The following is a 72,089-nucleotide window of genomic DNA, read 5'->3' on the forward strand; positions in this document are numbered from 1 at the left end:
TCCCATATTTTCCTACGGACCTTCCAGGACCGTCAAATCATGGGTCCGGGTCCGTTTACCCAAAATGTTGACCGAAGTCAAATTTATTCATTTACAGTCAAAACTTATCATTTTTCACAAATTTTCACATTTAAGCTTTCCGGCTACACGCCTAGACTGTGCACGCAAATCGAGGTGGTGCTAAGAGAGGTTTTTAAGGCCTCGGAACGTAGAATTTCATTGTAACACAAGTACCCTTACTACCCCTCCATCCCCCTCCCCCCTCCCCCTCCCCGCAAAAAAAAAAAAATTTTGCTATTTCAAATTTCTGTTTTTTCATTTTTTTGCACCACCCACCCCAACCCCCATCCCCCTGGACAAAAAAAATTACTTTTTTTTTAAATTTAAATTTCTATTTTTTTTCGTTTTACTGCCTCGCCCCCCTGCCCCCTCCCCCTCCCCCCGGAAAAAAAATTAAATATATTTTCAGTTTTAATTTTTATTTATCGGTTTAAAGGCTCAAAATTTTACAAGTTCCAAAATTATGAGTTCAGAGGTTTATGTATTTGGAAATTTACGGGTTTAGCGAAATCATAAAGTTTACGGGTTCGAAATTCGGTTTTGAAAGTTTAGCGGTTCGAAAGTTTATGAAATTTGTGGGTCCGGAAGGTTGTTGGTTTGAAAGTTTATGGCTTCATGTTTATTATATCTAAATTATATATGAATACTCTTGAGAAGTCATTTTCCTTAATTTGCGTATTAAACACCGAAAAATGAATAAGATTACTATTTATTTTTCAAGAAAATATTTTCTTGAAAAACATTTTCCGTTATACCAAACACACCCTAGCTTTTGAGAACCTTTTGTGCACAGCCTTGGTAATATTACTATTTGTTGCAACTACACAATTGTACGGTTGCTTTAAAAACTTCATAGTGGAAAATGTTTGACATCTAAACTATCACTAGCATAATTCCAACAATAGCAGAGGTTTCGACCCCCACCCTCACTCCCACCCCCCCAAAAAAAGGAGGAAAAAATGAAGATAAAACTTTGACTGACTTGACAAAACTCTTTATACATAAAAAGTGACAATTGAAGCTTATGTTAACTAGTTCGCGCATATTTTGGCACATAATAAAAATGAAGACGGAAAATTAAAATTTTATCATTCTCAATAGTTTATTTGATGCAAGTGTGACGGACATGGAAGAATTTTAGCTCATGAATTAAATTATCGTTTACAAAATAAAATGGAATTATTAAAAGTAAGAAAATCTTTAAGAAATAGACATTGGACCTAATTCAATTGCAAAAGCTAGCTCAATAGGTGAAGATTACCCAAGATCATATGAAGAGACCAATAATGTTTTTCATAGTCAATGTGGGAATACAACACCTGCCGAACACTTAGAATTGGAGGCATGGACAATATAAGATGGAGGTCAAACATCGAGTAAACTATAAATTTGTATACATCGAAATCGGAGGGTCCAATTTCTCGTCATTAAGGCATTTCAGAAAATCATCTCGAGACCTCGATGTTGTGGTCGAGCTCCCTTCCTCGAGGTTCGTTGGCACACGATAATGTTGGCCGCGGTCATGATGGGAATGGGGAGTTCCCTAGGCATGCAGCTAGTACTGGCAGAGCCTGGTGCCATCTAGTTGTCTCATCCCCATATTTTTATAATTAATGCTTTTGTACTATGTTGGGATTCCCCTCCTATATAAAGGGGGTCCTTGACATTTTGTAAACTCTCTGTTGCTCCAGTTGCTCCATAAGAAATATAGAAGAACATTCTCTTTGCTCTCTCATAACTAACCTATCAGTTTGATTATAGCTCTCTCCTTATCCTTATTTCGCCTCTAAATCTCATATACTTAGCATTAACTGCTTAACAAACTAGCATAAAAATAGATCACGTATTTTTAGAGTCCCATCAACAAATTTAATTGTTATTGTAAGCACACGTGATTTTTGCCCTATATGAGAATTACTCCCAAAAAATTCAAAAATAAAATGATTTTTCTTTGGTGTGCAATTTTGTGATATTTTGTGATATTTTGAAGAATTATTTGTATTTGTCTGTGCGTGTTTATTCGCTAAATTAATAAAAAATACAAAAATATGTCGCATTTTGCATGTAGGATTTAATTCTACAATTGTTAGTAATTAAAATTGTTCTACAAAAATTAAAAATTACAAAAATAGGCATCGTTTGCATTTTTAGCATTTAATGTCCAAATATACAATTTTATGCTTAATTAATACTTAATTGTGCGTTAATTGTTATTGGGAGTTAATTTGCGCCTTTATAACTTAATTTAGTTCTTAATAATAGTTTAAGTATTTTTATAATTTAGTTTTAGAAAAATAAAAGAAGAAAAGAGAGCGAAAATATAAAGAAAGTCGGAATTGGGCCTCTTCTTCAATTTCAAGCTATAGGCCCAAAAAATGGCACAATCTTCCCTACGACCCAGTCCATTTCGAACTGGGTCGACCCAGTCCATAACCCAAAAGACCCAAACCCCTTTGTCTTACATTTTACAACACAAAACAAAAGAAAAAAGAAGAAAAAACCCTAAAAAGACTAAGAAGTCATCCGCCCCCCCTCCTATCTTCTTCTTCTTCCTCAAGTTTCTCCAAGGTCATCCATGGCTTCCCCCTCAAAGCTCAACCATGGCTGCCCAACGTCACACTCACACACGCACAACCCCTCGTCGGACCACCCAAATCGACCCCCGTCCGCCATTAAAACCAAACGACCACCTTCAAACTTCGACATCCATGGTTGTCCCCCCCCCCCCTTGTTTCTTCGTCGTCTTCTTCACCACGTCCAGTCATGGACGACTTCAAACAGCCCCAAGCAGCCATGAACGAGCAGCCATGACGAGCAGCAATGACTCCCAGCAGCTACACCATCTTCGTCGCGTCCAAACAACCATCGTCGCAGCTGTTTCTGCGTCATCCATGTCGCTGCTGCTGCGTCCTTTTCTCTTCGCCATTGCTGCTGTTTTTGTCCTCCATTGCTGCTGTTTTTTGTCCTCCATTGTTGCTGCTTTTTGTCCTCCATTGTTGCTGCGTTTCCACTGCTCCATCGACGACGAACAGCTCGTCGACCTTCACCAAACATGCTTGCCGCTGCTGCTGTTTTTTGCCTTCATCTTCTATTCGTCTTCGTCGTCATTTGTTCGAGCTTTGGTCGAGGCTCGGACAGATTTGTTTACAATCAAAGTTCTTCGTTGATTCATCTTCGGTTAGTTGTTTTTGAGTTTTATTTTGTCCATATTTCATTTTTATATTTCTCGAAGTTAAAATCGTTAAAGAATTCAATTCTTGTTTTGTTCGTTGTTCATCGTTGAAATCATTTTTCTAGTTTGTTCATGTTCATGTGCTTTGTTAAATTAATTTTCAGATTTCAAAATAGAAGTTTAATTATTTGTTTTCATATTCATTTCATGTTTGTATTATTGTTTAAGTGAATATTTGTTAGTTTGATGTTTGTTAGATTCAAATTGAAATTTAATTAACTATTTCTTCAATTTGTTTCATGTGTTTATGTATTGTTGGAAATTGTTAATATTGTTAAGTTCAAGCTTAAGTTCATAATTGTTTATTCGTCAATCTTGTTATTTGTCTAAAAAGAATTTAGTTGTGTTAAAGGAAATATATTGATTTAATCGTTTAATCCGTCATGTTTGTTGTGTTAAAATAGATTCATTCATGTTCATACTTTGTTTGGATGATCTTGAATCCGAATTTTGTATAGTTTGATTTCTTGTTTACCATTTGTGATTATTTCTTGAATTTGTCTCATAAAGTTTAATATAGGAATTGTTGTTGTAATGTTGTTAGAGTAGTTGATTTTAAGTTCAATATTATTGAATTTAGAAATCAAAATATACTTGTTTGTTGTTGTTGTTGAATCCGAAAATAGGATTGTTTGTTGCTAAAATATTGTTCAATCAAATTTTAGTTGTTCTTTGTTGTTCAATTTGTGTTCATGTGATTTGTTGTTGAAATGTTGTTGAAATCATGTTCATGTGCTTTGTTGTTGAAATGTTGTTAAAATCGTGTTCATGTGATATTGTTGTTATGATGTTCATCCGTGTTCATATTGTTGTTTGAACATTGTTAGAAATTGATCATATTGTCTATATTTTGGTTAAGTTTGATTAATTGATGTGTTATAGCTGATGGGTAGTTTGGTAAATTTGTAGTACGTTCAGGGGTAGTTTGGTAATTTCAGTAAGGTCGGAGGGGGTAGTTTAGGAATTGTACATTTTGAAATTGTTTATTTGAAGCATGGGGGACAAAATGAAATGGGGTGGGTTGTGATATAGTTGTTTAATATAAAGGGGGGACAAGATTTAATTTAAAGGGGGAATCTTGCATTATTTTAAATGAAGCATGGGAGACAAAATATAATGGGGTGGTGTGATATGTTTATTTAATGTAATGGGGATGAGTGGAAAGATAATGGGTTGGGTAGAGAAAAAGTATGGATTTTAATTAATTGAAAGGTTTATGGGATGAGTTATAAGATGAAGTCTTGAACACAAGACAAAACAGATACAGAGAGAAAAAGAGAAAAGATACGAGAAAAAATACACACACAGATAGAGAAAAAAAACGGACAGAGAATAGAAGAGAGAAAAATTCCGAAAAATATTTAAGCTTTCAAAATAAAAATAAAAGCTAAAAAATCTACTGCTTTCTTTCTTTGTTTGAAATTAGTATTAATGGTTGTTGTTTCATTTAAAGCTTAAAGCTTTTGTTTTGGGATTACTACTCCACCGGTCTGTACTGGGTTGTTACTGTTGCTGGGCAGTTGTTGATGTTGTACTGTTATTACTGCCGCTGATTCTCATCTTCATTTTCTTGCTTCCAATATCAGGTACATATCTGTAAATTCATGTCATGAAAAGCTTCAACATGGCAAGTAAATGAAGTTTGGAATTATAAGGATGTCTTCTACTCATTTAAATTTTATTAGTTTAAGTTTCAATTTTGTTTTAGTTGGTTAATATAGTATTATACTTGACATGATAAATTGTTAACTAATTAACCTTCTGGAGTAGTAAATTCCACGATAATCTTATATGTTTTGAGGACTAGTGGTGATATTTACTGTTTGAATTGTTGAGATAGGGAACATTGCAGAAAATTGGCCATTAATTAAATCATGTGATATTGTTAGCTAAGTAAAGAATAGTACGGAAATACCCATAAATTACATTACTAGCTTATTTTGTCTAATATCCAATTTTGTTTAAGGCTAGATGATGTCGTCTTATTAAATCAATTGGTAGATTAGTTCTCTTTCTTAATAACAAATGGCATAGTTATTTTAGGAACGCGATCAACTCATTTCTTTTAATGTATGAAATAATGTTGATGATTTTTTACAAAATATAGAGTTAGTGTTTTTAAATATTCGCGTAGGCAGAGAATAAGAATTGGTTTATTTATCTCAAACTCAATCTTCGTAATCAAAAATTAACTAAATAATTATAACTTTGGACTAAAAACAAGTATATGAAAAGGATATGGGATTTATAAGCACGAATTGCAACATTTTATGTCAAGGATATGTAGAAATAGAGTTCGCATTAAATATAACAATGAAAATTCTTCAGAAACTATTAATTTGTCTATCAAGTTAATTCTTTTTCCAGTTTTATATGCGATTCGATTTTTGGATATATTAATGTTGTATCCACGATAAAAATGGTAGTATTTTTAGTTACATGTTGTTTGTTTCTTTTTCATATCATTAATTCTTTAAAATTTGAATAGTTTTGAGGTATATAATTCATACGCGTAAAATAAGACTTGTAGCAACGCCTAATAAATTTTGAATTCTTTGTCAAAGAAATTTGTTGGCCTCCCAATCGGTGATTCTCCATGACTCTTACATTTAAAAATAGATGGATGCAATAAATATTTGTAGAGAATTTATATTACTGTCAAGAATATTTGCATAATTAAGGATGCGTTCGCGTGACTTGATTATACTTCTAAAGGCAATTCGGATTATGCGTTCGTGCAATTTCGAGCAAATTTTTATTAAAAAGAGATTCGTCGGGGAATATTAAATTAATTTTATAAAACCCGAGATGTATGGTTCACTATTTAAGAAAGGCGAATGTTCTTAATTTTATTTTTAAACACAATTTCGAAAAAAAATGATTATTTTTATAATAAATATATTATCAATATCATTGTGTACACGTACGCGTGACACGATTTCTCACGTAAAAAAAATATAATATATAAAACGAATACACGTACGCGTGATTCGATTCGAAGAAGGGTCTTTAATTATAAACAATCTAAACAGAAGCGGTAACAAAATCATGCAATAAAAATGTAAAATCGAGATAATTAAGCCAAGAATAAAAACAGTTAAGCGACCGTGCTAGAACCACGGAATTCGGAAATGCCTAACACCTTCTTCCGGATTAACAGAATTCCTTACTCAGGATTTCTGGTTCGCAGAATAATAAACAGAGTCATATTCTCCTCGATTCAGGGATTAAAATTGGTGACTTGGGACGCCTTAAAATTCCCAAGTGGCGACTCTGAAACAAACAAACAAATCCCGTTTCGACTGTCCTTCAATTGGAGAAAACTCCCTATGCACCCACGCGGGGGCGGAAAAAGGAGGTGCGACAGCTCTGGCGACTCTGCTGGGGAATTTACCCAGAACCACTGGTTCAGGGTTAGAAATTCGAGCTTAAAATAACTGTTATAGTTGGCTTTATTTATTATCTGATTTTTACATGTTTATGCTTAATATGCTAAATGATGCTTTTACCGCTTTAATATTATCTGAATTGTGTATAAAACTGCTACGAAACCCTTCTTCTTTCTGAGTCTTCTAAATTTATGGTGTACACGTGCGCGTGACCCACCTTTCTGTTAGAAGTCATACCAAATAAGACGAAGTTGGGACAAGTAACTAGGCCGGGCAGACTTTCGTGCTCCCGGTACGTTGCCCCCATTTCGGCTCAAGCTGTCCACTTGGGTAAGCCAGGGCTAGAACAATATGCTTCAGGTTTTTTCACTTAGAATAACTCAACTTCATGCCGGATCCCTAGTAGGAACGTTTGTTTGCATCACGTGCATTTGACTTTGGAGGCTCAACACAGGGGTTGAGTCTGTCTAGGACAGGTGTACCAAAAATGAAAATGACCATCCTGATGCATCTTACTTGCTGCTATTTGCGCATTTATTTGATTCGGACTTTTGTGTTGACTGACTTTTGAATATCAGGAATAATATTTTGAAATTGAAAAAAAATAGCGGTTAGGGAATTGATTGTTTATTTTTGAAAAAAAAAACCAATGCCCAAATAACTGTCAAAACTCTGCCGAAATTTTGAGAAAATGAAAAAAAAATGTTTTATTAGTTTGTTTTATTAAAAGCAAAGGAAAAATAGAAAGAAAAAAAAGTCGTTGTTCTGTCTTGTTTTTAAAAAAACAAATTAGAAAAAAAATAGTTTGTCTTGCCATAAAAAAAATGAAAATGAAAAAGAGTCTTGTTTTAAAATGAGTTTTTATTTATTTATTTGTTTAGATACCAAAATAAAAATAACTAATAAAATAAAAAGAGTCGCGTCGAAAGTGGTTTTATTATTTGTTGCAAATATGTATATATATAAAAATCCAAAAAGTTGTTCTTTATTTCCAAAAAATGTATATATATCTTTATTTGTTGCAAAAATATTTGTCGTGCCAAAAGTCTAGAAAAGTTTTTTTTTAGACTCTCAGTTTTCAAAACAAAAAAAAATACAAAAATATTTTCCATTATTGGCTTCTTTAGAAAGTCTTTTTAATTATTAAAAAAAAAACGTATATATATATATAATAAAAAAAAAATTCGAAAATATTTTCCTTCTTCTTTAAATATTGAAAAGAAAATTCAAAATTCAAAAATATTTTTTAGAAGCATTTCTTTTATTAAAAGTAGAATTCCAAAAATATTTTAAATATTTTCTTTCTTCTTAGAATAAGAAAAAAAAATATCTTCCTTTTACTTTTGAAATTCTCAAAGATCAAATCAAAAGAAAAGGAATTCTTAGAAGTCTTTCTTTCAAAAAGAAAATCAATCAAAAATCCAAAAAAAAATATATATACTTCATTTCTTCTTTTAAAGCAGTTCTTTTACAAATTCAAAAAAAAAATTTAAAATTAGTTTATTTACTTTATTCACGACCTGCCCGAACTACGCGGGTTTGATTCTCACCGGATGTGAGATACGTAGGCAACCCTCATCGGGTCCAACCCCCCTTTTTGTTAAAATAAGCCAAAAACCAATAAATAAATAAAAAACGTGTCAAAATTTTAATTTTTTCATAAATAAGTCGGGCAGTGTCCAGCCTCCACTTTTTGCTAAAACAAAATAGCCAAAAAAAAAATATATATATATATATATGTCAAATTTTAGTTTTGTCATAAAGAAGTCGGGTGACACTGTTTTATCAAGACATAGCCGAATGTTCCCGAAAGGGACGCCGGAAGGCTGACTTTGCATAAACAGCCACCTTTGGGTCATTTTTTAAAAAATTGGTTCAGTTGACCCACACAGCCTTAAAAATCTTCGTCCCCGAGGCGCTGAAGGGTCGTGTTGCAACACCTGGTTTTTATTGTAATTTGAAAAAGAAAAACAAAGAGTCAACGGTCAGGTGAATTTTTTTTTAGTCAAAAATAAGCCGAGCTAGCTTCGACAGTGTCTTAAACCGTTCTTGCCGAAATAGCCTTAGAGTATCTTTCAGTTTTCGAAAGGTTATTTTCGTAAAAGAATGGACAAGTTTTTAAAGTGTCATAAAATAATCCTCTCCGGCCTCAAAATTTGGAAGGGGCCACATTTGCAAAAATAGCCGTTTGGTTGCATTTGTCAAACGGGGAAAGGAAGCTGGCCGTTTGTTTTTGAGTTTGTAAATCTTTTGATTAAAATATGTGGGTTGTTTGATTTTCGAGTTTGTAGGTCATCTTCAAACCATTGAAACCCAGTTTATTTTAATATGAAAATTGAAAAAAAATGATTAGTATTGTTCATCTTTTATTGGTCCGAACTACGCAAGGTCTGATTCATGCGGGGTCATGATACGTAGGCAATCTCCATAAGATTCGACCACAACAAAAAAATGAAAAAAAAATGAAAAAGAAAAAATGAAAAAATGAAAAAAAAATCGAAAAAAAGAGAAAAATGAAAAAAGAGATGTTGTTAATAATGGGGACCAACTGAGTCCATTCTAACCTGTTTTGTTTTGAATCGCAAAGAAAGAAGGTGGTTGGTTTGTGGTAAGCCGGAAATACAAGACCCAGAAGCACACTTTGCGGGGATCAGGCATGATAACAGAAGCACTCGAATCCTATTGGGATTTGTTGACTAAGGTTGATGATATCGAAGTTGGAAATGGTCTGGACAATACTGATGCAAAGCTCAGTGGATAAAGGTGCCAATTTTGATAAAGTGGGAGGACGCTCTGTTCTTTGGTTAGCAAAAGAGAAGCTGGTGGTGGCTTATTTTGTTGTCATTTCTGTTGTCCGGATTATTATTAGTGTTGTAATCCGAATATTATCTTGTGTCAAACCTTCTTATCTTTTCGATTTGTCATATCAGTTTGTTTAAGTTTTGTCAAGGTTGTGTTAGGATTTTATTCTGGTTGTTTTGTTTGTTTTATTATTCAAACCATCTCGTCGGTAGTCTAAAGCAAATCCGGTCCTTTATTATTTCCAGTTTTCTTTTTGTTTGGTCCTTTTATCATTTTTATTCAACGCCGATTCTAGTGACATGACATGCGCACACAGTTTGGGCCTAGTCTTTAAAGTTAATCATAAAACTCTGGAGAGGTGATCAAAGCATTTAAAGAAAATAAGAACGGTTTGAGATTATTTGAAGCCCGAGTCATGTGGAACTGGGGCAAGTAAAGCACAAAGAAAACCGTTTAAAAACAAGATTCGCCAAATTGGCGTGAGGGTCGTTCATGATAATAAGAGTGAGAGTGTCGCCCAACGGTGCTTTAGAAATGACAAATGTTAACATAATTGTCAAGTCCAGCACCATCGGAAGAGACTATAAATCTATGTTCAATTGTGTTGTTTGCACTTGGCATATTTTGAAGACTGGAATGACGAAGGCATTTTGTTCTGCTACCTAAACACTTTATCCTTCGTTACCCCCCTTTTTTGAGCCTTATTTATTTTCTTTCATACCCCTCGTTCGGAATCAATAGCAACGACTAGGAAATACGAGCCTGGAAGGTAAAGGAAAAAAAAAACAAAAAAAAAACAAATGAAAACAGAGGAATTGGGAACTACGTTTGACCTGATTCCTCAAAGAGGATACGTAGGCGCTTCACGGCTCGGTCATAGGGTGCATAGTGTGCATAATATGCATGATATGCATGGTGTAATAAATTAAAAAAAAAATTTATAAATAAATAATCCCCAAGCAAGAAACTGGGGCAAGGGTTGGGCTTGTGGGAAGCAAAAAAAATTGGTTCCGAAGGTTGTAATTTTAAAAACCCAAATTTATTTTGTTTTTGAGCCTTTAATACCCTTTCTTTCTAGCCTATCCAAAACCCACACTACGGTCCAAAGAAAGACCTTCTGACCAGTCTGCAAAAGATGCCAAGTCAGACAAATGAGAGTCTTACCAGCAAACATAACATTCTGTTCCACAGCAGAAAGGACTCTAATCTCCAACAGAGAGATTCATACCGGCAACACTCCAAATCCCCAGCTGGAAAGTGATACAAATGAGAAAGTCTTATCGGTGAAAATCTTCACGGACACCATAAGGCGATGAAAGCTGAGAGAAAAACCAAAATGAGAGAGGCTTGATAGTGAAAACCCTTCGGGCACTACAAGTCGAATAAGATTAAGAATCAGATGGGAATTGCCAATTGAAGGTCTTGAAAGACGATTGACGGCAGAGGATAAGGCCACAGGTGCATGTCATGACCATTAGAGTCAGTATATGCGTTTGATAGGTTTTTCTTTATAGTTTCTTTTGTTAAAGAGTCATCTTTTTCCGTTGTCTTTTATTCTATTTCCTTTTATCTTTTCCTTTCATAGAAAAATTCCCGAGTAGAGTCTGTTTGGTCAGAACCAGTGGGAAATGACTTCAAAATAGGCCATTAGCTTTCCAAGATAAGATCTGACTAGTACATCCAAGTAGTATAGTCAAGAAGGAACAAGCGCGAGGCCAGTGTCAAGAAAGATATCCCCAACAAAAGGGTCAACGAGTGTCAAGAGGGATACCCTTGCCGAAATCAAAGGTTATAAACCTCAAGGCCAAGGCCGGTGGACAAATTAAGAAGAGCAATGAGCATGATTTGGGAAATTCATGCGAGACTAAAAGGTCGGGGAAAGGCCAATTTCCGAGCTGTGCCACAAAGGAAGAGGGATATCCCCAGCAGAAAGGATTATCCCCAACAAATAATATCATCCCCAACAAGTTGTGGGACGCAGAGCAAGGAAGGAGAAAGGGAAAACCATCCCAGTGGAGTATCACAGCCAACCACCACGCTTTAAGCTAACAAATGTTTGATTTGAAACAGGTAAAAAAAATTGGCATTTATAACGGAAATGCATGCCACAAGAAAGATTGTCAAACTGGGGCAGAAAATTTTCCTTTCATTTGAAAAATTTTCTGGAAGTCAGATACCCATTCGGGGTAGAATGAATATAGCACCAGTCTCAAGGGAAGTGGTCTTTGAACCAGTTTTACCCCAAGCATAAAAAGTTTAATAGAGGAAGTTGTTCCCCAGCAGACAGAATAAAGGGATGACACTTGTGTTCAGAAAAGCAAAGAGCCATTATCATCCCCAGCAGCTTCCAGAAGAATGAAGCATCGATTTGAAGGGATAAAACTTCCCAGCAGCATTATCCTCAACAACGTTATCCCAAAAAGATAACACTATATCCCCAACAGTGTTGAAAAAAAAAATTTGAGGGGAAGAAAGAAGACTCCCGCAGTGGTATTATCCCCAGCAAGCAAGAACAAAGCAGAGCGAAGGAAAAAGAAAAAAAGAAAAGAAGAAATCAGGCGTCCACCTGGAGAATGAGGATGAAGAATTAAAGAAGAAATCAGGCGTCCACCTGGAGAATGAGGATGAAGAATTAAAGAAGAAATCAGGCGTCCACCTGGAGAATGAGGATGAAAAATTGAAGAAGAAATCAGGCGTCCACCTGGAGAACAAGGAAGAGAAATAGAAGTATTAGCAGTCAGGCGTCCACCTGGAGAACAAGGAAGAACAGTTGAAGTATTAGCAATCAGGCATCCACCTGGAGAACAAGGAAGAACAGTTGAAATATCAGAAGTCAGGCGTCCACCTGGAGAACAAGGAAAAGCACCAAAACTGGGGCAGAAAATTTTCTGCCATTGTAGAAAATTTTCTCGGAGGAACGAGGAAATTAATTCAAGTTTTAAGAGATAGCAAGACAACACGATTCGAAGAAAAACAGTCGGAGGTAAGACAATTCCAAGATTTTGAAAATGGGATCATCCGCCCTCGAATAGGATATTTTGGGTTCATCCGCCCTCGAATAGGATATTTTGGGTTCATCCGCCCTCGAATAGGATATTTTGGGTTCATCCGCCCTCGAATAGGATATTTTGGGTTCATCCGCCCTCGAATAGGATATTTTGGGTTCATCCGCCCTCGAATAGGATATTTGGGTTCATCCGCCCTCGAATAGGATATTTTGGGTTCATCCGCCCTCGAATAGGATATTTTGGGTTCATCCGCCCTCGAATAGGATATTTGGGTTCATCCGCCCTCGAATAGGATATTTGGGTTCATCCGCCCTCGAATAGGATATTTGGGTTCATCCGCCCTCGAATAGGATATTTGGGTTCATCCGCCCTCGAATAGGATATTTTGGGTTCATCCGCCCTCGAACAGGATATTTTGGGTTCATCCGCCCTCGAACAGGATATTTGGGTTCATCCGCCCTCGAACAGGATATTTTGGGTTCATCCGCCCTCGAATAGGATATATGGGTTCATCCGCCCTCGAATAGGATATTTTGGGTTCATCCGCCCTCGAATAGGATATTTTGGGTTCATCCGCCCTCGAATAGGATATTTTGGGTTCATCCGCCCTCGAATAGGATATTTGGGTTCATCCGCCCTCGAATAGGATATTTTGGGTTCATCCGCCCTCGAATAGGATATTTCGGGTTCATCCGCCCTCGAATAGGATTTTGTTTTTTAAAGTTGTTGAAATCAGGAGCCCCCCTGAAGAACAGAATGGCGATGTATTAGTTGAAGTCAGGAGCCCGCCTGAAGAGAGGAATGTCGATTATTTTCAAAGTTGTTGTTGAAGTCAGGAGCCCGCCTGAAGAGAGGAATGACATTCATTTTTAAAGTTGTTGTTGAAGTTGGGAGCCCGCCCATAGAACAGAGGCATACATTTCAGTCTTTAATTTTCAAGCATTGAACTTGGGAGCCCGCCCAGATAACAGAGGCATACATTTCAAGTCTTTAATTTTCAAGTATTAAAATTGGGAGCCCGCCCAGATAACAGAGGCATACATTTCAAGATCAAGTCAGAGGACAATAAAACAGAGGGTTACAATAAGAATCCCCAGCAGGAAACAATAAAATTCCCCGGCACCGGGAAACAGAAGGTTGCAACAAGAGGTCACAGTACAAACTCAAGTACATGTGTCAAAAGAAGTAAAGCACCGAAAGAAATGCAAGCAGACAAGGAAGCAAGGCAACAAAAATAAATTGTACTCTAGCCTAGCTTCTTATTTTTTTTAAGCACGGTGTAACAAGGAGATCGGTAAGCAGTAGTAATAGCATGCAACAACAGTAACATTGCAGTCCAACGGTAGTCCCAGCTACCAAAATTTCTCGAACTACATTGACCTGATTCCTGTTTAGCCCAGGATATGTAGGAAACCTTTGAAGCAAAGGTTCGGTCAAATCTTTTTCAAAAAATGCTTCAACGGAGTACTCGGATGGGCAAAAATCGCTCGCTTTATCTTTGCACGAAAACCCTTCGTGTCTCCGGGCAAAGAGGGGCAGCTGTAAGCACGTGATTTTTGCCCTATATGAGAATTACTCCCAAAAAATTCAAAAATAAAATGATTTTTCTTTGGTGTGCAATTTTGTGATATTTTGTGATATTTTGAAGAATTATTTGTATTTGTCTGTGCGTGTTTATTCTCTAAATTAATAAAAAATACAAAAATATGTCGCATTTTGCATGTAGGATTTAATTCTACAATTGTTAGTAATTAAAATTGTTTTACAAAAATTAAAAATTACAAAAATAGGCATCGTTTGCATTTTTAGCATTTAATGTCCAAATATACAATTTTATGCTTAATTAATACTTAATTGTGCGTTAATTGTTATTGGGAGTTAATTTGCGCCTTTATAACTTAATTTAGTTCTTAATAATAGTTTAAGTATTTTTATAATTTAGTTTTAGAAAAATAAAAGAAGAAAAGAGAGCGAAAATATAAAGAAAGTCGGAATTGGGCCTCTTCTTCAATTTCAAGCTATAGGCCCAAAAAATGGCCCAATCTTCCCTACGACCCAGTCCATTTCGAACTGGATCGACCCAGTCCATAACCCAAAAGACCCAAACCCCTTTGTCTTACATTTTACAACACAAAACAAAAGAAAAAAGAAGAAAAAACCCTAAAAAGACTAAGAAGTCATCCGCCCCCCTCCTATCTTCTTCTTCTTCCTCAAGTTTCTCCAAGGTCATCCATGGCTTCCCCCTCAAAGCTCAACCATGGCTGCCCAACGTCACACTCACACACGCACAACCCCTCGTCGGACCACCCAAATCGACCCCCATCCGCCATTAAAACCAAACGACCACCTTCAAACTTCGACATCCATGGTTGTCCCCCCCCCCCCCTTGTTTCTTCGTCGTCTTCTTCACCACGTCCAGTCATGGATGACTTCAAACAGCCCCAAGCAGCCATGAACGAGCAGCCATGACGAGCAGCAATGACTCCCAGCAGCTACACCATCTTCGTCGCGTCCAAACAACCATCGTCGCAGCTGTTTCTGCGTCATCCATGTCGTTGCTGCTGCGTCCTTTTCTCTTCGCCATTGCTGCTGTTTTTGTCCTCCATTGCTGCTGTTTTTTGTCCTCCATTGTTGCTGCTTTTTGTCCTCCATTGTTGCTGCGTTTCCACTGCTCCATCGACGACGAACAGCTCGTCGACCTTCACCAAACATGCTTGCCGCTGCTGCTGTTTTTTGCCTTCATCTTCTCTTCGTCTTCGTCGTCATTTGTTCGAGCTTTGGTCGAGGCTCGGACAGATTTGTTTACAATCAAAGTTCTTTGTTGATTCATCTTCGGTTAGTTGTTTTTGAGTTTTATTTTGTCCATATTTCGTTTTTATATTTCTCGAAGTTAAAATCGTTAAAGAATTCAATTCTTGTTTTGTTCGTTGTTCATCGTTGAAATCATTTTTCTAGTTTGTTCATGTTCATGTGCTTTGTTAAATTAATTTTCAGATTTCAAAATAGAAGTTTAATTAGTTATTTTCATATTCATTTCATGTTTGTATTATTGTTTAAGTGAATATTTGTTAGTTTGATGTTTGTTAGATTCAAATTGAAATTTAATTAACTATTTCTTCAATTTGTTTCATGTGTTTATGTATTGTTGGAAATTGTTAATATTGTTAAGTTCAAGCTTAAGTTCATAATTGTTTATTCGTCAATCTTGTTATTTGTCTAAAAAGAATTTAGTTGTGTTAAAGGAAATATATTGATTTAATCGTTTAATCCGTCATGTTTGTTTTGTTAAAATAGATTCATTCATGTTCATACTTTGTTTGGATGATCTTGAATCCGAATTTTGTATAGTTTGATTTCTTGTTTACCATTTGTGATTATTTCTTGAATTTGTCTCATAAAGTTTAATATAGGAATTGTTGTTGTAATGTTGTTAGAGTAGTTGATTTTAAGTTCAATATTATTGAATTTAGAAATCAAAATATACTTGTTTGTTGTTGTTGTTGAATCCGAAAATAGGATTGTTTGTTGCTAAAATATTGTTCAATCAAATTTTAGTTGTTCTTTGTTGTTCAATTTGTGTTCATGTGATTTGTTGTTGAAATGTTGTTGAAATCATGTTCATGTGCTTTGTTGTTGAAATGTTGTTAAAATCGTGTTCATGTGATATTGTTGTTATGATGTTCATCCGTGTTCATATTGTTGTTTGAACATTGTTAGAAATTGATCATATTGTCTATATTTTGGTTAAGTTTGATTAATTGATGTGTTATAGCTGATGAGTAGTTTGGTAAATTTGTAGTACGTTCAGGGGTAGTTTGGTAATTTTAGTAAGGTCGGAGGGGGTAGTTTAGGAATTGTACATTTTGAAATTGTTTATTTGAAGCATGGGGGACAAAATGAAATGGGGTGGGTTGTGATATAGTTGTTTAATATAAAGGGGGGACAAGATTTAATTTAAAGGGAGAATCTTGCATTATTTTAAATGAAGCATGGGGGACAAAATATAATGGGGTGGTGTGATATGTTTATTTAATGTAATGGGGATGAGTGGAAAGATAATGGGTTGGGTAGAGAAAAAGTATGGATTTTAATTAATTGAAAGGTTTATGGGATGGGTTATAAGATGAAGTCTTGAACACAAGACAAAGGAGAAAGAACAGAAATAGGGAGAGAGATACGAAAAAAAAATACACACACAGATAGAGAAAAAAAAACGGACAGAGAATAGAAGAGAGAAAAATTCCGAAAAATATTTAAGCTTTCAAAATAAAAATAAAAGCTAAAAAATCTACTGCTTTCTTTCTTTGTTTGAAATTAGTATTAATGGTTGTTGTTTCATTTAAAGCTTAAAGCTTTTGTTTTTGGGATTACTACTCCACCAGTCTGTACTGGGTTGTTACTGTTGCTGGGCAGTTGTTGATGTTGTACTGTTATTACTGCCGCTGATTCTCATCTTCATTTTCTTGCTTCCAATATCAGGTACATATCTGTAAATTCATGTAATGAAAAGCTTCAACATGGCAAGTAAATGAAGTTTGGAATTATAAGGATGTCTTCTACTCATTTAAATTTTATTAGTTTAAGTTTCAATTTTGTTTTAGTTGGTTAATATAGTATTATACTTGACATGATAAATTGTTAACTAATTAACCTTCTGGAGTAGTAAATTCCACGATAATCTTATATGTTTTGAGGACTAGTGGTGATATTTACTGTTTGAATTGTTGAGATAGGGAACATTGCAGAAAATTGGCCATTAATTAAATCATGTGATATTGTTAGCTAAGTAAAGAATAGTAAGGAAATACCCAGAAATTACATTACTAGTTTATTTTGTCAAATATCCAATTTTGTTTAAGGCTAGATGATGTCGTCTTATTAAATCAATTGGTAGATTAGTTCTCTTTCTTAATAATAAATGGCATAGTTATTTTAGGAACGCGATCAACTCATTTCTTTTAATGTATGAAATAATGTCGATGATTTTTTACAAAATATAGAGTTAGTGTTTTTAAATATTCGCGTAGGCAGAGAATAAGAATTGGTTTATTTATCTCAAACTCAATCTTCGTAATAAAAAATTAACTAAATAATTATAACTTTGGACTAAAAACAAGTATATGAAAAGGATATGGGATTTATAAGCACGAATTGCAACATTTTATGTCAAGGATATGTAGAAATAGAGTTCGCATTAAATATAACAATGAAAATTCTTCAGAAACTATTAATTTGTCTATCAAGTTAATTCTTTTTCCAGTTTTATATGCGATTCGATTTTTGGATATATTAATGGTGTATCCACGATAAAAATGGTAGTATTTTTAGTTACATGTTGTTTGTTTCTTTTTCATATCATTAATTCTTTAAAATTTGAATAGTTTTGAGGTATATAATTCATACGCGTAAAATAAGACTTGTAGCAATGCCTAATAAATTTTGAATTCTTTGTCAAAGAAATTTGTTGGCATCCCAATCGGTGATTCTCCATGACTCTTACATTTAAAAATAGATGGATGCAATAAACATTTGTAGAGAATTTATATTACTGTCAAGAATATTTGCATAATTAAGGATGCGTTCGCGTGACTTGATTATACTTCTAAAGGCAATTCGGATTATGCGTTCGCGCAATTTCGAGCAAATTTTTATTAAAAAGAGATTCGTCGGGGAATATTAAATTAATTTTATAAAACCCGAGATGTGTGGTTCACTATTTAAGAAAGGCGAATGTTCTTAATTTTATTTTTAAACACAATTTCGAAAAAAAAATGATTATTTTTATAATAAATATATTATCAATATCATTGTGTACACGTACGCGTGACACAATTTCTCACGTAAAAAAAAATATATAAAACGAATACACGTATGCGTGATTCGATTCGAAAAAAGGTCTTTAATTATAAACAATCTAAACAGAAGCGGTAACAAAATCATGCAATAAAAATGTAAAATCGAGATAATTAAGCCAAGAATAAAAACAGTTAAGCGACCGTGCTAGAACCACGGAATTCGGAAATGCCTAACACCTTCTTCCGGATTAACAGAATTCCTTACTCAGGATTTCTGGTTCGCAGAATAATAAACAGAGTCATATTCTCCTCGATTCAGGGATTAAAATTGGTGACTTGGGACGCCTTAAAATTCCCAAGTGGCGACTCTGAAACAAACAAACAAATCTCGTTTCGACTGTCCTTCAATTGGAGAAAACTCCCTATGCACCCACGCGGGGGCGGAAAAAGGAGGTGCGACAGTTATTATTATTTTCGCGGTAAACAGTTTAGCGCCCACCGTGGGGCTAAAAATAATAGTGATTATTTTCTTGTTGGTTTCGTCATACAACGCAAGTTATCTTTCACACTTTTTCTTGTCCAAGATCTTCGATTTCAGGTCAATATGTCTAACTCAGTGAATGGAGGCGAAAACAACAATCTCGAGGACCACGAAGAGAACGGTGTGGATGTTTCGGGTGTTGATGTGCTACCACAAAACCCTGGGAATGTGCCTGAACCAATCCTTGTGGACGCGGTCTCGCGCGATGCCCAACGCATCGATATAAGCTCGTATACCGACAAAAGCGTGCGTCAGGGAGATCCACAAGAAGTTCAGAAAACCTCGACCAAGGAAGAACATGAGGTTAGCCTTCACATTATTTTTGAAATATTGCAGGCACAACATCTAGCTATTGCTCAGCTACAAAGTCACCAGAAAACTCCCAGCACGGTAGCATTGGGGACAGCTCCCCCAGCTGAACAGGTACCGGAGAGATCAAGCAATAACGGCTCGATGACCGATCTCGCCATCGTAAAAATGCTCGAGGACCTCAGCAGGAGGATCGAGTCGGGCGAGAAGATGATAGAAGCCAACGACAAAAAGGTCGAAACCTACAACTACAGGGACGACCAAATTCTGGGCGCACCCCCGGTCCTGAAAGGTGTGGATTTGAAGAAGTTCATACAAAGGTCGTTCCCCGAGGAAGCGGCCTTGAAACCCATCCCAAAGAAGTTCAGAATGCTAGAACTCCCAAAGTACAACGGGACCTCAGACCCCAACGAACACGTTACTACCTACATCTGTGCGGTAAAAGGCAACTACATAAAGGACGACGGAATCGAGTCTGTCTTGTTAAAGAAGTTCGAGGAAACACTTTCGAAGGGGGGCCATGATGTGGTATCACAACCTAGCTCCCAACTCCATAGACTCATTTGCCATGCTGGTAGATTCCTTCATAAAGGCACATGCCGGTGCCATCAAAGTAGCAATGAGGAAATCTGACGTGTTCAAGATCAATCAGAGGGAAAACGAAATGCTGCGAGAGTTTGTGTCTCGCTTCCAAATGGAATGAATGGAATGACTGTCGGTCTCTGACGACTGGGCGGTGTAGGCCTTTACTCAAGGCCTGAATGAACGAAGCTCGGTGGCTTTGAGGTAGCTGAAAGAGAATCTGGTCGTATCCCGCCGTGATCTGGCCGGACGTCCATAACCGATACCAGTCAAAAATTAAGGTCGAGGATGACCAACTGGGAGACCCCTCAGGTTTAGTATATCCAAGCAGGCTCTTGGCGAAGGAGCAACAACCAAACAAAGAAAGATACCAAACATACACCGAAGGAACGCTCCAAGGCACAACCCACCTCGTAACGATCGAAGGATAGACCGAGGACAAAATCGTTAGGGACTCATCAACAGAGCCGGATTCGATAGGAAAGCGGGGCCATCAGAGGCGCCTCGCTTATCAGAATACAACTTCAATATCGATGTATCGAATATCGTATTCACCATCAGCAAAATCAAAGATGCCAGATGGCCTAGACCTGTACAATCAGAACCTTCGCAAAGAAACCTACAATTTAGTATGCGAATTTCACTACGCACACGGACATAGGACCAAAGATTGTCGTCAACTCCGGGAGGAAGTGGTCGGTTACTCGACAATGGCTATCTTCGGGAATTCCTCAGCGACCGAGCCAAAAATCGGTCTCGAGAAAGGGAAACAACCAATAAGGACAAGGCAGATGAGCTGCCGCATGTCATCCACACGATCTTTTAAGATGGCCGCCACTAACCAAAACACCAAAGTCCCCTATAGCAGAGGGACTAAGAGATAAATCGACAAAACAATAGCAGCCGCGAGACCATCTCCAAGGTTCGAAAGCGCCATCGCCATTGAGGTATAGCCATCTCCCTTTTCATTTTACATTCCACACTAACCCTCATGCAGGTGCCCGATCGAAGCAGTCAAAGCACTAACCCCGCCCAAAGACCTTAAGGTTTTAAAGCATCCGTTGCACTCTTTTCCTTCGACCGAGTTTTTATCCCGACAAGGGTTTTTACCAACAAGGTTTTTAACGAGGCAACATCCACATGCTACCTCAGGAAGACTCAACAAGTATTCCAGGCTTCTTTTGCAATCAACCCCGAATACTGGAGGGCATCCCCCCATGGTCCCATTAGTAAAATGATGTATTGGCCCAAACGGTCGAACGAACCGTGCCTATATAGTCGGTCCCCCGACAACGAAACTATGTATACTTGTGTCAAGCAATCAAAGAATACCTTTTGTCAAAGCATCTCATAATCCAAAGGAAACTCAGCATTTTCGCTAAAACGATTCCTCCATCAAAGACGTCCCGAATACTCGGAGACTAACATCAACAATTCGATACCTGCATGACCTCAGGGTCGGAACTCCAAACTCATAAGCCCTCAACGAGGCAGCATGAAAATCACGAAACATCTCCAAGGCCAAAAGTGCCCCGAACACTCGGGGACTGGCGCCGATATCTCCAAAAATGCACGACCTCAGGGTTGGGGTCTCCAAAATCGTAATCCCTCGATGAGGCAATACACAGTTTACAAATAATGGATCCCTAGTCAAGAAACCCTCGACGACTGCCGTCAAGCGCCACCTCCATCGATTTATCAAAACCCGAGGCTATAAGACCCCGAGCGGGCAGACTCGGTCTCGTAAGAGCTACACAAGGCAGCAACTATATCTGTAAGACCTCAAGCAAGGCATGAACCACACTTGTACCAAGTATCCAAAACTTTAAGACCTCAATGACATGTAAAAACTATAAGACCTCAACGACATGTAAAACTTGTAAGACCTCACTAAATGAATAGACCTGATCCCAAAGTTTCGGCTATATATCAAACTTGTAAAACCCCTAAAAAGGAATACCCTCGATATAGATGCCGAAACTACCTCATTCGGGACTCAAAGGCTCCGCCCGAACACAAATGACTCCGGTCATACGGCTGTATTAGCCGAACTAACGCGACTCGGGAATGCCCGACCGTCACTACAAGGCGTAAAATCCATTGTCGCCAGCCCACATAGGCCTTCAATTACTACGAATCTATTTCGGAAAAAATCGGTTAAACAGGCTACCCTCGGTATAGGAAAAAGAGCTTCGACCATGTCGGATCCAAATCACAAGCTTCGAGCTACTCAGCCTCCGAACCAAACCTCCCAAGGTGCTCGAACATCGCTGCAAGTTGCTCGAAATCAAGGTTCTTCCCGAACCGACGACGGGTCAGGAAAAAATTACTTCAAAAGCCCTTAACGAGAGGATAATAAAGCCTATATAAATGGTCGCATCGACCAAGTGCGTAAGAGCCATTGTCGCTAGCATAATGAGCCTCAGGGCCACACACATAAAAGGTCGCTTCGACCCAAGGTGTAAGAGCCACTGTCGCCAGCCCATGCAAATTGGAAAACTTGAGGGTCGATTGAGCTCGAGTCGAAACCTGACTCGGAGACTGAACCCAAAACAATTAACTATATATGCCTAAGGCCATTGTCGCCAGCCTAATGAGCCTCAAGGCCATGCACATAAAAGATCGCTTCGATAAAATGTCGCCAGCCCACACAAACGTAAAAGTCTGAGGATCAAATGAGCTCGAGTCGAAACCTGACTCAGAGACTAAACCCAAAATGGTTGAACAAAAGCATAAGAGCTCAAATGCCAGCTTATACTAAAGTTTACATCGACCAAGCGCGTAAGAGCCCCCGGGCCAGCCTAATGAGCCTCAAGGTCGTATCATCGAATCTAAAGACTCCTACTAACTCAAAGGGTCGAATTGATCTGGCTAAAATCTTGGAAAACAGAAACCCAAAAGATACAAAACCGCGAGGTTTCCCTCTTATACATACAGGTAATGGAATACAAGCTCCATTTACAACACACTACGAAAGCTATATACACAAGAACAAGAAGAAAGTAAACGTCCCCCTTAGGGACTACGGCCTGACGGCCCCGTCCTCGCCATCTTCGACATCGGACAGAAGGAACTTGGCATATTACTCCTCCTCCTTGGCTTGCTCAATATCCTCCGAAAGATTGAAACCCCTGGCGTGAACTTCCTCAAGAGTTTCCCTCCGAGATTTGCACTTTGCGTACTCTTTACTGTTGCTCGCACGACCAAGAGTTCTCCTTAGCTCAGCTTTGGCAGTGGCAGCACTCTTCAGATAGGCCTCCGCCCTCTGATCCGCACTAGTGATGCTCATCACAACCTCGGCCCGGGCGTTCACAACCTCGGCCTTCGCCTTCGAAAGCTCAGACTCGAGCCTTGCGATCATGTTCGCCCGCGCAAAATCACTTGCACGAGCGGTCCGGATTTGCATCTCCGGGGTGGAAACTTTAGCCAAAGCACTCTCCTTGGCCGCAACTTAGGCATCTACATGGGCTTGCAGCTCGTCAAACTCACGTTTGACCCTGCCAACTTCGCCCCAGAGTTGCTCCAACTCCTCCATTTTGCTCTCCAACTGAAATATCGAAACGTTAACCTCCGAAAGTAAAAGAAGGAGCATACGTAAACATGAAATACAAGGTACCTGTCTCTCGAGGCAGCACTCGTGGCTCCGGCTTCGATCTGCCTCACACCGCAGGGATACCAGCTCGCTTTCTGTTTTCACACAAAGAAGCTTAAGGGATTTCTCCCTATCCGGAGGTCTCCGCAACCGAGCCTCATAACGAAGTAGCTTGGATTTGATCCTGTCAAAGGCCTACGAAAGAAACTTCAATGAGAAAAGAAGGGCGTGAAACTGGAATATTCCTATGCCGGTTACCAAACTTACCATAATGCCAAGCCGCTGAGCCTTACCAAAGGTCGAGCCAATGTCCGATGGCTTAGTGTCCCCCGAAGCGCCTTTGTTAGAAGAAGAAGGCACCACGTTCCCCTCACTCTTTGAAACGCCATCAGCAGAAACGGGGAATGTTCTCTCGAGAACAGAAGCCTCCGAAACCAAATGAACAGTCGAATTGCCTCTTCTGAACCGCTGAGAGGGACTCGTCCCGCTTCGAGCCTCCTTGCACCTCGAGGATCCTTTCGTTTATCATCGACCCTCGACCCCGAGGTCAGCAATCTCTCCTCCTCCCCAGAGGGCATGGCCTCATCTGAGAGAAATCTCCAATACCTGCAGCGGCTAAGTTAGTACGCTGAAAAGAAAAACACCATTTTGGGAAAACAAGCCACCAGGCGCCTACCATGATGTTTTGCCTCCCACCTCCCTTTGGAGAGGTCTCGCCACCTGTGCCTATCATAAGTTGAGCAAGCTGCCAGCTTACGAGACCACTCGACCAAATCAGGGACCTCGTTCGTCAACTAGGGAGTCGCTATAAAAATGAAACAGAAAAATGTCATTACGAAGCCCGCCGCCAATCAAAACGATGAAAAAACAGGTGCGGCACTTACGTGTGAAGTTCCATTTCTCAGGATAGAGCAGAAACTCTCCAGGAATGATATCGATCGTTCGAGCTCGAATGAACCGTTTCATCTATCCACGGTCCTCGTCCTCTTCATTGTTAACGGCAGGAGCCCGGGTGGATTAATGCTGCAGAGCAATCAAACCTCGATAGCGTAGTGGCCGATATAACCTCACGAGATGACTGAGGGTAAACTCAATCCGGCCTTGTTGGCGAAATATCTTATCATCTGCTCTATCTTCCAAAGAAATGGGTGAGCCTACGCCAAGGTAACCCGATATCTCCAACAGAACTCACATGAACCGGTCGGGGGGACCTGATGCAAAAGTATGAGTGTACACGCTCAAAACCCCTCAACATAGGTCATGATGCTCTCCTCGGAGGAAGGTACTTGTAATACCACACTTTCTCCCCATCCTCAATCTTTTCTGATCATCTCGAGGTTTTCCTCTCCCACTGACGAGACGAACCTCAACGCATGCTCCTAATGTCCTGGAACATTGGGAGGTCTCCCCAACGTAATATCTCTTCTCGAGGCAAGATACCTCGAGGCCCACTCACCGGGCACCGGCGGTGTACCACCGACCGAATGTGGAACGTAGGCAGAACTCCCCTCTCTTTGGTGGGCGGATATCGACGTATTAGTCTTGGCTATGATAGAATGAGAAGGGGGAGATATAAATTTGAGTAAAGACTTTGAGTTGGAACAAAGGGAGAACTAGCACAAAGCGCCAGGTTCTGTGGTTACTCAAAGTAGAAGAATCTCCACTTGAGAGGCAAACGAATAAATATATAGGGGCAAGACAGCGGCTGCTCGCCTACCCAGAGGACCAATTAAATTTGGTCGCGTTAATGTCACCCTTTTTCTAGGGAAATGTACTGACAAGATCACCACAGGGTCCTTTTACCAGATTGCACGAATGCTGCTATCCCGCGAAATTTGAGAAGCAGCGAGGCCTCGTGGGCTCCTCGCTATCACTAGCACCATCCCTAAAGAAGCTACCGATCTAACTTCAGGACAAGACCCGATTTAGGGGGCCCGGTCGCTCCGAATATGGTTTTCGAAGAGCTAATGCCAAAAGTTGAAGGTTAACTCCGCACGAGCAGCAAGGTAAAAAGAACGAAAAGACAGAGAGAAGAAAAACCCTTTTTTCATTTGCCAAAAATATATTTATAAGGGGCATCTTTACAAGACTCACTCCCCCGGGAATACATGCACAGAAAAAAAGGGAAAAAAGCAAAAGCGACAAAAAGGCCTACTCTTTATCGCCACTATCCTTCGAACCATCTCCGGGATCCTCATCTGGGACGATCAAAAGCGCCAATTTTCTCTCCAACTCCCGGGCCTCCTCAATTCCAACTGACAGATCGACGCTTCCGGCCTCGATCTCCTCCAAGGTTTTCCTCTTCGCCTCCGCCCTAGCATGTTCGGTTGCCCGAGCTAGTTTCCGCTCAGCCTTTATCGATACGTCGCGGGCTATTTGATGCGTTGTGGCTGTGTCCTTCAGGTAAGCAACGACATTTCCTTCGATCTCGGACTTGGCCACAACCAGCGCAGCTATCTCCTTTCAAGCATCCTTGAGAAGATCATAGGTCGATGCCAAATCTGCGAGTCATTTTGCTCGACCTACAAAAGGAAAAGTAAACCAGTCAGTATCGAATTATGGGAGAAAGGGAAAGACTCATGCATAACAAAATACCTGCTCGACAAGGGCAGCTTTTTCTCGGAGTGCTCCCTGGAAAGTAGCCCGGAGCTTGTCTGACTCTTTCTCCTTCCGGACAGAACGAGCCTCCGACTCTCGCAGTCTCGAGGACAGCTTCTTAAGCTCCTTCTCATGGCACGAAAGCTCCATGTTAAGCCTGAAGAGGGCATGATCATACATCTCCTTGCACTACAACAAAACAAAAGAGTTAGAAGAGTGAGGAAAGATGCTCGAGGCTAAAAGAAATATACTTAAAGCAGTTATCACCTACTGCATGAACCTCTTGGCCGCCTTGACAGATCTGGGAGCGTCAAGATCGACGTTCCCGCTAACATCGTCAAAAATATTTCCAAACGTACCTCCCCCTTAAGAGGACCCCCGGCTTTGGCAGCGTTCGCATCTTGAGCATCCCTTAGCTCCCTTAACGAGAAATGAGAGCCGAAAATGAAATCACCTATGTCATATTGGTCCACAAGGGGCAATTCTTGCTTCTGAAAAGTTCCGAGCCCAGATCCTTCAAGACCAACAGCAATGGTCCCCCTATCAAAAACTGCACCACATCCGGCCGCAGGATCGGGAACCACGTTAGCATCCTCCTCGAGGGTCTCCGCCACACGGGACCGACCTGAGTTAGCCGTCCCCAAATCGGCAGCTTCCGGTCGGAGTATCTGCGGGACTCCCGCGGCCGAGCCGGCCTCTCCTCCAAGAGATATTCGCTCTCATCATCATTTTCATCCCCAGCACTGAGGCTTGCGTCGGAAGCAGAAGCTGAGGTCCCAATGGCGGTTCTAGTCCTGTGTGGCTTAGGTTTCTTCGTCACAGAAGGATCGGCAGCCTCCTTGCCTTTTATTACCCTCGGCAGGTTCCGAAACCTCTGTCCCGCCTCCAGGGGTGGTCTCATCAGCACATTCTCGCCAAGGCCTGCACAAGCATAGCGGCCACAACTTGTCAGCACAAAAAGGTACAGGAAAAAACATATGGTTAAGACGTAGGCAGCAAGAGAAGCTTTACCATGGTTCTTGGTCACCCACTGCGTCTTGGCCAGGTCGGTCCAAGATCGGGCAAGATACGGAAACTTGTTGTCCAACTGCCCAATCCACCCAACAGATCCGAGACCGCTTCAGGATACGAAACAGCAGCTGCAGAAAACAAAAGGAGGTCATGTTTTTTGGAAGAAAGGAAAGAGGGTCACAAAACATGTCCGAAGGAAAAAACGCTTACGCTGCACGTTCCACCTCTTCGGGAAAGGCATCCTCCCCGCTGGAATGATGTCCGACGTTTTAACTTGGACGAACCTACTCATCCATCCCCGATCTTTCTCCTTGTCGGTGCTCGAGAAAAATGATTTCTTGGATCGATGATCAAGCCTAATCAAGCCTCAATAGAACCGGGGGTTGTACATCCTGATCAAGTGATTCAGGGTAAAGGTCTCGTCCCCAACCTTGTCGGTGAAATAACGGAGCATCAAGACTATCCTCCAAAAAGAGGGATAGATTTGACCGAGCATCACCTGATATTTATCGCAAAAGTCGAGGATGACCGGATCTATCTTCGGGGGAGGGGATCCTGAAGGATCGACCAGACCTAAAGTAAAGGGATAAGTATATACATGGAGGAAACCGGCTTTGTAATCCGTTATATTCTTATCAGGGCCGGGAATCTCCACCTCAACTGCCTTCCTCCATCGACAGTCCCTTTTTACCATCCCTACATTGGTCACGACACTGACATATCGGGATACGTGTTTGCATCGGCCTGGTGTAGCAGGGGGTTTATCGATGGTATAATCTTTCGATATGTCAAGATCGGAGGGGAGTACATTGTCCCAGGTTGGCTATCACTTTTGTTTTCTCCTTAGTCGACCGAGATGAAGAGGCGACTTCGTTCCGCCGAGGAACCGTCCTGGAAGTTCTGGCCATTGCGATGGTAAAATTTTCTCTAAGAAAGTAAGAAGGAAGAATGTAAAATGAGACGGATCTGGATTCGCAAATTTGAAGTTGTTGGGAAAATAAGGATTATCAAAAGGTTGATATATTTATAGGAACCACATGGGCAGCAGAAGGGACGAGCCAATAGCGGTTCGTGAGTTTCTCGATAGTCGCATTTGACAGCGGCCCTTGTACGGTTTTTTGGGGCATGGCATTTAATGATCTGATAGGCTGACGTCATGGCGGTGATGTCCTCGGAACGGAGGCTCAAAATCGTTTCATATTACTTCGTTCTAGGAAACGTGAAGACTATCTATATACGGCAAAATTGGAGGGTCTAATTTCTGTCATTAAGGCATTTCCGGAAATTATCTCGAGACCTCGAGGTTGCGAGGCTATGGTCGAGATCCCTCCCTCGAGGTTCGTTGGCGCCCGACCTAACGACAATGTTGGTCGCGGTCATGATGGGAATGGGGAGTTCCCTATGCATGCAGCTAGTACTGGCAGAGCCTGGTGCCATCTAGTTGTCCCATCCACCTATTTTTGTAATTAATGTTTTTGTACTATGTTGGGATTCCCCTCCTATATAAAGGGGGTCCTTGACATTTTGTAAACTCTCTATTGCTCCAGCTGCTCCATAAGAAATATAGAAGAACATTCTCTTTGCTCTCTCATATACTCTCTTGATATTATTGCTTTCATTTATTATTTTCACATTTGTTCATCATTTATTGCTTATCATTGGCCATAAAGAGCCTTCGTTGATTATTTTATAACTGTTAGCCCTACCCCGATTACCCTCGATAGCTCGTAACTGAGCCCCGGGATCGACCTCGAGGCTCCGAATCGACAAGTTTGAGGCCTCGAAAAATTGACCTATCGGTTTGATTATAGCTCTCTCCTTATCCTTAGTTTGTCTCTAAATCTCATATACTTAGCATTAACTGCTTAACAAACTAGCATAAAAATAGATTACGTATTTTTAGAGTTCCACCAATAAATTTAATTGTTATTACCATTTTTGCGGTAAACAAAATTTGAAAGACCTGATATCATGATAAAAATGGACCTTGCGCATAGTTTAATCCCAAAAGTTAAGTCAAGAGGTGATGATTGTTCAAAAATTTATGAAGAGACCAATAACCCTTCCCATAGCCGATGTGGAAACTCAACATCATCCCAAATCAGAGGTCTCGAATTTGAGCCTCAGATATGAAATCGCATTTGATAAGGAGTATTACTTTACCTCTCAAAGTGGGACTATTCATTGCGTATCCAAATCAATTAGTCGAATCTCAAAGGAGGTATCAGACACTGAATGACAAATTAAAAAAAATGTAATTTTTTTCACAATTGACAATTTTATAATATTATCAAAATCAGTAGGTAAAAAGGTATGATAAACAAGAACATTAAATTAATTTGTACTTATAACTCAAAGTACTGTAATAACATTAATTGACTTCACAAAACTCCTTATACAGGAATTGTATTTGTTTATGGTATAACATATTGACACAATAATTATGCTGCATTCCAACAAAGCATTACGTATGTCCTTCCATTTAATAAACTAGTGTTAAAGTACGCGTGTTGCGCGTGACCTTTTTTTAATAAATATATTTATAAAAAAAATTATGTAAGTATTATATTGAAAATTTTGTTTAAATTATAAAATATAAATATAAATTCTGAAGATGGTGAGTATTAATCCTATACAACCTTTAAAAAAAAGGAAGAAGGAAGAAAGTGCAAAATAGAACTTCTCAAGCATTAGTTATTATTCAACTTAATTTTTTTTTTGTTTTATAATTTCATTACTTTAATTTCATAAAGTAAAGTATCATATTTTTTTTTAGTTACCAAATTCATGCTTTCATCATTACCAAATAATACATCTTTAAATTCTACGAAATTATTCAGACAATATATTTTAAATTTTTAAATATTAAGCAAGCATAACATAATGGGGGGGGGGGGAATATTTAATAGCTAAAATTTTGATTAATATCAAAATCTAAAATATTGGAAAAATAATTAAATATCAATTTAAGCAATAGTGTAATAAATAGGAATTTTTACGTCCTGTAGTAAAGGTTGATACCTTATTTATTTTAAAAAAAATACCCTTTTAAAAAATTATATTCTATAGCTACTTTTTGATTTTTATAGCCAAATATCTATTTATGGTCACCTCCTACACTTAAGCTATAAAATATGCTTTGTATTATTTTTCTCTCTCATTCTTCAAATTTTTCTCCACCCTCTCTCTCTCTAACACCAGTCTTTCTCCATGAATACAACCATGATTCTCCCCTGATTCATCTCCATTGTCGAACGAAATTTTCATTGTTAGTGGCATGGGACTCTGGATCAATGTCGAAATCAAACCATATCTTCAATTTCGTGAACTATACTTTCAGGCTGCCCCTTGACGACGACCTTTGTTAAACCAGGTATCGACAAAGACCCATTAATGGGTGTGGCTAAACTGACAAAGTTGAGGTTCTAAGTATGATTCGGGCTCGTGGAATCATAAAATCTTTCCCTAGATAGTTCTTTATCCCCTTGTTGTCTTTACTTGCTCTGATTCGAATTATTCAAGCTAGTTAATTCCAAACATTGTATCATTAAACTCTATTGGTAAAATACGACCATGATACATGGCTAACGTGATGGATGACTCGTGGCGAGTATCTCTCAGTGGGGTGTCTAGACATTATTAACCCTTATAGCTAGTGGAGATTCAGGGTTTTTGCTCGACGGTGGTTTCGCCGGAAATTAGGGTTTGTTCTTGAACAAAGACGGCGGAGTTTGGGGCTGAGCAACTTGATTTTGCTGTTAATATATTTCAATGTATTTTCAACGTATCATGCTGTATTTTCATGTATTTCATTGTCTTTTTTTCATTGTAATTCAATGTATCTCGATGTATTCCATGTATTTCATTGTATTCACTGTCTTTTATTTTATTGTATTTCAATGTATCCAGTTGTATTTTATGTATTTCATTGTATTTACTGTCTTGCTATATGCCATGAATGTATTCATATATTTTTTTTAATTAATATAATTTATGTATTCAGATGTATTATATAATTTTTCTGAAGATTGCTATATTTTGGGGTATTTTTCGTGTGAGAATTTTTTTTGTAATTGAAAATACAAAATTTGTGTGTTGTAATTGAGTTTGTTGAGTTATATTAGGAGTCTATTATGTTAATTGATTCACTTTCCGCTTAAAAACAGTGTAATCCCCTGTTTCACGCCCAGTCGAATACAATAATCTGCCTAGCTATAATCCCATGTTTCACGCCATGAATACAGTCGAATACATTCGAATACAACAACTAATTAGCTGGACTTCACTGATTCACGCTTATTTTTGCTATTGTATTCATGAATACAATAGCTTAAATATATCTAATACATCTTATAACAACAGAAAACATATCTACAATCGGTAATATAGCAAATGATATCTATAGATAGCTAATTACCACTAAAAGATAGTGTTTTATGAAAATTTCTCTAATAAATATGTCATTAGATCTTTTGCGAAGTATGACTTGTTCTACAAACAACTTTGTGAAATCACATGATATGATCTTTGTGATTCTTTTACTATATTAGCCACTCAACCTAACCATAGATTATACTTTCAGCCATCTCATAAGAATCTTAAAACTTATGCAATCACTCAAAATTTATGCACAATTGTCCTGCTCCCACCAAGCTGATGCCTAAATCGCTAAATTTTATATCTATCAAAACTTGTAAATGCAATATCGTGAAAATACTATTGCAAAATTCGAAACAAATCTAAAACATAGAAACTTAAAACTCGAAGAATCCTTATCGCAAGTACATGATAGGGCAAATATCTCTTTGTGAGTTTAATTAGGAAGAGTAATGGTTGCGCTTCATTAGTCTGAATTATATTTTCAATTTGACTATTTTAAATTATGGATAACTATCATATATAATTCGTACCACATGGCATATTTTTCAGTATTAGACTACTAATTACAAGTCGCCAAAATTCACAACATGTTAAAATAAACGGTAAGTTTTTGTTACTCAAATAATGATCATGCAAGAAAGTAGATAGACAATAATAAAAAAAAAGATCACATTTTTGGACAAAAATTCACAATAACTGACACTAATTATACTTACAATGAGACTACATAAACAAGACATTCAAATTTGAAACTTTCAGAAAATAAAAATTAAACAAAAAAAATCAATAGAAAAAGTGCATCAGCAATGAGATTTTGTATTTTATATATATACACTGTTGGTTCGATGATCAAGAAGTAATACATGTCATACCTTAAAAAAATTAAATCACACAAGAGAAGTAGCAAAAATATGAAAAGCATACCTCGAAAAGTTGCTTGGAATGTATGTGGAATACATTACAAGACGTAATATATATACTACTGCCCTTAAGATTAAGGCTTCAGAGTGAATTTAATCTAGCGTTGCCTCAAACTTTATTTTATAGCAATAATACATTAATTATAGAAGAGAAGAGAAAAATTATTTTTATAAGGTAAATCTTTATTGATTTTAAAGTTCTAACTTTTTATATATCTCAAATAAGGAAAGACTTGACAAACATATTTTTAGTTGATTTTAAAAGTCTAAATATTAGGAAATAAATTAATGACTATTTTATCCAGTGTGAACTCTATTTTAAAAGGGTAAAAAAGACGAACGACATTTTGCTAAGGGCCTTCGTGCTTTTAATATAATATATAGATAGATATAGATAGAAAGAATTACGCGCTTTGCAGGTGAATCCTAATTTAATGAATATATAAATTTAAAATTATTTAACTACAATATTAAACAATGTATTGAGTATTTAAAATAAATATATAAAAAATAGCCTATGAGTACTTTGTGTGTAAATTAAAAGTTAATGATTTTTTCCTCACAGGTTGACTTTGCTTATGGATAATCAGCCACATTTTAGTCTAAGAGATCATTATTCTATAAAGATTTTCTTTTATACTTTATTTTTTATATCATATAAAGAAACATATGATATAAATATACACACAATTAAATTTATTGCTTTTATGTAAAAATAGTAGTCGTACCCGTGCGATGCGCGGTCAATATTAATTAAATTAAATTATGAGCAGACTTGTTTGATCCTATTAGATCGTATTGCTTTAATAAAATTCAATTGTCATCTTGTTTGTCAATACGATATACCCAATAATGAAATCTCTATTAAATCAAACGTACTTATATAGTCAGTGAATAACTTTTTTGTTCTATTTTTCTTTATTATATTAAACAATATTTAGTATTCGCTTTCTTTTTGTAATATATGAGAAGATATATAATTTATTACTATTGATTTTTTTTTATTTTAAATTTTATTCTATTGTTCTTAATAATATTATCTAAATTTTAGTGAATAAAATCTATGTTAAACTAACGGGACTTATACAGGCACCGCATCGAATAACGTTTTTGTTATGTATTTTTCTTTATTATATCTTTCAATATTTAATACTATTACTTTGTTAATAGAAAGTTTCATTAGCATATTACGTTATTTAATATTTTTCTCTGAAGTTTTTTTTATTACTTTATTTTTGTTTTTTTATTTTTAAATAATTTTAAAACTCCAACTTAAAACTACTCCCCAATTTGAATTGGTAATTTATTATTTTTTTAATTTTATTTTTTATATTAAAATTATATTAAAACTCCAACTTGAACTACTCCCCAATTTGAATGGGTAGTTTTTTTCTCTTTTTTTCGTTTTTTATAGCTTTTTTATTTTAAAATAATTTAAAAAGTCCAACTTGAAACTACTCCCACGCAATTTGAATGGGTAGTTACTTTTTTATATATTTTTATTTTTATTTTCTAATTATAGTTAATTATAAGATATCTATTTTTATTTTAAAATTATTTTAAAACTCTAACTTGAAACTACTCCCCGATTTGAATGGGTAGTTTTTCTTTCTTTTTTTTTTCTTTTTTTTTTATAGATTTTTTTTGCTTTTTTATTTTAAAATAATTTTAAAACTCCAACTTGAAACTACATCCACCCAATTTGAATTTTGAATGGGTAGTTGTTTTTATATTTATATTTTCGTTTTTTATATAGTTAATTATAAGATATCTATATTTATTAATTCAAATAAAGTAATCAATTAATATATATATATATATATATATATATATATATATATATATATATATATTTTTATTTTAATATTGTGTATATATATATATATATATATATATATATATATATATTTATTTTATTATATATATATTTATTTTATTATATATTTATTAATATATATATATATATATATTTATTATATATTGTGTGTATATATATATATATATATATTTATTTATTTATTATATATATATGTATATATATTTATTATATATATATATATATATATATTTTTATTATATATTGTGTATATATATATATATATATATATATATATATATATATATATATTTATTGTGTATATGGTAGTTTTATATTTTTTTATTATTTTCATTTTTTATATATATTTAAATTCAAAAAGAATAACCAATAATTAATTATTAACTAAATAATAAATTTAGTAACTAATTATGTCATGTGGCTTTTTTTTAGGCTGCCACTTGGCTTAACGAAAGGGCTTTTTCCTCTCCTTTTAGTAATATATAGATTCTGTTGTTCTTAATAATATTATCTAAATTTTAGTGAATAAAATCTTTGTTAAACTAACGGGACTTATATAGGCAGCGCATCGAATAACTTTTTTGTTATGTATTTTTCTTTATTATATTTTCAAATATTTAATGCTACTACATTGTTAATAGAAAGTTTCATTAGCATATTACGTTATTGAATATTTTTCTCTGAAGTTTTTTTTATTTCTTTATTTTTGTTTTTTTATTTTCAAATAATTTTAAAACTACAACTTAAAACTACTCCCCAATTTGAATTGATAGTTTATTATTTTTTTAATTTCGTTTTTTATTTTAAATCTCACATTTGAAACTACTCTCGATTTGGATGGGTAGTTTTTCTTCTCTTTTTTTCGTTTTTTATAGCTTTTTTTTTGCTTCTTAAAAAAAATAATTTAAAAGCTCCAACTTGGAAATACTCCCACCCAATTTGAATGGGTAGTTATTTTTTTATATATTTATATTTTCGTTTTTATATTATAGTTAATTATAAGATATCTATATTTATTAATTTAAATAAAGTAACCAATATATATATATATATATATATATATATATATATATATATATATATATATATATATATATATATATATATACACACACACACACACACACACAATATATATATATATATGGTAGTTTTGTATTTGTTTTATTTTCATTTTTTATATATATTTAAATTCAAAAATAATAACCAATAACTAATTATTAATTAAAAATAACTACCAATTTGAATGGGTAGTTATTTTCTTATATATTTATATTTTCATTTTTTATTATAGTTAATTATAAGATATCTTTTTTTATTTTAATTATTTTAAAACTCCAACTTGAAACTATTCCCCGATTTGAATGGGTAGTTTTTCTTCTGTTTTTTTCCGTTTTTTATAGCTTTATTTTTTTTTTGCTTTTTGATTTTAAAATAATTTAAAAATTCCAACTTGAAACTACTCCCACCCAATTTGAATGGGTAGTTATTTTTTTATATATTTTATTTTTATTTTTTTATTATAGTTAATTATTAATATAGATATAGATAAGAAATCTATATTTATTAATTAAATTAAAGTAACCAATTAATATACTTATAACCAATTATATATATATATACACACATATATATGGTAGTTTTTTTAATTATTTTCATTTTTTAGATATATTTAAATTAAAAAGAATAACTAATAACTAGTTTAGATATATTTAAATTAAAAAAAATAACCAATAACTAATTTAATAATTAATTATGCCATGTGTCATTCTATTGTTTTGCCATTTGGCTTCATGAGGTGCTTTTGTCTTCTGCTTTTAATTATAGATAGATTATGTGATGATTCATGACTATCATATGCAATACAGTACCCAGTAACTAAATTAAGCTACAATTTATTGAAGATTTTAAAATAAATCATGTATTGATCGCTCCTATTCCAAAACATGCAAAGCCAAATAAGACCCCATATTGTCGTTGAGCAATCACATTTATGGAAAGAAAAAAAAAACTCTTTCGGCAAGTTGTCCTCATACAAAGCAAAAGCATACTACTTATCCACATTATATTATATCAGTTTTAAATTCAAAATATTAAGACTCTATACCTAGTTTAATCATACATTATTTAATAATTAAAGTTTTGGTTAATTTTAAAGTCCTAAATATTAGAAAAGTGTTATAACTATTAAAAATAATAATTAAATAGTAGAGAATTAATTAAATAATTGTTCCTAGATAGTAGGAGATTAATTAAATAACTATTCCTAATATTAGAAAAATAATCAAATGACTATTTTACCAATGTGAACTGTATTTTAAAATTTTAGTATAAAAAGGTAAAAGAAATTAATGATATTTCACTAAGTACCTTCGTGTTTAAAATATAATATAGATTATTGGATTATAAGGTCCTTAAATTCAGATCATTATAATTCTAATAAAGAAAGATTTAGTAAACAAATTTTTTCTGTTTTTGTCTAGTGTAAATCCATTTTTTATGAATATAAAAGTTGACCAAATACTTTTAGTCGGTAAGAACAACTCTTCGATTCCAAAAACTTAGTAGCTTATTATATGCTATGCCATTATGAGTTATTCTCATAAAATAAAAATTTTAACAAAATAGAAACATGTAAAGTTCAAGTTAGGCGATTTTGAATTACTCCTAGTAGAAAGGAAATTTGAAAACTTTAAGTTACGGTAATGATCCGCCTCTTTTATTCCCCGATCCCCTTAATATTACAAATGGTATAGTTATAGTTGTGACAAGAGGGGTTGCTCTCATGGTAAGTATAGTATATTTACGCTCCATACATAGATATAGATTATTTCCTAAACCTTTTTTAGCTTTCTGTATTTTATATAGCTCCATACAATAATTATGTCACAAATTTTATTAAATTCCGTAAAGTAGGAAAAAAGATTCTTTTGACTCCAAGAGAGAGTTCAACACTTCCATAGTTTCCTGGAAACTGCCACAAACTTTGAAACAATAATCAAAGGTTTCATTTGACAAGTGTACAAACCCTGAAAACATGTAGTTATTTAAAATAAAAATAAAATAAAAACCGTCAAAACCCTAAATCCCATGGCAAATGCAAACGTGCCGCCGCTTCCTCTAAGATAACACTCTTATCATATTTGTTTAAATTATCATTTATCTCTTTTCTGAAAAATACTTAATTAACATAACATTAACTGAGACTGTAATAGTTTAAAAAATATAATAAATAACTTATTAAATATTTAATATATGAAATATTTTAAAATAATTTTTTTTGGTAATTATATTATATTTTATATCATCACAAAGTCAGTTACACATTTTCCATCTGGAATCAGCAGTTTGGACATAAGGTCCCAAACTTGCTGCATACTATCTCTATTCAACCTTATCTACAGAGCTCTACTTTCTAAGGGTAAAAATTCAAATCTTTCATATATCTATCCAATCTACTAACTTTGCGAGCTCTAACATGAACTTCTCTTATCAGTTTCTTAACCACTTGATCTGCAGATCTGCTGCTATCCTTGAAAATTCTAGCATTCCTTTCCTGTCATATGTGATACACTCCACCAGCTAATGTCATTCTGTGTACCTCCTGTTGAGCAATCTTCCCTGTAGCATTTTCTATAGCCCATTATACTTCATGCTTCCAGTTCCACACTTCTCTTTTTATGCTTTGCCAAGCTAGGAGCTTTGACCACACTTGTTTAGCATACATGCACTCAAATAGTAAATGGGCGATATCTTCATTTTCTTGCTTGCACAGCACACAGTCCATATCCTCTAGATTTGCCCAGGATGTTATCCTCTCCTTAGTTTGCAGTTTTCTGCGAAGAGCCAAGAATAAGATGAATGTCCATTTAGGTTGGCCATTATTGTTGCAGACCATTCTTCTCCAAGGTGCTTTCTGAAATTCCCCATGATAGGCTCCATATATATCCTTTATTGAGTATTTGGTCATAGCAGCTACATCTGTTTCATGGAGACCTATTTTTTCAAACATGCTTTTTGTTTTAATAATTTTCTGTACCACCCGTGAAGCTTGGGTAGTCTTAGTCTGCCATACTTCCCCTGCCTTGGTATAGTATGCATGGATCCATTTTACCCGTAGGCAATCTTTCTTTCTGCATATGTTCCATAGTAGTTTACCAATAGCAGCCCAGTTCCATGTATAGATGTCTAAAATATTTAGACTCTCTGCTGCTTTAGGAAGGCATAATCTATCCCAAGCAATCAATGCTTTCTTGCTAAGATTACTACCTCCAGTCCACACAAAACTTCTGCAAATTGCTTCTATCATCTGAACAACTTTTTTTGGCAGCACAAACACTTGTGACCAATATACTTGAATAGAGTACAACACAGATTTCACAAGTTGGATTCTTCCAGCATATGATAAGTATCTAGTGGTCCATGATTTTATTCTAGCCAGCATCTTGTCTATTAGAGGTTTGCATTGAATAATAGACAACCTTTTTGTACTCAAGGGAATGCCTAAGTACCTAAAAGGTAGATCTCCCTTACCAAATTGGTTAGCCTGAAGGATTTGTTGTTGGATCTCCCGAGGGACACCACCAAAGTACGCTGAGCTTTTCTCAGTATTGGCACTCAATCCAGACACTTGTGAGAACTTTTGGAAGCACTGGACCAGCATAGTGATAGACTCTAGTTCTCCTTTACAAAATAATAAGAGATCATCTGCAAATCCAAGTTAAATAATCGGCATCTTTTTGCATCTAGGGTGAAATTTGAACTTTTTATCTTCACTGATACCCTTCAAACTTCTGCTAAGGTATTCGATGGCAAGCACGAAAAGGAATGGGGAAAGAGGATCTCCTTGCCTTAGGCCTTTCTTAGCTGGGAAAGGTGGTAATGGCTCTCCATTGAGTAAAACTGAATAGGATACAGTTGAGATGCAACACATAATCCATCTGATAAACTTTACTAGGAACTGGAGGCATTGTAGGACTTGCTCGACATATGGCCATTCTATTGAGTCATAAGTCTTTCTCATATCTATTTTTAGCATACATCTAGGGGTGATATCTTTCATGCCATAGCCCTTCACCAATTCATGGCTCAAGATGATATTGTCTGTGATTCGTGAAAACGAATAATATTTGAAACTAAAAGGGGTAAATCTAAAAGGCATTCTGTCTGATAATTACCTAACTAAATTCCTTTTCTTTAACGTTCTGCTTTATCAAAACTAAACAATTAAGAAGCACTGGTAATCACTAAACAATATACGTGTTTTACGTTCTGCTTAACCAAACTTAAAGAATTAAGAAGCCGCTCTCTGATAATCACCTAACTCTATACATTTTTTACGTTTTACAATAAACAATTAAGAAGGCACTCCTTTTGTCTATATCAATTCGCAAAATCACTCAAACAAAAATTTATTTTTTATATTATACTTAATAAAAAAGAATTTTGGAAGAATTTCTTATGTATAATCATTCATATTTACTTGCTCGGACTAAATTGAATCGCACCACGTTAAGCCCCTTAAAAATAATTACAAGAAAATACACTTGATTTTACACCATAACAAAAAATAGCCCATATTTTTAAGTTTTACCCGACCTAGTCCATATTGTACTTATTTTGAAAGCACTAGCAAATTCAAAATCTGTTTTCTTACAACCATTGTTTCTAAAAGCTATGAAGTTAAATCTATATTCTCACAACCATTGCTTTCACTTTTTTTTTCTCTCACATCTTCTACATATGCTTCAAAAGGTCATCCGTCATTACTGCTTCTTCCCTGTGTCACCTGGTTGCAATGTAAGAAAATTGAAGATTCAACATTCCACCATTGAAGGCCATTCAAAGCTTTGCTTTCAAAAATAAGATTTTTTGAGTTTGTTAGTTATTTGGATTGGGTGTTGTTCCAATTGATTGAAATATCAAAAGGAGTTCAAAATTTAAATTTGAAGTGATTTGGAATAAATTGAGCAAGATTAGAGTTAAATTTCAGAAAAAACACATGGAAGAAGACGAAGTTAGTTTTTTGTATAATTATGTATAATCTTGTATAATAGTGTATATGAGTGTATAAACACATCTTATACACTATTATACATTTTTATACACCTTTATACAAGCGTCTGTAGACGAACTTCTTCCACGATTTTCAGTTGCAATTCTTGTTCAAAATCAGTCCAAATCTCCATTAAATGACTTCAAATTTTATATACAATCTCCTTATACTATTTCTAAAAATTCTAGATAATACCCACTCTAAATTTTTCACAAAATTAAATTCGGAATCTAAACCCACATATTTAAGCTTGTTAGAAATTTAATTTTCACCATCCAAATGGATTTGGTTTGTTGAACTAATATTTGAGTTACAGTTACTGATTCAAAAATTAATTTAAAAGCTTGAGCAATCTTTTATAAAAATTCAATAGTAATTTTGAGAACATATTGGAGTTGGATGTTGAATCTTAGCCTATTATCTTTGGGCTAGTTGATTGTAAATTAAAATATAGGTTATAAAATTGAAAAGTAGGGTTCCCAGTTGTTCTAATGTGAAATTTTCCCTAAAATAAATCCTATTTTTTTAAAGCTTTTAACAAATTTGGCAGTTAGCCAAAAATAACTAAAGTTGTTGGCCAAAATATAAAAAATATACACTATGTATGGGGTAAAATTGGCTAGTGGTAATTGGACGAATGATGAGTTGGCACGTAGAACTGAAGATAGATGGAACATGAATCAGCAGATAACTGGCACCGGATGTGAGTATGTGACCGATGCTGGACGAATTCCGAAGGCGGAGTAGCTTACAATAAAGATTCAAATATTTGATATCGAATAGCATTTAACGAGCAACTGTTATAGAAAATATAAGCATTTATAGCCAATATCCAGTTATTAATAAAGATTTTATTCTCATTCAAAAAGGCTTGATTTGGGGATCTTGTCTCCCTAAATAAGGCTATATAAATAGGAGAATTAACATCATTTTGTGAAGACGAAATATTCTGTATGCCAAAATCTATATTTTGCTTTCTAAAATATGAAGTTACTTCCTTTCTTATGCCCTCAATATTGTTCGTATTTCTGCTATCGGAAAAGTTAAGCGCATAAGCCATGCTCATATTTCCTTTAATTCGTTTCATAATCTTTTTGTTCTTAGTTACTTAATATTTTGTGGGTCAAATCGATTCGCTTGTCTATAAACCATGTAACAAATTTAATTTTACCGTTTTACGAGTAAATAGTTTGGCACCCACCGTGGGTCATAGATAGTTGTGTAATTGCTTTGATCCATTCATTTATTACTAACAAAATTAAGTCATCTCATAGTAAAAGGAAAATCAGATATGGCAGCTAATGATGGCAACAACGTCTTCAATGTTGAATCGCACAATGAATGGGAAGTGGCCCAGCATGATGATTCAACCAGCAAAACCCGCACCGAAAGAGATGAAGCAACCCCTGTTCGTGAAGGTCAGTATCCTCGTCAGGTGAGGAGCCCAACTCCTATTGGTGCGGATGATGAACACGTTGCTGAAACGGTCAAACTTCTAAGAGAACAACAAAGAGCAATCATGGACCACCTCTCAAGGCAAGATCTGGTGATGATAGAGTTAAAACAAGCGTTGTCGGGTGCTTCCAGTAATGCGAGTAAAAGAGCCCTGATTCCTCAAGTGTTCCCACAAATCAAATGGTTCAAAGAACTGATAACGACACTCTGAAGGAGGAGATCAGTTTCGACGAAGTAGGAGGTACCAATAGTAGATCTGTGTGAACAACTTAAATGACCCTTTCAAAATAGAGCTCATGAGATTCATGAAAGAAATACATGAACGAATGAATCAGAATGCAAAGGAATTTCATGCTTGGATGGGTCAAATCCCAGGAGTGCCACCGGTGTTAAAGGGACCGATTTGAAGAAGTATACGCAATTGCTGTTTAAACCAAGTACGACACTGGAGTTGATACCGAAAAGGTTTAAGACGCCAAATATACCAAAATATGATGGGACCTCGGATCCAATAGAGCACATCATGGCCTACACTACGGTAGTAAAAGGGGAACGACTTGGCCCAGCATGAGATCGAATCGGTTATGTTGAAGAAGTTTGGCGAAACCCTTACGAAGGGGGCCTTAACTTGGCATTCTCTCTTACCAGAATATTCTATTGACTCTTTTTAAATGCTTACAGATTCGTTTATCAAAGTTCAGGTTGGAACAAAAAAGGTCCAAACAAGAAAGGCAGAAATATTCAGAATATCTCAAGGAAAAACTGAATTGTTGCGAGAGTTTGTGATCCCATTCCAGAAAGAAAGGATGTTGTTACCAGCGGTTCCGAATAAGTGGGCAGCAGAGGTATTTACGAAGGGTCTCAACCCATTGAGCTCCGATGCCTCATGAAAATTGAAGGAAAACTTGATCGAATTTCAGGCAACCACATGGGCAGATGTTCAAAACCGCTACGAGTCAATGATCATAATTTATGATAACTTGGTTCCTAAGTGTCTTCCAAAGGACGGAATCGTGATCGGAATCAGGATAAGTTGAAAAATAATTTTGATACAGATCGATGACGTGGTAATAAAGGATTTCGTCCTTTGGAAGTTGTTTCTAGCCTTACGATAGGGCCGATGGATGTGGTAATAAAGGATTCCAGTCATCGGATATGATCACTTCCAATAGATCAATGGATCGTTGACGGAGTAATAAATCGTTGCAAGAGAAAGAGGTACCAGGGTCCCTAGATTTAATTTATCCCTGGTTGCCCAATTACAATTTTAATATCATCCTGGTGGAACTGGTAAAATATTAAAAAAGCTAGGTTCCCAAAATCGATCCGATCGATCCTAGCCAAAGGGATCCTAATTTATGGCGTGAATTCCATGGGACTCACGGCCATAAGACTGGGGACTGCCGACATCTTCGAGAATAGGTGGCAGTGTTGCTAAAGAATGGTCACCTCAGAGAGTTTTTAAACGATCGCGCCAAGAACAACTATGAGAGAAACCAGGATAATGTAAAGCCATCAAAACTGGCAGCAAGGTCACCTCAGATGACAAATAACATGATCTTCGGAGAGACGAAGTCAATAGGATGACATTTCTGGCAGGAAAGAAGATATCGGTAACTCATGGTAGGAGGATCCGAGAAGTTTCAGAAGATGACATCACCTTCTCGGGGAAGATGCTGATGGACTTCTTCTACCGTACAATGATGCTTTGGTAATTTCTCTTAATGTTTTAAATTTTAAAATTAAGCGTGTTTTGGTTGACTCAGGAAGTTCAGCCAACATCATGTACTTGAGGGTTCTGGAGCAAGCGAAGTTAACCGGGAACATCATTCCGATGACAAAGTTTCTAGCCGGCTTCAACCTATAAGTGTGATAACCCTAGGAGAAATTCTTTTACCCACACATGCCGAATGTGTAACAAAAACCACCTTATTCGAAGTGGTAGATGGCGACATGGATTAATATGTCATCCTCGGAAGGCCGTGGATACATGAAATGAAGGTCGTACCTTCAATCTACCATCAACTGTTAAAGTTTCATACACCAGAAGGGATCAAGAAAATCAGAAGAGATCAACCTACTACGAGACAGATGAACACAGTAACCGTTTTTAGTAGCAAGGGCAAAGAAACTAGCAAATAGTAATTACAAGAACCGGTGCCTTCTCCTGTCCCAATTGAAAGTGATAATTCCGATAAGTCATCGGAATTATATCAGGTATTTAAGATTTTAAGCATAAACACGTGCGCTTATATAAGGACTTGGACAGATAATACATTGGTTTGACGCGCTCATTTTTTTTTGTTAAACACGCGCGTGCCATCTGGCAAACGTAGTGTGTATTAAAGGTGTTTAACGGGTCGGGTTGACCCGTAACCGAACCGGCCCAGACCGGTTGAAACCGGAACCGGACCGGCCCGGTACATAGGGGGCCGGGTGGGGCTGGGTAGGAGGAGTAGATGGGGTTGGTCCGTTTAAATTTTGGTAACGGTTAACTGGACCGGTCAAACCCGGTCCACGTAAACAGTACCGTGTACCGGTTAAACCGGCCCGGCCCGGTACAATCTTTTTTTTTTGTTTTTTTTTTAATTTTTTGAATTAAGTGGGGCCCACTAACCGTTGGCAACGGTAAGACCTGGCAGGGATCCGTTGCCCAACGGGTTAATTGCATTAATAGCCTCTTTTTTCTTTAAAATTTAACCTTTTTTCAATTTACAAAATTAAACTTCTCTAAAACTATAAATACACCCCTCTTCTTCATTTCTTCACTCAACTCTCATTTCTCAATCTCAATTTCTCTCATTCTCCAATTTTCAAGATTTCAAGTCTCAATCTCAAATTCTCAATTCTCAATTCTCAAATCCCAATTCAATTTAAATCATGTCTCGTACTTCTAGAGTGCGCTCATATGTTTGGCAACACTTTGAGGTGGTAGAAGAAAATGAAGAAGGTCAGAAAGTAAAGTGCAAGAACTGTGGTCAAGTCTTAAATTTTCGTTCAGAGTCTGGCACAGGCAGTTTAAGGAGGCATATCAAGTATTGTCTTGAGCGTCCTCCAGAAATTCGTATTTAAGATTTTAAGACAATTTGTGTTATTTTAAAATTATTAGACGTATTTATGCTTAATGTTTTAGTTTGTTAGATTAATTTGAAGTATTGTTAATTTATTATGCATGAAAATTTAGTTTACTATTTTTTGTTAATTTACTTTTTAAATGCAAACTTTAATTTTTAATTTTGAAATAAATGTAGCACTTGCAATTTATATTAATACTTTTGTATTAATATAACTTGTAATCTTTAAATTAATACAAAGTATTAATATAACTTACAATAGTTATACAAAATACAAAAAAAATAAAAAATACACTAAACCCAGCCCGACCCGACCCCCTCAACCCGTAACCCGTATGGTTCAATTTTTATCCGGATAAACCCGAACCCGTTAAACCCGTTAAGCCCCAACCCGTAACCGGCCCGGACCGTAATCCGTGCGGATCCAAAAAATAGCAACCCGACCTGGCCCGACCCACCCGTTTAATACGTTTAGTGTGTATTAGGCACAATTTTAAAAGGTTGCGTGTGTAATATTATTATCGTCCACATAAAGTGTGTAAGGGGATTTGAGCCGTAAGTTAGGTGGCTTACGTATTTGCCAACGAAAAATGTCATTTATATACTTTCTCACATGCGCCCCCCCTCCCCCCCGGGTACAATCCTTGTCAAACTCCTACTAGGTGACTGTGATTAAATAAGCAGAGCTACCCTAGTTTAGTCTCATCAAATTTGCTACATTTATGTTCCTTAGATTGCATTCATTCAATTCTGGGCTTTATTTGTGAAACCCCAGAAAATTTGTCGACTTTTCTTCTATTAATTTGAGCTATAGATTCGTGGGGTTGGTGAAAAATGGCAAGTTGTTCTTCAGTTATTAGGTTGTCTCACTTTACAACTCTGAAAAATGAAATCCTTACAACTAGGTCTGTTAAAGATTCAAACTTTACGTTTGTTAAGATCCAAGATTTTGTGGGTACAAGCAAAAGTGGTTATTTGGTTTGTAAGAACAATTACAAGTCAAGATTCTTGGTCAAGAGTTCATTGAATCCCCAAGAGGGTAATTTAACATCTGGTGTTAGTGTAAAAACAGTACTCAAAGAGAATAATAATACTTCTCCTGATAATGGTGATGGTGGAAATGGGAAATACCCTGGTGGTGGGGGTGGGGGTGGAGGTGGTGGGGGAGGGGACAATGGGGAAGGTGATAAGGAAGAAGAGGAATTTGGGCCATTACTGAAGTTTGAGGATGTGATGAGAGAGGCAGAGGCTCGTGGGGCAACACTTCCTGCTGATATGATAGAGGCTGCAAAGAGTGTTGGGATCAGAAAGCTACTTCTGCTTAGATATTTGGACTTGCAGGTAAAATTTGATTAGGTGAAAATGATTAACCTGTAGTTGTTGTTGAAAATGATTAACCTGTTTACAAAATGGTTTCTTGAAATTGTGCATTTTGATTGTTCTTTAATTGGCAGTCTGTGTTTTGTGAATGTAGGGGTCAGCTTGGCTGGGAGCTGCAATGAAGTCATGTGCTATGCTGCGGAACAGAATGTTGGCCGATCCATCGTTTCTTTTCAAAGTTGGAACTGAGGTTTGTGAAGCTTGGTTTTGATATTGCTAATCTGTAAATAACTCATTGATCTGTGGTACAGTAGAAATAGTTGCACATTGAGCTACTGCATATAGCGTGCCCAGTGTCGTGTCTGTGATTATGTTTGCATAACTTACTGCTTGGAGCCAGTGTTATAAAAAGCGAAAAGCACAAAAGAGCTCTAAAGTCAGTTGGGGCTTTAAGCGTAAAGCACAAAATAAAACGTGAGCTTTAAGGAAAAAAGCCACAAATGGAGAAAAACTACAAATATGTATGTGTAGTCCAAGGCTAATATCTATAAGCATAAACACCAAATATATGGACAAAGAAATTGAAGAAAATTCATGATAAAGTGAAATATCAATTGCTTAGTGTCACCTCTCCACGATTACATTCATTGGCAAGGAAAAGTATGTCTGGAGCCTTGTGACAACATTGAAGCACACGCTAAGCGAGGCGAAGTGCTCAACATGTTTTGAGCCTCGCTTCAGGGCTTAAGCGCGGCTTTGATAACATTGCTTGGAGCTATTAGCGTTTCTCGTTGTATAAGCATGCTAAACTTGAACTTGTGACACCTAACCTACTGCTCATGGTAATGCATGTTTCATCGTGATATTTATACTTGCTATGCTTTTCGACTTTGAATTCACGGGTTTCTTTGGTTTTGTGATGTAGATAGTTATTGATACCACTTGTGCAACTGTTGCGGAAGTTCAAAAGAGAGGCAAAGATTTTTGGGCGGAATTTGAACTATATGCTGCAGATATGTTGGTCGGTGTTGCTGTCAATGTAGCTCTAGTTGGCTTGCTAGCACCATATGCTCGAATTGGACAACCGTCTGTATCTCAAGGGTTTGTTGGTCGTATGCAGAGAGCTTATGGAGCGCTTCCAAGCAGGTTTTGACTTATATTTTCCCTCTGATATTATTGCATTAAAAATATTGAGCACTATTTAGAAGATTTTCACTTTAAATACTCATCTGGCTGCAGTGTCTTTGAGGCCGAAAGGCCAGGGTGTAGATTTACAGTGAATCAGAGAATTGCTGCTTATTTTTATAAGGTAAAATTGAAGTATATGCTATGTATGGATCGCAGTATCTCTGTATACACATGTCATTCTCTCCAGTTCTTTTCATAACTACATTCTATTACCTATCTTAAATTCTTTATTTTTCTTTAGGGCATTCTATATGGATTCGTGGGGTTTGGATGTGGTATCATTGGTCAAGGAATTGCAAATATGATAATGACTGCCAAGCGGTGTGTTACTCTCTGATATTACTGATACTATTATTCTTGCTGTTACTTTTGTTGTTTGCTGTTGTTGTTTCCTTTTCTTGATTTAGTTTACATAGATGCTGCTGTGGAGATATTTTTATTAAATTTCTGACTTGCTCCTTCCTGGATTTTGAACTTGGGACTCATTGAGACCCAATACTCATACTAGTAGAGATCCGTAAACCAGAGTTTTCCATTTCGATACTCAAACCCTAGTATGTCACCTTGTTGTAAATAAGTATACTATTTCTCTAGTTAGATATGTATATTTGAGTATCAAGATATTAAATTTTTCATTTCCTTCTGAAAAATAAGAAATTAATTTTCTTGTTGCTTTTTCATAAACTAGTTTTAGGTGTTTGATATAATAGGATTAAGGAGCTAAATCTCGGCATGAAGCCGTTCCCTTTGTTTTACCACCATTTCTTTGCTAATCCTGCTTTAATGGGTATCTTGCCATTCTCTGGTTTTGTTTGCTAATGTGAGGACTGTGGATGTGTGGGAGACAATGGTTATACAATTTGGTGGAGGAAAATGGTCAACAGAAAAGGCCTTAAGGACGTTTTTGGGGAGGGTACAGGTGCAAGGTGATTGTGGGTAGATTCAAAATGAAAGAGATAATCTCTTTTTTATTTTGTCACAGACAAAAGGGCAGAGCATTTGGTTCGAAGCAAATAAAGGCTGGGTGGAGATGCTTAAAGGAGTAATTTCAGGTGAAAAGAGAAAAGCTAAAACCAAAAAATAAATTTCAGCTGTGTTAAGCCAAAGTACTTTCTAATGTAATGAATCGTCAAAGCTATTTTGTTTAAGGTCGTCTCTAACCTTTTAAATTCTGAAAGAGTATGCATCTTTGGCGATTGTCAATTATGTTAACATCCAAAGTTATTTTAGATCAAACTTAGAAGCTCGGGTTTGTAAAACCTTATCGTTATAGGGCACAACTCCAGCATTAGATAATTTTAAGATTGAGAGGTATTTTAAGGTTGCATTAAGATCTGATCAGATAGTAGTACCGGAACAGTTTGAAAGTGATAGATGCCCAAGGGAGGAAGATCAGATATCCAATTTCTTCTTATCAAAAGAAGGACCATCTAATTTCAAATTTAGGAACTCGAGTAGGGATACATTCACAAGGCAGAATGCAGATGCTGCAGAAAGGGGTTGTACTGGGAGAAGAGTGTTAATTAAAAGTATAAAGAGGTTTAATTTGATCAACCTTTTGCTTGCCAGCTGAGCTCGTGGCTGAACCAGGATAAATTGTATTTGGCTTGGGAAATATGAAAAGGTCTGTAAATGGGGAGTGCTAAAAGGCCTTTTAATGCTTTGATTGCAATTTTTTATCATACTAATGTCTGATGCTAATAATATATTTCATCTAATCTTCGATGGTGTCTTCTTTACTAATTCTGAAAACAAGAAAAAGAATAAGGAGAAGTCAGGTTTGCAGATAGTGATTGAATTATGAGAAGTCGAGGAGACCTCGTGCATTTTATGGGTTAACCCCATAAGCAATGAAGTAGGTGTATCTACTGTACTTCTTTTATCTGATACGTCTCTCTTCAGCTATTTTTCAACTGGTTAATATTAAGCTAAAATCCTTTCCCTGATAAATTCCTATCCAGAAAAGGAGTAAAACAACACGAAACAAAACAGATACATTGGATTGGTCAGTTAGTAATACTGGCCTAGTATGTCGTGATGTTCTTCTGAGTAGGAATAACACTGAGAATATCAGCAAATCAGAGTGGCGGACGATATTACATAGAAAATACATGAATATCAGAAGTAGAACCTTGAAAGCTAAGTTCTTAAGGAATATTTGTTCAGCACAACTTTTTATCAATATGCTATATTCTCCTTTTCATTCTTGTACGTTGTACCCCAGTGGTTGATGGGAGTCCCATGCAGATTTTCTGCTCTTGTTGTTGATCAAAGTAGATGTTATACTTCATTTAACTTAGTGTTTGTGTTGTTCCTTTCTTACTAACATGCTTCTTCATCAGGAGCGTCAAGAAATCAGAGGATGATGTTCCTGTTCCACCTCTTGTAAAGAGTGCATTACTTTGGGGTATGCCGTCATTATTGACTTCATTCCTAATTGTTACTGCTTTTGATAATAAAGTTCGTAAAGCAAATGATTTCCAAAACCCTTATCCACCAGCTATACTATGTATGCTGCCTGCTTTATATTATCTGACACCTGTTTATCTCTTTTCAATTGTTCCTGTATACTATCATTGAATCCATTGGAATGCTGAACTACTTCCATTGAGACCATCTTCTGGTTATTTAACGATTTCCTGCATTGTATAGCAATTTTTCCACCAAATGAACTAAGTCAATGATGATATTGCATGAAATGATATAGTAGTACAGAATGTGCAATATTTATTAGTGGGATCTTCGCTCCCTATAGAGCATGTGTAAATGCTTATTGATGTCACTGAACATTCAAAGCTGAGAGTGATGACACAATCAAGATATTGAGAGCACACATTTCTTTACAAGATCGACCAAATTAACTTTCCCTTACATCTGGTAAAGGTTGAAAATTTTTAGACTTGAAGTCTTAAAAATACATATTGTACCCTAGTATTTCTTGAATCAGGCTGCATTCCAGCTTTCTTGGTGCATCGTCATTGCAAGCGTTGTTTTTTTTTAACAACCTCAATCTAAGATGAAGGTCTTGTCTGCCTACCAGCTCTGATTTCGTTACTGGATATGTTATGTGCAGGTGTTTTCCTTGGAGTTTCTTCCAATACCAGGTTACAGATTGTAACCGGGTTAGAACGTCTGGTGGAATCCTCTCCGGTAGGAAAGCAGTTTCCGCCTGTTGCAATGGCATTCACAGTTGGTGTGCGATTTGCCAACAATATATATGCAGGAATGCAGTTCGTGGATTGGGCGAGGTGGAGCGGTGTGCAGTAATTGTATCTTTGTGCTTCTTCTCTTTCAGCCATTCTCGGGGGGTCGACACTGGTTCTTCACGTACCCCCAACTTGGCTCGAGACCGAGGCCTAACTGGTTGGAGATGGAGGTGACTTATCACTGAGCCAACTCGCCTCGTCAGTTGTTTGTGCTTCTAGTTTAATAATTCCATCTTTGTTGTATTCTAGTTGTTGATTAGAATTTTTATTAGACCAATAACAAGAACTTGTTTGCCCTTACGGCTACGGCTTGGTGGTCAGAGTGCAGCATGTGATGCGTGAGTTAGATGCATGTCACCCGTTCACACCGTATCGTGGATAAAGAAAGCTAGTAGTAGTTGAGTGGATTAGAGTTGAGGAGCAGGCCCATTATGAATTGAGTTTCGAAACGAGCACCAAGTGATCCTCGGAGATTTCTTATTATGAAAATAAAATAATAACTTATTTGCCCTTTTTCTTCTCGTCTTCTACTTCTGTGTCTATTGGATTATGAAGGAATTCGGTTAACGCTCATTTTTACATCATTTTACTCCTTGATTCTAACTGCAGTATAATTTGGATGTTACTAAAATAATTTACCGTTGAAAGTCAATTTGTAGATAACTTTATGTTTGATTGAGTATAACAGTGAACAGTAGCTACATGTAGTGATTTTAAAAATAGCAATACACAATATAAGAATAGTATTATTTTTGAGCATGCTAGCGCTTGGTGAATATTAATCGAAACAAGTGATGAGTGGTATATCTAACTTCTATCTAAAAGCGCATTTTTTCCTTTTGAATTTTTTTAAATAGATTGTTCATAATTACAGATAACCAAAAAATAAGAATGATTCCCCCCCTCCAGAAGTCCACCATGATGGTGGGGGTTTAGGTTAGACCTTACACGGAGGAGGACATAAACCATAGCCTCCAAATCATGATGGAGAATGATAGTACTCATTCTTGTGATATCTGATAAATAAGATGCTGCGTAGCTTTGGTGGTTACATACTTTATAGTATTTGTACATCGAGCTTCACAAAAAGATGCTATGAGCATAGCTGTAAAAACTATACAAACATCATCACCATCTAAGATTAGCATCATTAATTACAAGATAGTTCTTCCTTGATCTGAATCTGAAGTTTGGAATGCTCTGCTGATCCAATTTCACAATTGTCGTCACATAATCTGGTAAGGAGCTCTCATCATCAAAGATAACTCGATTTCTCTCCTTTTCACCCATGTTTGCTAATTGATCTGTATCCATATTACCCTCTCTGAATGAATGGACAAAGCAAAAATTACCATTACTTGAGAGAAGAATAATCTGGTCTATGATATGTTAGACGTGCCAAGGAACCTTCATTTTGTTGTTAATCATGTCTACTATCAATTGCGAGTCATCTTCAACTATTACATTGGAGTATCGATTAGTAATGCACGTTTTTATACCCTAAAGCATAGATTTGACCTCAGCCATGTTGTTACTACAAGTGCCATAATAATCAGCAAATGCAAAAATGCAAGCACCTTGACTGTTTCTGAGTATTCCCCCTCCGCCAGAGTTTCCTAAATTCCCTTTACTACAACTATCCGGGTTTAAATTTACCCATCCATCATCAGGTTTATACCACCTTGCCAATTGGCTGGTAATGACTTGTCTAGCCATTTGTACTATTGTGCATAAAGCATGCCAAGGATGAGGAAGAGTAACTTTGGGGAATTTATTATTCAAAAAGAGAGTCATATATTTACACACTTGCTGAATTATGAACCTGTCGAACATGTAAATGTTTTCAAATCTGGAAGCACACCAATTCTTCCAAATCTCATAACAGATGACTAATGGTAGTTATTGTAACAAAGCAGCATGGATTTTATTCTTTGTTTTTGCTAGCTACCGACACATTAGAATCTGTTTGATATTTCTCATTCTCAAGGTGATACCACAATATCTACCAAAGAATAGCCAAACTTGTGTAGCAATCTGACTTTTGCAAAAGAGTTGAGTGGCGGTTTCCTCATTGTGATTAGCACAACAGGAGGACATGGATGGAAACATTCTACCAAATTTCTGAATCATTTCATCAGTAGGGATTCTGGACTGAATCACCCTCAACATAAAAAATAAGATTTTGAAAGGAATTCTCTTGTTCCACGTCATAGATGCAGTGAAAGATCTGGGACTTTGTTTGTCATATTTTCCCATGCCGATTTACAAGTAAAGAATCCATTTGAATCAATTGACCAAATCGGAAAATCCTCGCTGCTCCCATAAATCTCAATCTTCAAAATATTGCTAATGAAACTATCCGGGAAGACTTCCTTAAGCTTGGTCATATTCTATCTTCCCTCATCAATGAAGTTCAGGACCTTAGTATGCCTAGATGCATTAGGTAGTTGCCTGAGCTTAGACAATGCACCTCTTCCAGTCCAATTATCCCACCAAAATGCCACATTGCCTTTGCCTATCTTTCATAAAATGAATTTTTCAGCATCTTCCTTGATATCCATGAGCCTTTTTCAGGTGTGAGATTGATCATATGATCACTTTCTAGCTATTGAATGTTTTATTTCGCAGTACTTTGCCTCTAGAAAATCTTTTAGCAATCCTTTTTTGGTTCTAAAATTCCACCAAACTTTAGCTGAGAAAGCTCTACAAGTATTATGTAGAGACCTAAAATCAGCTCCTCCTTCAATGGTGGGATAGCATAAATGATCCCATGATATCCAGTGCACCTTGTTTCTATCTTCAATCTTCCCCCAAAAGAAATTAGAGATTATCCTCTCAATCTGGTATAAAATAGTTTTGGGAGGATACAAGATAGTTAGCAGATCAAGTGGGAGAGATTGAAGAACAGATATTATTAGATCGGCTTCACCTCTCAAGGAAAAAAGTTTCTCTTGTCAACCTTACATTCTTCTAGAGACTTTGGATACCATATTGTTGAAGTGGATAATTTTCTTCCTTCCCAAGTAAATATGACAACATAAGTACTGCATGGGGAACTAAAGGTGTGGAAAACCAGTAATATTTTTGACATCATTAATATTATCTTCATCAAACTATGAGGAGACATAGAATCCAGATTTTTCTTTGTTGACTTTGACCAGATATACATTCATATGCTCTTAGTCTGTTCATCATCAAGCTGAGAGAAATTAAATCACCTGATGAAAATAGAATAGTCTCATCTGCATAACACAAATGGGTGATCAATGGGCCATTCTTCTCTGCTAAGTATGGAATAAAATCACTCTCATGGAGCATGTTCATCAATTTATATAGTAGTTCAGCTCCAATCACAAACAAGGAAGGGGATATTGGATCCCATTGTCTGATCCCTCTGGAAGATTTAAAAAATCATGTCTAGTGCCATTAAGGTTGATCGAGTACTAGACATTATTGATCAATCTCCAAACTCTGTCAATCCAGATCTCCGAGAAGACCATTTGTCTCATAACCTAGCATAAGTACTCCCAATGCACTCTGTCATAAGCCTTGGCCATGTCTAGTTTCATGACTACATGCCAATCTGTGGAGCTTGATTAATATTATGAACCTTCTCCTGAGTTAGCATAATATTTTCTGTGATTGCCCTCCTTTTAATAAATCCCATCTGACATGGAGATAACAATTTCTGTTTCAAAAGCCTCAATATTTGGTTCATAGTCTTTGAGATTATCTTGCAAGAGAAATTACTGAGATTGATAGGTATCAACTCAGTGAATTGTTGTGGACATACCGCCTTAGAGATCATGATCATATAAGAATGAGTAAATGTTTTTGGTAAAGGGGTACCTGCAAAAAAATCAAGCACCATTAGTAATAAGTCCTCCTTGATGATTTCCTAACATGTTTGATAGGATTTTCCTGATATCCCATAAGGTCCAGGAGAACTGTGGGTGCTCATAGAAAAAAAACTATCTCCTTAAGTTCCTCCATAGAAGGTGGTGCAATCTACTTGTTGTTATCATCTCCATCAATGATTCTGGGAATGTTATTTAGTAATGGAAATTTTTTTCTATTTGTGCTCCTTTGTAAATTGCTTCTGAAAGAAATGAATAGCTTCCTGAGCAATACTATCATTACCAATAATCCAGCTACCATCCTCCTTCTTCATCATTGTTAGAGTCAATCTTCTTTTTTACCATTAACCATAAAATGAAAGAACCTGGAGTTCACCTCCCCTTTAACAAACCACCCGATACCAGCTTTTTGTTTCCAGAATGTCCCCTCCTTCTTAATAACTCTGATTAGTTCAGCATTTTCTTAGTTAAGGGAATCTCTATTAATATCAGAATTGTCATTGATAGACTCTTGTTCCAGATCGGCAACCTTCTCTTCCAGCTCCTTTTTAGAATTAAATATGTTCCCAACAGAATTCCTTGACCACTCTGACAGCTTCCTGCATGTATTCTTGAGTTTTAAATGAAGCTTCCATAATGGCGAACCTTGCATATCCACATTCCATGCTTGCTCCACTACTGACATAAAGTCAACTTTTTCAGTCCAGAAATCCAAGAACCTAAAATATTTGATAGGGTCTCTCATATTAGATTTCATAGTGATTAGTAGAGGCGAGTGGTCAGATCCTGTTCTGATCAAATGAGAATCCCGAGTAGAATAGGTTCAACCAATCATGATAAATACTCTATCTAATCACTGCCAAAGTCTTTTGTTTGGACACCAACTATTGCACCAAGTAAAATCAGAACTAGTGTAGCCAGCATCCAGAAGCTCACAATCCATGAGACACTGAATGAACGACAAACTTTTGGACATTCTATGGAGAGATCCTCCTTTCTTTCCACTGGGTCAATCATGCAATTAAAGTCACTTGTTACTAACCATGGAAGGTTGTATGAATCACTTAAAGTTCTAAGACTCTTCCATAAACCCTTTCTTAGTTGATCATCACACTTTGCATATACAGAGGTCCATAGTAGAGATACTCCATTAACTTTGATCTTGCAAGTAACCTGTTGTTCATCCTCTTCAACAATCGTACAGTCAATATTATCTTCCCAAAAGATCCAAATTTGGCTATTAGAGTTGGCAAAGGCATTTTGAGAACCAAGACTTATTTTAAATTGGTCCAGTTTATTAGCCTCATAGAAAGGTTCACTCAAGGTAATAAATGGTAGTTTTTCTGAAGTAATAAATTGTTTAAGTCTTTCAAGAGCACCATTGAATTTAATGCTCCTGATATTCCAATATACGGACTTAAACATAATCATTTAAGCAGATAAGATGTGACCCTGTACCTTTCAAGCCTTTGGTTGTTTTGTTTACCCCCTCTAATCCCTCTGCCTCTTAATGAAGTTCTGTCACCTCTCTTGCTACACCTTCCTCTTCCTCTATTAGATAGGTTCCCAATATTAGTCACCTCTCCATAGTCTATTGTTACATTAATCTCAACCATTGAATGGGAGGTAACTAGCTCCACCAATCTGTTTGAGTGTTCATCATTGTTGTCTTCCACACTGTCCACACTAGCGTAGTCCTCACTTGTTTCTGTGCTTTCATCATCTGCATAATACATATCCTCTGAACTGTGATACCTCATTTTAGAGGAGTTGGGGTGTTCCCGAATCGTAAGATCGTCATCAACTTCCTTACTCTTGGTCTCAAGATCAGTTTTACTAATTAGCTTAAGATAGTTGTTGTGAGCGTCTTCCAGATCAATTTCATACACTGCTTTGATCTGAGCATGTGTATTTATCAGGTCACCATCATATTTTGGAATAGATGATGTTGAAATCTCTTCCTGTATGTGTTCTTGCATTTGCTCATTCACTATATTAACTGTTTTGGAATTTTTTATTTCCTTTTCACTTAGTTTTAGTGCTATATGATCATTCACAAAATTTACCTGTTTGTCTATATTCTCATCCTCGATTACAATATTTTGTTTCTTCCTCATATTCCTCTTCTTCCTTTTGTTAAAAGAATCTGTTTTTGGCTCCAAGTTATCCCTACTGCAATTTCCCTTTTCCATCTGATTATTTTGAGTGACCTTTTTCGTCTTTTTATGATTGAACTCGTCGCAAGCAAGACCCTTTTCTTTTTCTTGGTACATCCTCCAACGATTGAAATTTGTTAACTTTTGAAGGTTCCCTGATAGTAATGCTAGTGATTCTTTTTGGATTTTGATTGATTTGGTCAATTTGTTGTGTGTTATTCTATGCAAGCTCATTGTGTTGCTTGTGGTTTGCTGCACCTCTTCTGTCTTCCCCCCCTTTTTTACTGCTCACTGTTTGAAAATCCTCCTCATTTTTCTTTTCCTTTTCTCTACTAATGTTTTCCTCCTTTTGGGCTTTGATTCTCTCGTCTGTTGCCTTATTTCTGCACTGAGTTTCCATATGACCTTGTAATTTACAGTATAGCAGTAACTTGGCACTTTTTCAAATTCGATATCGAGCCATCTGCTATCTTCCTCACTACCAAGTCTATTAAAACCAAGCCATGTTTGATCTAGTTTTAGTGTTAACAAATCTATCTCCACTTTAACTCTCGCAATATTGTTCCTAGATTTGAAGTATGTTTTCTGATCCGGCGCCACAACAATTCCAACAGATTTGACCATTCTTGAGATAAGAGGCCATTTGAATAAGTGCCATGGTAGTTGGTGGATTAAAACCCAGATAGGAACAATAGAAGTTTCCTCCTCTAGTTTAAAATCAGTTGTCCATTTCAATATCTTCATAGGGACTTCACCAATATCCACATATTCTTTGAATAAAATGTGGTTATAATCAATCTCAGAAGTGAAATCTAACTAGACATACATGTAATCAAAATAGGCAATTTTCACTGATTCTTTTAATCGAAATTTTCTGATAAAAACTCTCCTTATTTCCTCCATAGTAGGTTTGTCTCTATAAAACTTTCATATTAGAGTCAGTCTATATTTTTTAGCCAGATTCACAAAAAAATTCCTCAGTCGAGAAGAAGACAACTGGCTTACCTAGGTGTGTACCATGTGGAATTTCGATCAGCAGTGCATCATTGTTTAGAGAGGCCAATTAGGATGGTGCAACAGCTGCAAAAGATGGTTTTGATACTATTGCATCACTCCATTTGTTACCCCCACATGCACTTGTTCTATTTCCTATCACCGATAATCACAATAATTGCATGTCAGTTGTAGTTGTGTTTTTGGATGGTGGGTTAGGCATTTGATGTAATAGTATTTTCTGGGGGAGACTTTGTGTTTGATTAATATTTTCATCTACAGCAAGCTCATTCCGGTGGGGCGACATGTCAAAGTTTGAGGAGATGTTGGGTTAAGATGGTATAGGACTTGTCTTGGGCTCCATATTATGTGGTTTAGGTTCTGTGGTTGTAAATTTTGGATCTGTAGAGGTCGAAATTATGGAGATGCTATTTGGGATTCTGGTGGAATGGGGTGGTTTGGTGTGGGAGGTGTTCTATATAGTAGTCGTTGAGTTGGTGACTATAGGTGGACTGATTTTAAGTAGGTTTGTTGTTGGATTATCATTGGTTGAGGACAATAGGTCAAGGGGAGCTGGTGGGGGCATGAGAGGTGGGTCATTAGGGTGTTGGCATACCAAATCTTTTGATACCATCGTTGGTTAGAGAGGGAAGTTAGAGAGAAGGGAGATTTTTATTTTTATTTTTTCATTTAAAATATAAATAAAATATTTCCTTGAAAACAGTTTCCATTATTCGTGATACATGACCCTTGATAGGAGTACGTGGATCAGAGGTCAAAAATTAGGTAGAAGGTTAGTAGGTAGTCGAGCGTATTTTTATTAGGGACCGAGGGTATTAGAGTTAGTATGGTAGTTTTTTGTCTTAGATTGCTAGTATTTCGTATTATTTTCCTATTTTCTTCTGCTTCGGCCTTCGTTCTCTTAGTACCCTGTTGTTGTTACTGCTTATTGTTGCTACCGCTTCTTCTCATCTACTTCTGACTTTGAGATTGTTGTTTCTATCTTTCTGGCCTATTTGTTGATGTTACTTGTTTCCACCGTTTCTTTTCTCTTTCTTGAGCTGAAGGTCTATCGGAAACAATCTCTCCACCTTCCTAGAATAGAGTAAAGTTTACGTACACATTACTCTCTCCAAACATCACTCGTGGGATTCAACTAGGTTATTGTTGTTATTCCTAACATAGATTTACAATATACAGCTACATGAGGATTCGACTGGATTATTGTTGTTATTCCTAACACAGATTTACAATATACAACTACATGAGGATTGTCACAGTTTGACAAGTGTAGATTTTGGGTCTCACTATAATTCAGCATAACAAGAAAACTACCATTTTATTTTGATTCCTCTTCAATGATCTGGAATTTCTGCGAGGAGCTCTGTTCGAGAGGAAGCACTGGCTCTTATCGAAATTGACCTTTTGGCCATTACAACATTACAATCAGCTTCTTACTTCTTTCCAGAAAGATTTTCTGCTTCTTAATATTCCGTTTATGGCTATTATATAATATTAGAACATCGTTATCTCGGCTGCTCAAGAAGTTTGACTAGTTGCTCCTCCAACCCGGAGTGGATTCTAGGGGAAGGGCAAAGCCTCACCTTGCAGAGCACGGCGAAAAGCCAATCTGATTTTTTTTTATCGTTTGACGAGGGAAGACCTATCAGGTAAGAATGAGGCACCAACTATGGACCAATTCCCTAAAAGTTCCATTAAAATATTCCATTCCTCCCACCCCTTACCCAATGAAAACATCTTTTGATCTTCATTTGCAGTGGGCAGTGGCCAAAGTTCAAGGCAAAAGAAATTCCAAGAACGCTTTATTAATGTCCCTCTATAGTTTGGTCTTCGTAACCAGTCAAGACTCAACAAACTCCATTTACTTCCATTCATGATCCTTATGGCATCATATATACTACACTTCACTAGCGGAAGGTTATTGCACCAAGAGTATGGCTTCAGCATTAATAAAATAAATAAATTATAGTAGAAGATTAGGATCCAACTTTTTATTAAGATGAAATAACGTTAGGTAATTTTTCTCATTTTAAGTCTAACAGGCATAGTTATTTGTTAATGTGCCGATTCATGGCAGAATTAACGTAGGTTACGGCTTCAGTCGAACTCAAATTTTACCTGTTTCAATTTATGTGGCATAACTCAAATTTCATGAGGTGAACTATTTGATTTTGACCGTTCATTTAAAAAGTTTTTTGAGACAATTGAAAAGGCATTTAAAAAAATTGTGATAAAAAAATTTGTTTGACTCTCGCAATCCGAATATCACTAGATAAATTGGAATGGATGGAATACTTAATAAGTATATGTAGTAGTAATAGATTCCGAACCCGACAAATCAACTGGGATGTAGTACAATCCCGACCTCGAACTCGAACCCACAAAATTCAAATCTGAATCTGCCTCTAATACCAAAGAGTGGTAACATGTTTCGAATAAAATAATCAAGGTGTACATAAGTTAACCCAAGTATGACTGTTACAAAACAACCAAATAAATAAATACACAAGAATAAGGTTCTCATATTTACATTGCTTTATACACTACCATCAATTCTCTAACCCAATAAACCAATCCATACATCCCCACCATAGGACTTCGCCTCTGAACTTTTATTAAAGGAGTAAAGATCCCTCTTTCAGCTAAAAAAGAATAGAAATGCAGTTTTCTGCCTTAAAGGGAAACAAATTGTAGTAGAATTCAATCGAATCCAGCTGTATTTACCCCTTTTAATTTGAAGTATCTTGACCAGCCCCCACATCTAAATACTCCTTTTATCCTCCACGTTGTTCTCTGCTTCTCTCTCTCGTTCTACTAAAACCCTGAAATCATTACTTTGGTCAAAGGGTCAAAACCTGCATCTTTCTTCACATACTGAATCCTTCAATTCTCTGTTTGTCCACATAAAATCTGTTCTTTTGTCTCTCTCTGCTCTCTGTTCTACTATTATAATTACGGAGTATAAAATAATACTAGTAACAAAAGCAGAGCAGCCATCACCTTTCAACAAGCCTTACTCATCCTTATGTTTGCACAAAACACAAATTTATTTCCATTCACTTTTGTCCTTAAATGTAATTAATTTTAGATATCTTATCATCAGAAGTTCAAAACAGTAAGTTTCTAAAATAAAGTTAATTTGGTGTAATGCAAATATTGGATGAACTAGAGCCCTATGCAACGGTAAAAGTTATCGTCGTATGACCAGAAAGTCATACGTTCACGTCATAGAAACAGAGGCGGGTTTAGAATTTTTATAACATGAGTGCACCACTAAAAAAAGAAAAAAATATGAAGTATTAATTAAGTGGAATTGATCCTTGTGCTCCTCTAGATAAACAAGTTAGCATTCCACGAAATGCATCATTTAGCCTTTTTGGATATGGGTGTCAGCAGATAATATTAGATCAATTCTAGAAAATACATACGTAATTACCTATTTCGATGGAGAGACCATGAGTTCACGTGCCCCATATATTAGCCTATAATTTCGCCCCTACATAGAAACAGTATTTTGCAGATGATAAAGTTGCGTATTTAAAATCTAATATAGTCTGGCCTTTTTTCGAATCCTGCACATAACACGACGGGAGTTTAGTAGATAGGGCTACTTCTTTCTTAGTGCAAATATTGGTTATGTGTTAAGTCTGGAATAGAAACATTGGTAGGGAAAACTTCCTCTTTAATGGACTCAAGTTAGAGCAAGGTTGGACTCACTCTCTCCTCTTTCTTCTCCTCAATGTAACGGCTACATCAGTTCCCGCTCTTTCAATTCCCTCTCTCTTTTTCATCATATCTTATACACTATATATATACTGCTATACACCACAACCCTTTCCAAAATCCTTACACAAACTATCTCATTTTTCATCTTCATCTTCTTCATTTCTCTCCTTCTTGAAAACCTCTTTCTGCAATTCTTGATCCAAAAAGAAAAGAAGAAAAAAACCTAGCCATGCCAAAAACCGACGCCCTCCGTCGGTTCCTCCTCCCCTGCTTCACCACCACCCCTACCTCCCCAGCACCCCCACCCCCACTCACCATTGCACCAAAAAAACGCCTCAGCACCTCCTTACGTGACGATCTCGACGACCCAAAACAAGAGAAAAAATTACCAGAAGATCAAGATTCTTACCCCACCACCCCATCAAACAGCATTATCCCTTCTGCTCCTCCACGCTCCTCAAAAACAATGGTGATCGGCACCATCTACGGCCAACGCCGCGGCGGACACGTGTGGTTCTGTGTACAACACGATCGTCTCAACACAAAGCCTTCACTTCTTCTAGAACTTTCCATCCCCACCACTACACTTATTCAAGAAATGCAAAGTGGACTTGTACGTATTGCTCTTGAGTTCAAGGACACGTCATCAGAACTGAATCTTTGTCCGCTTCATTCTATTCCTATTTGGACTCTTTTCTGTAATGGACGTAAAATCGGGTTTGCGATTAAAAGACGGGCGACCCAACCGACCCGAAACATGCTTAAAACCATGCAGAACATGACAGTCGGGGCGGGTGTGATTCCTTCGGGATCGGTTTCGGGTAGTACTGATCAATGTGAAGAGGTGTTGTACATGAGAGCTAACTACGAGTGTGTTATTGGTGGTGCAGATTCGGAGTCGTTTCATTTGATTAACCCGGAAGAAGGTCCGGGTCAAGAATTTAGTATCTTCTTGCTCCGCTCCAAATGAGGTAAATGAATTAATTCCATTTCTTGGAAAATCAGAAAATTTATGGGTTTTCTAATATTTTCTGATGTTGGTCAAAGGCTGATGAAAACAAAAGAGGTTTTCTTGTCATTACTGGTGCTTTTTTCAAAGTTCAAGTTCCAATCTTTGAGGATTTTTTTAACAGTTTGTGGAAAAGACAGCTTTTTGTAAAGAAAGCTAATTTTTTTTTAATTATTATTAATGTTCTAAACTCTGTTTAGCTTTTTCAAGTTTAGGTTCTAGCATAGGCCATTCTTTCTTGTTCTTATTAGAACTCTTGGGGCATGGGAATCTGTATTAGGTTTACTAGAATGAAGAAAATAGCAATGTATAAGTTAGACATTTTTGGTCATTAATTAGTATAGTTAGTTTACTATGAAAAAAGATTTATTTTTTTTTGGAAGTTTTGGCATAGGATATTCGTCTTTATGATTTGATTCTAATATGATAAGAAACATGAGTTCCTTCTTGTGCCACTTATTGTTCTGGCTTATGAATATGTTCTGCTCGTTATGTTATTTGCTGAAATTATTGCAAGTTAATTGTGATTTCTCAAAATTTGATTTGAAAGATTAGTTAATACACTTAAGTCTGATTCAGGGATATGATTAATATCTTAAATTATCTTCTGATTTTGGGTGGCTGGGCATAATTTTTATAGCATATTTATGGTATCTTTAAAGTGGAAAGGTAAGGTTAACATTTAAAAGAGGCTATTCTAGGCCAATATGCAAGGATGCCATGGTGTCCCATTCAAAAAGACAGTATATCAACAAAAACAGCTACAGTGAGGGGCGGAGCTAGCATAGAATTTGCGGGTTCAAGCGAACCCAGTAACTTTGGTTTAAACTCTGTATTTATCTTTAAAATGTTATTATATACGTATAAATTATTAGGCGTAATTTAAAACCTGAATTCACAAACTTCAAATCGTGGCCCTGCATGTGGCGGTCTAAACTTCGACCCTTATTTCTTTCTTCATATTGTTAATGGGTGCAAAGCCCATTTTTTGCTACCTCTATTGATAGAAAAAGGACAATTTTGCCGTCATTTCAGTGACTCATAGGGCTTACTGTCTTTTTGGTTCTTGAGAATGGTCGCTATTTCTCTCAGGACCGGAATGATTATCGCTGTACCATGGGTCTACATCCATCCCTGAATGTCGTCGGGTACTGTTAATTTCCCCGCCATTCTTGTAACTGTCACCTGTAATCCGTGCAGGTGTGTCCACACCCCCCTGAGTGGACGAGAAAGAAAGGATTTCTCGGAGCAACCCCCAGATTCCTATAAGGAGCCTAACTTTCTATTCATTTGTGATGACTGATGACTAGGGTACCATTAGAAATACAGAAAAGTACTACTTCCAGTTCAACATTCAATTAGATGATTATTTTGACCAAATTCCTTTCTAGGACATTTTAAAGACAATGGAATAGCAAATTCGTGTCTGGACTTGCTGTTTGGTACCAGGTCCAGTCTTTGACTCACTAAAGGAGGAAAATCTAAAATCTAAGATTGACTAGATGCTGTGTATGTCCAACCAAGTATTTGCTCAAGATAATTAGTCTAATTTGCTTATAGATTAGAGTGCCCATAAACATAAGAATGCAAATAGTGCAAACTACTAGATTTGGTTTTTGACAAGACTATTGTGAAAGTTTGCCTACGATTAGAGTTTCTCGAAGTAGAGCTCATTTTGAAATAGAAGCGAGATTATAGAATTTGACATGTTTTCACTTTTCACATTAACTCATCATTTATTGACTATTTTCCCAACTTGAAGTATAGTTGCTCTGAACGTTAGGGAAAGACAACTTGAGCAAAAAGCGACAAAAGTAACTTTACTTATTCGAATCGATTGATATCAACTTAAAACTATGTCTATGACGAGCAGCCTCGCTCCTTGATCAGCCTTGCTACATTGAGGAGCATCTCAAAGTATGAGGAAAAAGGATTAAGCGTTTTGATTGTAGTTTTCTTTTGGCCTACACTATTTAACCTTTTGAACAGTAAAGATGAGCTCTGATAGGAAGACTAGGAATTAATCTAGAATTGAGCTTTTCCTGCCATTTATGTTGCTCGGACTCTCTAAAAATATCATCGGATGTATACCGGATCCTTCCAAAATAATGTGTTTTTGGAGGATCTGACACGGGTGCGGCATTATTTTGGAGAGTCTACGCAACATAGCTTGTGACTGCCATTATTGCCATCCAAGTGGCTTCCTTCCATATGTGTCAATTCTCTGTTATGAAAGCTTAGTTCTGAATTATAGTTAATATGAACAGAAGTTGCTTCTAATCCTTATTGGTGATTTCTTTTATTTTTCTCACATAAAAGAAGTTTCAGTATGGAATCTTAGGGAAAACAGTTTTTTCGCTCTGAAGAAAGAAGCTTACACATTGATGACTTCAGAGACTACGAAATAGTACTCCATCTTAGTCATTTAGTTGTCATGTATGCTAAAAATAGTTATTTTCAAATACTTATTATTTTAGAATATTAAGAGAGAATTAGTTATTCCTTGTCAACATTATATGTAGCATTAGTTGTTCTAGAATTAAGAGCGCATAAATAGGCAAAAATTAAAGATTTAATAAGAGGTAGATCAGATTAGTCAAATTACTTTTCTTATTGATATTTTCTTAATGGGCAAAGACAACTAAATAGAAATGGATGGAGTAGAGTTTTTATAATATCGTTTCTGCATATAATCCTATAAGTACTATTACACAGTACTACTAGTACTCAGAGGCGGAACCACAATTTTAATTTTACGGGTTTGAATTTTAAGATGACCACTTCAAGTGCTAATGATTAAATTCTAAATTAAATATACATACATATTTAATAAATTTTTTAATACAAAATATATTATTTAAGAAAAAATTGCAAGATTTAGCGGAACTCATAGCTCGACTTCTGCTTCCGCCCCTAGTGCATCTTAGGATAAAGGGGTTAATAAAAGTTAAATAGTTGGGAAAAAATTTAAGCTTTAGAAGCATCTTGGGGAAATCGCCTTTAATAGAAACAGAACATTTCCCCTTTTAAATTTGATGAAGAATAGTAAAAGGACTTCATGTTTAAACTAAGCTTGAATTGAAGTCATTTTTTTTTTTTGGAGGCGAAGCAGTTGGAAAAAGTTTCATATCCATCTCTAATCTAAGGTTTTATAAAGCAAAGCATCCAAAATATTCATCACCGAAAGGATTGTAAGAATGAGTCTGATGAGATAAAAAGCTCATATGATTTGTCAAATCAACAAATATCCGTTCCCAGTGCTTCTCCCTTTACAATGGACAGAAAGAATATGGTACACGTTAAAGAAATTTGATCGTCTAATGTAAAATCTAGCCAATAATTATGGGAGAAATTCAAAAATAGTCAGATTTACAAGTGATCATTTTTATTTAAAAATAGTCGTTACAAAAGTAATCGAAATTTTGGCCACTTTTCATTTAAAGATAAATCTGAACGAAAACATTGTTCAAAATCCGAAAAATACTCTAGTATAATATACTGGAGTTCAAGCATAAGTATATTGGAACTCCAGTATAGTTCCAGTATAATATACCGGTCCAGCATAATATACTGGAGATTGGAGTACCGGTGCTCCAATCTCTAGTATATTATACTGGAACTTTCCGTGTGTTGGAGTTCCAGCATAATATGCTGGAAGTTCATACACAGGTATACTAATCTCCAGTATATTATGCTGGAACTTTTCGTGTTGCAGCAAAATAGTGACTATTTTTTAATGACTTTGCAAATGTTGGCTATTTTTGAATGATCAGTCTGAAAACTGGCTAGCCCGCGCTATTTTTGCAATAATTAGTGCAAGAAGAAATGACAAAAATGGTCTCTTAAATATATTCTTGACTAGTTGTGGGTTAACTTTGCCAGAAGTGAATCTTTTAGTCTCCATCAAATACTTAAATATACTTTCGTCATTAAATTTAATGGAAACTGTGAAAAAAATAATTTAACATGAAGAATGACATTCTCCGCATCATGTAACGTGGTCCAGGTTTATGCATCGATTAAAAATTTGGCGTTGCTTTTATTTTAAAATATTTTTTTTCTTCTCCTGAAAAGCCTAATATTTTTTGTCGACAAAAAAGGTTTTATCCTGTTATATTTTTGTATGAAATTTAGTAGGCGCTTGGATATAAAAAATGTGAAATTCGAAAAAAAATTGAAATTAAATTAGAAAAATATATTTGAAAATTAAAATTGTGTTTGGATATGCATTTCACTTTATTTGAAATAGAAAAAAAAACCACTTTTTCAACTTTGAAACTCATGTTCAAATTTTTTAAAATTCATCTTCAAAGATTTAGTTAAATGTCGTACCAAACAATATTTTAAAAATAGGTTTCAAAAAAAAATTATGGACAAATGGGTCCTTAGTTTACTGGACTAATAGACGAACAAAAATTTAAAGATTTTTTTTTTAGTTTCTCACCCAGTATTCGATATCTATAGTGAGGCAGAGCAAATAATTCATCTAGATGTGGGAGAAATTATATATCTCTACACTTGCTAATTAGTGTGGAATGAGAAAATGAGATTAGTCTTTCGCATATGTAGTGGTCGAATGTCATTGCGAAAAGTAGGGGTATTTATGGATCGGTTTGGTTATTTTAACCAAATTAAAACTAAATCAGTTATATTATATCGGTTTGATCTTTTTGATTTTTGCAGTTTTGTTAATTTTTGTTGTCACTAAAATATAATTCAGTCTTTTATATTTTCTAGAAGTATGGATATAATTTTGATAAGTCAATTATGTTTAGTAAGAAACGAACAAATTAACGAAGATATGATCCATTAAAGTATCCTTTTAAGAGAATTTTTTTATGTAACACATGATGAATATTTTTTAATCTTATAATAATACAACAATAACTTATCCAGTGAAATCTTACAAGTGGAGTTTGAGATGGATAGTGTGCAGTGAGACCTTACCCCTACCTTGAGAACAATGGCGAAGCTACAAAATTTCCCCCAAGGGTGTTCAGACTTGAAAGAAGTAAAAAAAGGATTTCTGACAAAGGGTGTTCAATATATGTTATGTACATCTAAAATGTAATATTTTACTTATATACACAATGTAATTTTTCATAACATTTTGATGAAGGGTGGTTAATTGACCACCCTTAGTAAAAGGTTGCTTCACCCCTGCTTGTGAAGATAGAGAAACTGTTTCTAGTAGACCAACGACACAAGAAAAGCTTTCAAGCTTAAATTTCAAATTATTAAACACAAACATCAATATGAAATCCAAATATGCTCCCTTTTAATTTTGAAAATTACCAATAAAATAATATCTCAAAATCGAGAAAAATATAAGAGTTTATAAGATCTTGACTAGTGAATATGGAATAATATAAAGATTGAAGCATTTCAACAATACTTAATAAGAAAGTGATCATGCACATTAGAATTAAAAATTATTTAAATTTAAATAAAATTAATACACTATAATTGTAGTTTTTAAAAAATAAGTAATCTATGAGAGGAACAAAAATCTTCTATAAAATTCTAAAATATATATAAAATAAATATATTTATATGCCGATTTGATTCTATTTTCTTGTTCAGTATCAAATGAAAGCAAACCAAATACATTTAAGTTTTTAGTCGTTTGTTCAGTTTTCCGGTTTGATTGGAACACTTCTAGTAAAAAGAGAGTTCATTATTCAGATGATCACTTAACTATTCAAAATTATGGATTAAAATCACTTTTCTTTCATTTGTTACAGGAAAGTCACTCAACTATTCCTATTGCACATAAATGGTATACTCAACGGAATTATCAAATTTTTCAGTGAAAAAATATGACGTGACAGTCTATGTGGATTTTTTATATTTTTGGACTTAATAAAATAATTAACAACCAAATAAAACATAGAAATCTGCCCATACACCCAACCTAAATCGCTACAAAATAAAAATTCACTCGCTAAATAAAATCAAACGCTAAAACGCATCCCTGCCGCAAATGCATCCCTCGTCTTCTTATAAAAAGCATTTTTATTTTTTTTCATGGTTTCACTGTAGTCCTTAATCTCGTACTCATTATTATTTTGTAAAAAGTAGAAGAAAAATCGTGAAAGAAGAATACAGGTCATTGAGAAAAAGAAGAACGCAGGTCACTCTAATCTTTAGTCCTTAACCGTACCCATTATTATTTTATAAAGCTAGAGCAAAACCCTGAAAAAAGAAGAAATCTGATTTTTATAAGAAGAAGAGAGATGGATTTACAACATAGTTGCATTTTAGTGTTTTCATTTAGTGATGGATTTTTATTTTTAGTGGGTGGGGTTGGGTGTATGGGATGAATTTTCTATGTTTTGTTTGCATGTTAATTATTTTATTTGGTCCAAAAATATAAAATGTCCATATGGATTGCTACATCACATTTTTTCATCGAAATGTTGATAATTTCGATGACTATTTGTGTGTAATAGAAGTAGTTGATTGACTTTTCTTTACAACGAATAAAAATTAACTTTAGTCCATAATTTTGAATAGTTGAATAATTACTTTAGTAATTGAATAAAAGAAGCATAAGAAATATCTGATGGTTAAAGTGTTCCTTCAAGTTACGTAGCACCTTATTCAATAGACATTTGCATGATGTACTTTAAGCAATAAACTGAATGGCCGAAACTGTTCTGTGATTCTCTTTTCTATGATCAGTTTATGTCGGTTAGTACGGAGATTTAAAGGATTATACTTTCAAAGCTAAGCCTTTAATTAATTTTTTTCCAACTAATTATGCACGTGAACTATCTAACTTATAACATAGTCTAAAGTCCTACTTTATTTGTTTTAAATTATGAGTCTGGAACCCAATTGTTATTTTTTTGACTCAAAGTACATTAATAAGTGTAAAAAAAATTATCTTTCTATATATAACGTCCAAATACAAGACGTTATATCTTAATAGTAACTTTTGCCGTTAAGGTATAGCGTCTTGTATTTAAACGCTATATAGGTTGTACATATAGCGCACAAAAAAACAACGCTATGCCTTAACGGCAAAAGTTACCGTTAAGGTATAGCGTCTTGTATTTGGATGTTATATATAGAAAGGTAACTTTTTCTTTTTTACACTTATTAATGTACTTTGAGTCCAAAAAACAACAATTGGGTTCCGGACTCCTAAATTACTCGTATCAAATCTTTATAATTGTGATTAAATTTCTTACTTTAATAGATGCGCGCAATTGATGAAGAGCCGTTACACCAAACTCAACCTAGGTGTTATAAAGTTGATCCATAGAAGCCAGTGAAAATTCTTATATATTACCCTAGTTTGCTTTCTAAAATAATTGAAATTAGCTATGAACTTCGTCGTTAATATATCGCTAAATTGCTCGTAGCTAACAGAATTCTTGATAATTTATTGCTAATCTCTCGCTAAATAAGATTAGCAACAGATTTTTCTGTTTAGCGAAAGAGTTTGTCCATTGCTAATTCCTGGTTTTTAGTAGTGAACATATCAGGTAGCCCAACATGGGGTAACACAATAACATGGACGGATCTGAGTCTAATACCATATTCTAGCTAGTTCAATATGAAATGTACTCTGGTTGCTTTAAAGAGACAATAGCTTCTAGGGGATCTAATTTACAAGATGCACAATCCAAAATCAACATCAGAAGTTAGAAAAAAATAATAATAGTTCAATATTAGTGAACGAAAGATTTTACCATGAGTTGTAGCAATCCCATGCAACACAATATTTCAGTGAGGAAAATCAAGACTTGTGCACTGCTAGTGAGGTAAAGGTAATCTGCATCCCAAGGGCTAGAAGCAGTAAATTAGAAGCTGATCTAAACCTCAGGATGCAGATTACCATAGCCTAACATAGCATTAATTAATATTCTTGCTCAAAAGAAAAGAGGAAATTAAGAAAGAAAGTAAGTAATTAGCTAGCTTATTTTGAGAAAGGTTGATGAAGAAATATGCATGGGAAGCAAGAATTTATAGTGCCTCATAAAGTTAATTAACATATAAAATTCTCCAAGTATGTGGGGTTGATATAATATAAAGCTATACTTCTATATGATCACTTGGAATCATTTAGTGTTGATTCTGTTCCTTTTGAAGCCAATGATATGATGGAACCTTTCTTTCCTGAGACAATGATGTCTCTTCCTCTCATTGACTGCTTTTGACTGGAATGAATAAAGATTACAAAAGTGTCGCCGTAAAATACTTCCAAGTGTATTAACTTGCTCATATAGTGGTGATTTCACAGTACCCAGAATTTCAAGAGGATATGGGTGCACCATAAGCATCAAAAACCCGAGGGTGTGTCTTCTTGGTTTAGAAATTTTAAAAGTCAAAACAAAGACTAAAGAAAAAAAAAAGGAAAAATGAAACAAAAGTAGTATGTTTAACAGAAAAAACAGCCAGGGCATGGGGATTTAACCCTAGGTATTAATTTAAATATAATTTAAAAGAAGAATGAGTAAAGGGATCGGAGATTTAACCCTATTTATTAATTAAAAATTGTCACACCTCCTTTTTGCGCCCCCGGCCCCGAAGGGTTAAATGCGCGGGTGGAGTTTTTCCAATTTAAGTGACAATATTCGAAATGAGATTATTTATTTAATTCAGAGTCGCCACTTGGGAAAGGTTTGGCTTTTGGTGTCCCAAGTCACCGGTTTATCTTGAATCCCAAATCGAGGAGATTTTCGACTTTTCCAAATGAAGTCTACGAACCAGAAATTCTAAGTAAGGAATTCTGTTGACCCGAGGGAAGGTGTTAGGCACCCTCGAATCCCGTGGTTCTAGCACGGTCGCTTAAATTGTTATAATGGCTAAATATCTGATTTAAATACATGTTGTGACTTATGTGCTCTTATTAAGTTTTAACCGCTTTTATTATTATCATTTATTTTTATAGAATTGCAACGTCGTAAAAATGTATCTCGAACCACGTCACAATCAATGCACCCGTAGTTGTTAACACATTTCGACTCCGTTGAGATTTGAATTTGGGTCACATAAATGCGCACCCGAATTTAAGAATGTAATTTGATTAAGTCGCGCCTAAAGAATCTAACGCGTTTATTGTCTTCGGGGAGGGCAGTGGAATTCACTAAACAGCCCGTCCCAAATTCTAAGTATTTATTATGACCAATTATTGAGGGCCCCGCAATTCGCCTTTTGATTCGGCGAGGCTCGTCTCATTATTTTAGAAGGGTACCCTACAATGACTACATTTTTACTACATTTATCTTTAAAGAGAAGGATGATGCCGAATTTTGCTGGTTTAGACAAATACGGACTAAATCCTTATTATGTTTGCCGAACCTAAACTTGTTTGGTTACCTGATTGATTGTTCATGAGGTGAGAGCTACGGCATGCTTTGTCTTCAACAAATGAATATGCTTATTAATTCGCTAAGGGAGATTGCAAACAAACTAACAACATATATTGAGTTATGTTTAACGACCTCCAAGTTCTATTCTTAACACTCTAACCTATTTGAAATTGATAAAAGAAATCGGCTGTTTTATTAGGAAAAATTACTACTGATTGAACTCAAAAATGATTATTAGTTTTTCTCAACAATCATTACATCATTTCGAAATAAAAATCTGTACCGAAACCCAGTATCGAACCTGTATTGGAACGAATAAACTGACAAGAGAACTGGCATTCATAGCCATACTCTTAGTGTGACTGTATGGGAGTTTGTTTGGGGATACATTTATCCCGGACCCAGTATCACAGTTTTGTCAATTCAGTGGTCTAGGCAAAATACATACAATGCTTACCATGACTCTATGTTATACAGTCATACTAAATCAAACAAGTGTTATACTGAACTGAATGTATACTAAATCAAAACATGCTGTCTATGTCATACTGTCATTACTATTGAGCCATGCTATCTAACAGTTCATCTTAAACAGAATGTATGCTAGTTTATACAGAATATTTGCAGTTCGCAGTAAGAATACAGGCCCA

General features: G+C 35.9%; 3 protein-coding genes across 3 annotated transcripts; 2 read left to right on the forward strand and 1 right to left on the reverse strand.

Annotated features, from left to right (window-relative positions):
* Positions 1-37,004: 37,004 nt before the first annotated feature.
* Positions 37,005-38,719, reverse strand: LOC107762750 (uncharacterized). Its single transcript, XM_016581134.2, has 3 exons — positions 37,706-38,719; positions 37,520-37,612; positions 37,005-37,085 (listed from the first exon to the last, which is right to left on the reverse strand). Exons 1-3 carry the CDS (start codon positions 38,717-38,719, stop codon positions 37,005-37,007), a joined length of 1,188 nt encoding a protein of 395 aa, XP_016436620.2.
* Positions 38,720-45,270: 6,551 nt separating this feature from the next.
* LOC107762751 (protein RETICULATA, chloroplastic-like) lies at positions 45,271-50,864 on the forward strand. Its single transcript, XM_016581135.2, has 7 exons — positions 45,271-45,981; positions 46,115-46,210; positions 46,886-47,106; positions 47,200-47,269; positions 47,390-47,469; positions 49,491-49,555; positions 50,222-50,864. Exons 1-7 carry the CDS (start codon positions 45,475-45,477, stop codon positions 50,413-50,415), a joined length of 1,233 nt encoding a protein of 410 aa, XP_016436621.2. The 5' UTR covers positions 45,271-45,474; the 3' UTR covers positions 50,416-50,864.
* A 9,021-nt stretch (positions 50,865-59,885) lies between these two features.
* LOC107762752 (protein MIZU-KUSSEI 1-like) lies at positions 59,886-62,500 on the forward strand. Its single transcript, XM_016581136.2, has one exon. It carries the CDS (start codon positions 61,337-61,339, stop codon positions 62,075-62,077), a length of 741 nt encoding a protein of 246 aa, XP_016436622.1. The 5' UTR covers positions 59,886-61,336; the 3' UTR covers positions 62,078-62,500.
* The last annotated feature ends 9,589 nt before the right edge of the window (positions 62,501-72,089 follow it).

This window comes from Nicotiana tabacum, chromosome 10, assembly GCF_000715075.1.
Source record: "Nicotiana tabacum cultivar K326 chromosome 10, ASM71507v2, whole genome shotgun sequence".
Classification (NCBI taxonomy): domain Eukaryota; kingdom Viridiplantae; phylum Streptophyta; class Magnoliopsida; order Solanales; family Solanaceae; genus Nicotiana; species Nicotiana tabacum.

Excerpts from the sequence above, each read along its gene's own strand:
- LOC107762750 (XM_016581134.2), bottom strand. The coding sequence starts at position 38,719 with ATGCTGGTCCAGTGCTTCCAAAAGTTCTCACAAGTGTCTGGATTGAGT. Across the intron at positions 37,613-37,705 it reads TGTGGAACTGGAAGCATGAA|GAAAGGAATGCTAGAATTTT; the intron begins GTATAATGGGCT and ends CACATATGACAG. Across the intron at positions 37,086-37,519 it reads TTCATGTTAGAGCTCGCAAA|GGTTTGTACACTTGTCAAAT; the intron begins GTTAGTAGATTG and ends ACATGTTTTCAG.
- LOC107762751 (XM_016581135.2), top strand. The coding sequence starts at position 45,475 with ATGGCAAGTTGTTCTTCAGTTATTAGGTTGTCTCACTTTACAACTCTG. Across the intron at positions 45,982-46,114 it reads TTAGATATTTGGACTTGCAG|GGGTCAGCTTGGCTGGGAGC; the intron begins GTAAAATTTGAT and ends TTGTGAATGTAG. Across the intron at positions 46,211-46,885 it reads TTTTCAAAGTTGGAACTGAG|ATAGTTATTGATACCACTTG; the intron begins GTTTGTGAAGCT and ends TTTGTGATGTAG.
- LOC107762752 (XM_016581136.2), top strand. The coding sequence starts at position 61,337 with ATGCCAAAAACCGACGCCCTCCGTCGGTTCCTCCTCCCCTGCTTCACC.